Source organism: Ochlerotatus camptorhynchus, unplaced genomic scaffold (assembly GCF_037179485.1).
Source record: "Ochlerotatus camptorhynchus isolate MF236.1 unplaced genomic scaffold, CSIRO-AGI_Acam_v1.1 ptg000257l, whole genome shotgun sequence".
NCBI lineage: Eukaryota > Metazoa > Arthropoda > Insecta > Diptera > Culicidae > Ochlerotatus > Ochlerotatus camptorhynchus.
The window spans coordinates 1,417,103-1,488,079 of record NW_027040747.1 but is presented as its reverse complement, the minus strand read 5'-3'; the positions used below and the strand labels follow the sequence as shown (position 1 = coordinate 1,488,079).

Here is a 70,977-nt window from a genome sequence, read left to right as displayed (position 1 = left end):
AACTTTGTTCAGTTGCAAAAAAGTCAATCCTCCGAATTCCTTGAGGTTCTTTTCGAAATTTTATGAACTCTATGAGCTCTTTTTTTTCTCAGAAGTCCTCTGGAATTATTTTTAGAACTCTTCTTGACTTTTACTCAGAACACCTTGGAATTAAAATTCCCTTAGAGTTTCAGAAGAATTACCTCAGTATTATCTAGAAAGTATTCCCGGAATGAGCTATAAATTATCGGTACTCCCTTGAAGTTTTCCTCAAAATTCCTTTGGAATTTTGCTCAAATTTTAATTTTCTCGGTATTCTTTTCGGAATTATCTTGGAACTATGTGCAGGATTCACTAGAAATTATTCAAAGAATTTTTTTGGAATACTCTCCAGAAATGCTTTTGAACTGTCCCCTTTTGAAATGTCCTCAGAATTCAATATGCTTGAGGTTCTTCTCAGATTTTTTTAGAACTCTCCTAAGAGCTCTTTTGATATTCATTTCAGAAGTCCACTGGAATTATACTTAGAACTCTTCATGATTTTTTTTTTCTCAGAACACCTTGAAACAGAAATTCCTTTAGAGTTTTAGAAATTTTTCCCGGAATGAGCTAGAAATTATCCTCAGATTTCGCTTGAAATTTTGCTTAAAATCCCTTTGGAATTTTACTCAAAATTTGATTTTCTCGGTATTATTTTCGAAATTATCTTGGAACTATCTGCAGGATGCACTAAAACTTATCCGCAGAATTTTCTTTGAACTCTTCTCAGAAATATTTTGGAACTGCTCTAAGAGTTCAATATACTTGAGGTTCTTCTCGGAATATATTAGAACTTTTTTTTTTTCTCAGAACACCTTGGATTTGAAATTCCCCTTAAGTTTCAGAAAAATTTACTCTGTATTCTCCAAAAATTCTTCCTAGAATAAGCTTGAAATTATCCTCGTAATTCCTTCTAAATTTTCCTCAACAACCATTTGGAATTTCATACAAAACTTGATTCTCTCGGTATTATATTAGAAATTATCTTGGAACTATCTACCGGATTTACTAGAAATTATTCGCAGAATTTTCATGAAATCCTCCCCAGAAATGTTTTATTTTTAAACTGTCCTCAGAATTCAAAACCCTTGAGGTTCTTCTCGGAAGTCAAGTTTAAGTTGGCCGTCCATTCACCAAAACGTTGTAGTTTTTCTACCATAAATGTTCAATTCAGCTTGTTCCTCCATGCAGCAGATAGTTGCAAATCTTACACCAGAAATTTTCAATACAAACTTGCCCCCAAGTAATTTTACACTGAAAATTTTAATTGAACAGAACTATGCAAATTTTCCACCAGAAATTTTCAATTATTATTAAAAAAAATGTCTCTATTCAGCAGAAGGATGCAAATTTAAGACCAAAACTTTTCCGTAAAGCTTGCCCATCCGTTCACCAGAACGGTGCAGATTTTCCACCAGAAATTTTCAATATGGCTTAATTTTAAATAAAACTTGTACCTTCACTTACCAGACCAGTGCAAGTTTTCCACCAAAAATTTTTGGTTCATTTCATTTATCAGAGCGATGCAAATTTTGCACCAGAAATTTTCAAAAAAGCATGCTCCTCCATTCACCAGAACGGTGCACCCAAAAATTGTAAGTGAAGTTTGTTTCACCATGCACATTTGTGGTGTAATTTTCAGGCTTTGCCTCTTCATGCGCCAGAATGGTGCAAATTTTCCATCATAAATTTTCAATGAAGCTTGCATTCATCAGAACGATGCAAATTAACACCAGAAAAATGAATAAACCTTGCTTCTACATTCACCACAGTGTTGCGAACTTTCCACCAGAAATTTTCAGTTAAATGTGCACCTCCAAATGTTTAGCGTGATTCAATTTTTCCACCAGAGTTATTAATTTTGATTAGTCCCTCCATGCACCACCTTGATGATATTCTTACACCAGAAATAATCAATAAAGAAAAAACTTTTTCATTGAATTACCACCACGAAGGTGATTTTTTCAACCTTAAATTCACCCTCTTCTTTTAACCCTCCATGAACACCCTTGAAAAAGTAGAAGGGTCTGTGCCTAGGGGCACGAACGGAAGCTTGACGTAGGACCGCTGGTGCAAGGAATAAATGTGAAGAGCATTTAGTTCTTTTAATTGATCAATTATCTATTAACTCAACTCTTTCCGTTTTTGAACTGTAGGCGTACCAAATTTGTAGTAATCTTTTTCAAAGAGAAAGTTGATTAAGAGAATCAATCAAAATCACTTGCACCCCTGCTTCTAAGTTTGGTTACAAGATTACAACTCTGGAGAGCATTTAGTGTGGTCGTTGGAGGCTTGTGGTTCTGAATATGGACAAACAAGCACAGATAAATTCTATTCCAACTCCTTACTGATGTAAGCTTGATGACCCTGAAAAGGGCCGTTTTATTGAAGAGGACATCCATGGTCACTTACGCTTGGGCGTGTTTAGTGTAGGTGACAGCATCACAGACCTCATTTTCCAGAAACACCTTCAGCACACCTCGTAGATCAGATCGGAGATACGTTTGACACCACCACGGCGAGCTTTGCGATGACGCTTGGCGCCTCCTTTACCAGACCTTTTCCTCCTTTGTCACGACCAGTCAATTGTTGCTTGTTAGGCGTGAAGGAGTGGACTAGCCACCACCTTCCTACTGCTGCTATTGCTGTTCACCACGCCGTCCGAAGCGAAAATGAGCTAATGGCTTATTTTTTTTTTTTTGTTTTTACCAGTTGTTTAAATGATCTTTATTTCAGTTTAACTTGGACGATTACCATATACATTTTTTTTTACTAAGTGATTTAATTGCTTTCTTCATCTTTAGGTATGGGCAAAATTCAAAATTTGTTTTACAGAATTAGTCCTAGACTTAGTACACGGTCGACCACCTTGGTGGGATTGGTTTGTTTTGTTTTTAGAATTTGAAGAGAAACTACTTAATACTACTATTGACAGCTTAAAACTAACCTACTCTACTATATACACTTAACCTACTATGTACAAATTGCTTATTAAAGCATGTTCAGAAAGATTGCATTTTTGAATAAATTTGGTTGTCATATCATCAATTTTGGAATCTACTTTGGGAATTTCTGCCTCTTGATGGAGGTCTGCTATTTTTGTGTCGAATGGACGATCTAGGATCATCCTCAACACTCTATTCTGTGCAACCTAGATTTTGTTCCTGTGGGTCTGAGCGCACGATTCCCACACCGGGGCGGCATAGAAGATCGCGGGGGCTATGATCTGTTTGTAAACAGCCAGTTTGTTTTGCCTTGAGAGGCGGGATCTGCGGCAAATGAGCGGATACAAACACCTAACCAAGGCGGAGCACTTAACTAGGGTTTTCTCTATGTGCGAGCGGAACAGGAGCTTCTCATCGAACAACATCCCGAGATAAGTAACATCAGTGGACCACTCGACCCTTGTACCATCCATTATTACGGTACAGGAGGGAGACGGTTTAAGTTTTGGTGATTGTCTGTGAAGGAACATGATCGCTTGGGTTTTCGAGGTGTTGATTTTGATTTTCCACGTGGTGGCATAATCAGTAAAGGTGTCAAGGCATCGTTGGAGCTTGTTCGTAATTTCACGAGGCATCCTACCCTTGACGGCTATCGCGGTGTCATCTGCGAACAGAAAGAACACGCAGCCGTCTCCTAGAGGAGGGATGTCCGACGTGTAGATGCTGTAAAGCAGTGGTCCCAGCAGACTCCCTTGCGGAACACCTGCTGGGATCGGAAATTGTCCCGAAAGGGAACTATTCAACGACACCCTGAACGACCTTTGCTGGAGATAGTTACGGGTGATTTTCACAAGGTATGGTGGAAAGTTGGAGTTACAAAGCTTGTATATAAGTCCGTCGTGCCAGACATTGTCAAACGCCTTTTCGACGTCTAACAAGGCCATGGCTGTGGACTTGGATACAGCTTTGTTACTTCGGATGTTATTCATCACCCGCACTAGCTGATGATTGGTGGAATGCCCCTTGCGGAACCCGAACTGTTCCGGAAGAAGAATGTCATGTTCCTCCACAAACTTGTTTAGTCGGCTGAGGATCAATTTTTCGAACAGCTTGCTCAGCGCTGAGAGCAGGCTAATCGGTCTGTAGCTTGACGGTAGTGAAGGGTCTTTCCCAGGTTTGCGGATCGGGATGATTTTTGCCACCTTCCAGATGCTTGGAAAGTAGTGCAGCTCCAAGCATCTGTTGAGGATGGCAGCCAGCAGCGAGTGGACCCTCGGGCTGAGATTTTTCAACGCTAGGTTGAATATTCCGTCAAACCCGGGAGCCTTCATGTTTTTACTATATTTCAGCGCTGAGCAAATTTGTTCCTCTATAATCCGTTCTTCTGGAGGTACGGCACAAAGGGAGGTATCTAACGTCTGGACGCACTGCACAACCTGGTTCTCGAGTGGACTTGGGATTGTAGAGCCAAGCAAATGCGACTGGGCAATGTGCTCCCCAATTGCATTGGCCTTCTCTTCGTTGGTGATAAGCCGTTCGTCATTGACTCTAAGTGGTGGAATGGGCTTGGGGTGAGACTTCAGCACCTTGGCAACCTTCCAGAATGGTCTGGAACGGTCGTCCAGGTTCTGAACGAGCCGCCCGAAACTCTCGTTCCGGATTGAGATCATTCTGGAAGCGATCTGCCGATTCAGATCGACCATTTCGCATTTACACTGCAGATCCCCAGTCCGCTGAAACTGGCGTCTACGAACATTTCTGAGCCGAATCAAGAGTTTGGTGTGGGAATCAATTGCTTGAAACTTACCCCTCACAGGAACTCGTCGAACGCACTCTTCGTCAGCCATGGATATGGCTTGATGGAGACCCTCCAGGGCCCGGTCGATGTCCTCCACTGTGTCGAGCGGTGGGTTGTCGTCGATGTGGCGGTCGACCACGCGTCGAAACTGGACCCAGTTGACTCGATGGTAGTCCTTCCGCTGGCACGGTGCAGGGGCCACGTTGTAGCCCAGCTCGGTCAGCACCGGTTGGTGGTCCGAACTCAGGTCGTTGACCGCAACCGGCTTGGCTAATCTGGTGTTTGCCAAGAACAGGTCCAGCGTCGATGGGTTACCCGTCGGTGATGTGAAGGTTGGTTCGTCCGGAAACCAGACGGAATAGAGACCATGCTGGGAATGGTCGAATAGCAGGCGGCCGTTCTGGTTCTGCTGGTAGTTCCGCCAGGCCTCGTGCCGGGCGTTCAGGTCCCCTCCGATTACGAAGCGGGCATTGGTGCGGGTTATGATGGCAAGGTCGTTCTTGAACTGCTGTGCTGTACCATTGCTAACGGTACATTGCCGGGGGCAGTAGACAACGATGAACCGGACGTTTCCGGTCGATGTTTCCACCTCAACGCCGACGGCCTCGATGATGGAAGTGCGGTAGTAGGGTAGGGTGCAGTACTTGATGCCTTTCTTGATGATGACCGCGACACCGCCCCCCCTGGAGCTGGTGCGATCAAGCCGGACAATGCTGTGGTCGGGCAGCCAGAAGCTGTCACCGGTCTTGAGGTGGGTCTCGGTGAGAAGGCCCACGTCGATGTCGTGCTTGCGGAGGAAGTCTGCAAGCTCAATGTTTTTCGCCCCTACGGAGCGAGCGTTCCAGTTGGCAATCTTTATGGGTTCACGGTCCATAATTAGCGACGAAGGAGATGATAGCTTGGAGCTGTTGTGTTCTTGTTGCGCAGGTGCGCTTGATGATGATGGCCTGGGCCAACAGTGTGACGATCTCATCCGTTGACAGCGGAGAATCGTCTGTAGCTTCACCGGTTGTACCGGCCAATCCCGGAGCAGGGGGATCCGTCGATGGCCCGGAGGCTTGACCGGGTACTGCAGCGGCAGCCAACTGGGCAGCAGCCAACTGTTGGTTGAGCGGGAGCGGCGGCAACACTGGAATTGGCCGTGATTGGACCGGTGATAACGGAGGAAAGTTCTGCGCGTTGTTTTCTGGAACCTTCTTGCGACCGGGCTGGCTGTTGGATCTCGGCGTATTCGGCCCGCTTCGGACAGGCCTTACTCGTGGCCTTGTGGGCGGCACCGCAGTTGGCGCATGTGGGAGTGGCTTCCTCGATGCTGTCGCAGTTGTCGATCTTGTGGTTTTTGCCGCATTTGATGCAGCGGCTGGCCATGCGGCAATTCCTGGTGCCGTGCCCGAACAATAGGCAGTTCGAGCACTGAGTGACGCCACGGTGGGTCGGCTTATACCGCTCCCACTTCACTACGATGTGGAACAGTGTGCGTGTCGTCTGGAGATCCTTCACGGTTGTGGAGTTCTTCTCCAGATGGACCAGGTAGAGCTGGTCACGATACTTGGAGGCCTTGCTGCGGGTCATCTTGTGGGCTTCGACCGGCTTGAGGCCGTTCGCCTTAATCGCGTCCATTAAGGTGGTGGTGTCCATGTCGTGGAGCCCGCGCAGCACCACTTTCAGCGGCTTGGTGGCCTCGATGTCGTGGGAGAAGTACTCCAGCTTCATCCTGTCCAAGAGGGCCTGAACTGCGTTGAAGTGTTTTTCGGCCGGGACCATCAGTTTGTAGCCTTCCGTGCACCGTTGAATGGTGCAGCGAAGGCCCTGCTTAATGTAGAAATCCTGCGCTGCTCCCATAGCCCGGGAGGGAAGCCCTTCACATAGAAGGGTGGCAACTTAACTTTTTTCGGAACCGTCTCAGGGTCCGACTGCGGCTGGGCTCCGTTCTGCAGGGCCGAGAACGGATTGTTGAGTTTAGTTCACTCATAATCGCCAAAAGTGCAGGAACTCAGCGATGAGTAAATTTGTCTCATGGTTTCCTGTGGAAAACCTAAAAAATCTGCCGGAAAATGAGGAAATTCACGAAAATTTTATTCAGTCTCGGAGTAGTACCTATAGAATGAGTGAATTCAATCTTAACTTTTCTCAAATTCGGAATTTTCCCTGGAGAATCCTGGAAAAACCTGGTAAAACATGTGGCAAATTTACTCATCGCTGAGTTCCTGCACTTTATTTCTTATTTCTGAGATAACTAAACTCAAATTTAGGTCGTTCTGATTCGCCGTGATATCACCATGAAAGATATCGGCGCCGGTTCATAGCGTGATCACCTCTCACCCCAGCAGGCCTGGGTCCAATCTCAGTTGGCGCCACCGGCATGTTCTAAGGCATAACATCTCTAATCACGCCTTTCTTCGGGTAGTAAAGCCGTTGGTCCCCGGTTGAGTTGATGGGTCGATTGGTAGGGTCCAGATGTGGGAGCTGCCTCACTGGCGTCGGTAGCATTGGAGCTCAGTACAGAAAACAAATCTCGCGTCACTTTTCAATAGGTCCTATCTACATTGATCGATTCTCTTCATCGACACTCTCTTTCGTAAATAACTCGGCTTTACAAATCTTTCCTGCCGTCTTCGTCGAATTAGATGCTAGATTGTTGCTTCTTCCATCGAAAATATCCGGCCGTGGCGATTCAAATTTGATCAAGGTTGATCAAAATAATTTGTATCCCTGCTTCCAGTTTGATTACATGAGCATTTTGTGTGGTCGTTGGTTCTTAATATGGACAAACAGGCAGATGAATTCTATTCCTACTCTTTACTGTAATAAGCTTGTTGGCCCTGAAAAGAGCCGTTTTGTTGCCAAAGTTGGTGATGATTTAACCTCCGAAACCAAACAGAGTGCGTCTTTGTCACTTCAAAACGTCCATGGCCGCTTACGCTTGGCGTGTTTAGTGTAGGTGACAGCATCACGGATCTCATTTTTCAAGAACACCTTCAGCACACCTCGTAAATCAGACCGGAGATACGTCAGACACCACTACGGTGAGCCAGACGATGGAGGGTGGTTATCTCGAAGAATTTGCGTTCGGTTCTGAATATGGCGATGAGTGTGCAAAATATTACGCAATTCCATCCTCCCTATTCGCACGCGCCCGAGGATCGGAGACGAATGCCACTTCGACTACCACTTCGTCTACTTACTACTCTCTGGCGACTGTGCTGGGGAAGCAGCATATGCATGTAGGTAATTGGTGGATTTGTTAGTTAATTCGACGCTTTTGGACAATGCTGGACATTTGCCAATTTCCCAATAGTTTCTTGATGAAAATCAACATTTGGAAGCATTGTTATCGATGCGTAGCCATATTTCTGGTCGATTGGTGATAAAATTATTGAAATTGGACCAGGGGCAGCTGAGTTATTAACGTTCAATATCTTTCCTAATTTGTTACATGTTCCATTTTCGGTTTTCACAAAGTTTACCCCCATATAGAAATCAAAGACGTAGTCTACGTCAAAAAAAAAATTACACCACAAATTTTATGACCAAAAAAGTTCATTGAGGTTTGTCCCTTCATGCACCTTTGTGGTGCAATTTTCAGGCACTATCTCAAAGTGTTTGACGCAATAAATGGTTTTCAGTGCCATTATATTATGAATTAAAGTTATTTTACCTTCAAATCAAGTTTTCAAGAAATCAAGTTATTTTATATTATAATTTTGTAAATGTGGAAATAAAAATCTTATTTATAACCCTGTGCACGCCAGTGGAATATTGTATATCAAGAGCAAATTTTCATTATGTCGTAAGTAACATTCGCACCAATCCGAGAAAAATAAAGTTTTGTTTTGATGACCGAAAAGTTATTCCTATTTCCAATTAAACACATATAATCTCATAGTGATAGCAATGTTTAACATATTTAGCACGGTTTTAATCATACAAATGCAAATCGCTAGCTTTCATGCTAAAAATACTGGTTTTTGAGTCAAAAGTTGTTATACGTCGTTTGCTGGCCCCTATTGTTACTTAAGTCAAAGTGTATTTATCAGGATATTCGGGAGAATTCAGGCATAGCATTTGATAACGGCACAAAAGCATTTGTAAACCAACTTTCTAAGGCCCTTTCACGCGAACCAAAGTACGCCCACGCATACCAATACCACTTACGGAAAGGTGATAGTTGCCCCTATCCGATGATGTTGTTGGTTTGCGTGGGCGTACTTTGGTTCGCGTGTAAAGGGCATTAGAAAGTTGGTTTACAAATGCTTTTGTGCCGTTATCAAATGTTATGCCTGAATTATCCATTACGTCTCCTTACGTGCAGCCCATTCATTATTTTAGGACCACCGAAATCATCTTTTAGCAACAAACAGTTCGAGTTATTCACTTTAATAATGAGAAAGCGAAACGACGAACGTACACTTTTCACGGATTTCTCAGCGCTGTTACTTAAGGCAAACGGCATCTCCATAGAAATCGGGTGACTTAAGCAACATCGAAAACTATTTTGATCGGAAGGTGATTACGTCAAAAAGCAATTTGACTGGTAAATAAATTTAAAAATGGGATGTGATCCTATATTCGGACAGTTTATAGTGTAATAGCAGAAGAATCGATTGACACTGATAGCTCGACTTTGTTTACTTTCGGCGTAATGAAAATTTGCTCTTGATATGGCAAGTTTTGTTATAACCAAACCTCCTCGTGTTTATTCGCGAAATGCACATCAAAGATTCCTCATAGTCTAAAGGGTGATACGGTCAAAATTTGGTCAAGGGAAAACGCGTGTAAATCGGTGAAATCGTTTATTTAAAAAATCAAATTAAATTTCTTTTTCAAGTTCAATTAGTATAAAATTCAGGAAAAATATTCAACTAGGCTTCCGCTTTTCCAAATCCGAATTGCCGGGCCTTACGCTTGACCCCTGCCATCAGATTTTGTACAGCCACCTTGTCCACCTTCTTCGCCGCAGAAAGCCAGTTTGCCTTGAACTGCTGCTCGCCCTTAGCAGTTTTTTTGGTCTTCTTTAGGTTCCGCTTGACAATAGCCCAGTATTTCTCAATTGGGCGGAGTTCTGGCGTGTTGGGAGGGTTCTTGTCCTTGGGAACCACCTGCACGTTGTTGGAGGCGTACCACTCCATGGCCTTTTTACCGTAATGGCAAGATGCCAAATCCGGCCAAAACAGTACGGAACAACCGTGTTTCTTCAGGAAAGGCAGCAGACGTTTATTCAAACACTCTTTCACGTAAATTTCTTGGTTGACAGTCCCGGAAGCTATGAAAATGCTGCTTTTCAAGCCACAGGTACAGATGGCTTGCCAAACCAGATATTTCTTTGCGAACTTTGACAGTTTCATGTGCTTGAAAACATCTGCTACCTTTCCCCTTCCTTTTGCCGTATAAAACTCCTGTCCCGGAAGCTGCTTGTAGTCGGCTTTGACGTAGGTTTCGTCGTCCATTACCACGCAGTCAAACTTCGTCAGCATCGTCGTGTACAGCCTCCGGGATCGCGCTTTGGCCGTCGTATTTTGTTTATCATCGCGATTTGGAGTCACTACCTTCTTGTAAGTCGATAGTCCGGCTCGTTTTTTGGCTCGATGCACGGTTGTAGACGATACACCCAGCTTATTTGCGGCATCTCGGAGGGAGAGGTTAGGGTTTCGCTTGAAACTACCGGCAACTCTCTTTGTCGTCTCAGCGGCTTCCGGTTTTCGATTTCCCCCCGATCCAGACTTCCTGGCTGTCGACAAACGTTCCCCAAACACTTTAATTACATTTGTAACGGTTGATTTGGCAACTTTTAGCGATTTTGCCAACTTTGCGTGCGAGTAGCTCGGATTTTCGCGATGCGCGAGCAAAATTTTGATACGCTGCTCTTCTTGCTTGGACGGCATTTTGACAACTGAAGAGTGAATTCCAAAATCAAAATAGGAGCAACATTCTACACACACACACCTTCAAAATGATGGGTGTTCAGGTTTTTTAAATGCAAAATTGAAAGAAATACGTCAAGTTGATATTGACCAAATTTTGACCGTATCACCCTTTAGTCAGTAAAGGCACGGTATTACCAAGCCGGAGGCGGCGGGTTCGATTCCCGGTCCGGTCGAGGGAATCTTTCGGGTTGGAAATTTTCTCGACTTGCTTGCCACACAATATACAAATTCATGCATTGGTAATTGGCATCGAAAGCTCTCAATTAATAACTGTGGAAGTGCATTTAGAACACTAAGTTGAGAGCACGCAATAAGCTAATAAGCGGCTATAAGCAATAAGCTTGAAATGCGAACAAGAAGAAGAAGAACATCAAAGATTGATCACTTGCGTAGGAAATCAATTTTGCAAAGCATTTGTTACCACTAATCCATCTAGGCCCCGGTGTATGGAATGTTTCGGGCACTAGATAAAATATTCTTTTATCAAACTGAGTAGCGATATAGGGTTAACTACCCCTTTGGTGGCAAACGGAATGCTATTATTACTGATGGCTTCCAAATTTATTTACTTTTCCGTACGTACCGTAAGTTTTGAAAACGAGAAACCAATCGTTGAGATATTGTCAAAAGTCCAACACAGCTTCTTGACGCCAAACTCGGCCTACGGATTTTAAACTCGGCCTAACGCATTGAAACGCAATTGAAACGCCATTGAATTCACTTCGGCATATCGGATGAAGATTTAAAATGATTCGGTCGGAGCGCTTCTTTTGTTTTTGGGAATAATGGGTGCAAACCTTCATACCACGCGTTCGCATTGACTTCGTTCGGTAGCTTTTTAAATAAAGTATTGTACCAAACGCATAATTGACTTGTTAACTCTGAAATCATGGATTTATTTGAAGTTTTCTGCTCGATAGGCCCAAAATGGGCGATTAGGCCGAAGTAGTTCTCTACCCTACAATTGCAGTATTTACTGTTAGTTTCAAACATTTCAGCATGCAAAATGACACAGACCAGACAGCAGAAAACATCTAAAAGGCATAATGGAAGGTGACCAAGGTGAGTTTATAGAAACTAACTTCAGGCGTAAACGCTACCCACCTTTTATCCACTACCAGTAAAGTTGACTTGTTTGCTTCATCCCTCTCTTCCATGCAAGTCAAGTACTGTACAACGGGGGAAGTTGATCGTTCAGATGAAGTTAGTGATTGTTAATTTTTTTAAACTCTTGATATTGCGGATTTCACACCTGATTAGACTCCTGCGCTAAAAATAAGTACACAGTAATATTTTCGCACTGGTCATAAAAGTTAAATATGGAGCTTCTTAATGCTTTCTAGAGCTTCTATTCAACAGTGTAGCTTGCTAGTAATGTTCTAAAGCTGTTACTGCTTTCAAATAAGTCGATTTTTAAATTTTCTGGCCTGTGCGAAAATATTACTGTGCAATTATTTTTTGCACAGGAGTCTAATTTGGTGCAAAATGCGCAATATGTTCCAGATTTAAAATAAATTACATTTAATTTTAACCTAAAGTAACTTACCAGCCTTCATGGTTATGATATACATCCATATGTTTTTACATTGTTTCTGCCTTGGCAATTCAGTATTTTCAACGGGTTTTCTAAAGCTGCATGTCAGTATAACAATTTCATTTTCATTATGATTAATTGAACTGGCTCAACAACAAGTAATTTTGTCAGTTCATCTTTGATCTGATCCAGTGATTTTATCACTGGGCAGACCTTTCGAGAGAGCCTTGAACAGACATTCAGTTTTTGTGTCGTAAGTAAACATTTGTGTTCCTTCTCAGTAAGGGAGAAGACATTTGAATCCGTCCAAGGCTTCAACCAATTAACGGCATTCACACCCACGGCAGATTTGAAGTGAAAACTTGAATTTAAAGAAGTTCAAAAGTTCCGTGGAAAGAGCATGGAAATCGGAAGTGGTTATCACATTAGGGGAACCTTTTCCTTCTTGGCATTTTTTTATAATGCGTTTATTTTTCCAGGCTCATTTGCTGTAGCTTTGCGGAGCCGATATTCTTTGTTTAGATTACAAAATTACTTTAAAATAACGTTAGAAAGCGGGGCCGATTACTCACGGCTATCTCGAGGCTAGGGGTAACAAATTGTAACTAATGGATGGCAGGGTAGGGATTGTGAACACAAGGTTTGGAGAGCAATGTGCTCTTGATCTCAAACTAAGCGACACTCTGATGAAAAAGACGAACATAGGGGTACACCGATGGGCAGCTAACAACTACTACTAAATCCTCAGACCTATCCGTTTTAAAAACACATAAATTAAATTCAAATAGTCGAGATCTCGGCTCGCCAAGACATCTCTAACGGGTATCGCGGGTTGTTTTCCTCGGGCCCTGAGGGATGTGGATAACTCAGATCTGGCAACACGGTGTAAGGTACATGACCAAACAACATGTTCGATATCGTGACAACCACTGCCACACGCACATAAATTGCTGCCTGAGAGCCCAATTCGATAGAAGTGTGAGTCAAACGAGCAGTGATTTGACATAAGCCTTGATATGACGCGTATAATGTTGCGGCTCATGCCCAACCCTTTGAACCATGGTTTGTTCGACATCTGTGGGAGAATGGAATGTAACCATCTTCCCAAATCACCATCATTCCATTTTTGTTGCCAACTGATGAGAACTTGCCGACGATCAATGGAGAAAAATTCGTTGAAGGCGATTTGTCGCTCAAAAATATCGCCTTCCATAGCGCCCACCTTAGCCAACGAGTCCGCTTTCTCATTACCCGGAATTGAGATGGAACCCAAGGTAAGGTGATAGCTAAGACTATCCGTAAAAATGGAATAATGGTCAGAAGAGAGTGAGGCAATTCGCTCTACTGCCTAAAATAAAGCTGCGAGTTCCGCAACGTATACTGAGCATGGTTTCTGAAGTTTATAGGAGGCGCTATGAAATTGATTGAATACACCAAATCCAGTGGAAACATTTATGGATGACCCATCTGTGAAAAATCTTGTATCTTTACTTAAATAGTGGTACTTCAAAAATTGAGGGAACAACCATCGACGGATGGTGATCTGGTATTCCATGGATTTCTTGCATCATGGTCAGATCAAAATTTACAGAGGAACTATAGAGGGCTTGAAAGCAATCACGATTGGAGATTAATAAAGAACGACCAACCTCCAGCGTCATGCACTCATAGTACAAACTCATGAATCTTGTTTGAGGATTTCGGTTGAGCAGCTTCTCAAAGTTTTCTATTACCAAAGGATGCATTGCTTCACAACGGATGAGAAACCGGAAAAACAGCTCAGCGAAACGATCTGGGGAGAAGACCCGCGAGTACTTCGTGGCTCATCGTATGAGTCGAGTGCATACAGCCTAGCGCAATTCGAAGGCAACGGTATTGGATCCGTTGCAGCTTAAGGATGCCGTACTCTAAAACCGAAAGGATGGTTGTTCGGTACAAGATGATCAGATCTTTCGGGTGGGCTCCCCACCAAGTTCCGGTAGTTGTACGAAGAAAATTAATCCTTTACTGGCATTTTTGTTTCAGATACGCAATATGTTTTCCCCATGTGCTTTTGGAACCAAACCAGACACCTAAATAATTGAAAGATATACTTTGAGTGATTGTTCTACCCTTTAGTTGAAGCTGTAACTGTGCAGGATGATCATAGAAAAAACAACCAACTCAGTTTTCTCCGGAGAGAATTCGGTGCCTAGCTTCATAGCCCACACACTTAGAAAAATTCATGTAAATTTAGGTGCTCTGAGAGTGACATATACGAGCGTCATTTTTGACATAAATTTGAGTCATAACATACGCGAAATATAGCTCAATCAAACGTACTTTTCGTCGAACAACGAACTTTTCAGTCTCGGAGCACTTAAAATTACATAACATGTTTGTTTACGTCTCATCTGTTATATCAAAGATGGATTCCGTCACGTGTAAAATTAGTTATTTCTAAGAGTGCAAGTAGACAAATTTTCTAAGGTATCTTGCAATGGTTCTTGCAGGTCCGGTGCACTTGGCCCTATAACGGACACAACGCCGTCATCTGCAAGCTGCTTTAGCGAGCAATTTTCATCAAGACAACCATTAATATCTTTTACATAAAAATTATAAAGAAGAGAACTTAAACATGAGCCCTGGGGGAGACCCATGTAACTAATTCGTGAAGTTGTCGATTTCCGTGAGAAAAACTCATATATTTCTCTTGTTGTCTCAAATAGTTGTTAATAATTGGTGAAAGCCCACTATCGTGGAGTTTATCCGAAAGGACATCGATGCAAACAGAATCAAAAGCCCCCTTAATGTCCAAGAAATCTGAACCCATTTGCTGTTTTTGCGCATAGGCCAGTTGAATTTCAGTTGAAAGCAACGCAAGACAGTCGCTCGTTCCTTTGCCTCTCCGAAATCCAAATTGCGTATCTGAAAGCAAACCATTCGACTCGACCCATTTGTCTAGACGAAAAAGAATTCATTTTCTTCAACAATTTCCGTATACAGGACAGCATCGCGATGGGACGGTACGAGTTATAATCCCACGCGGGTTAACCGGGTTTTCGAATGGCGATAACTCTTACTTCCCTCCAGTCATCCGGAACAATGTTGTGCTCCAGAAATTGATTGAATAAGTTCAACAAGCGTTTCTTCACGACGTCTGGGATATTTTTAAGCAAGTTGAACTTGATTCTATCCATTCCTGGTGCTGAGTTGTTACATGAGAGGAGAGCAAGGGAGAATTCCACCATCGAAAACGGGGAATCTATTTCGTTACTACCCGCCGGACGATCACGAACGTTGGTTTGAATCGACAACGAATCCGGGCAAACTTTCCGCTCGAAGCTGAATATCCAACTGTCTGTGCACTCCTTGTCTTCGTTAACCAGTGATGACGCGTTTCGCATTCTTCTGCCGACATTCCAGAGACAAACCATCGACGATCCGACGCCAGTAACCGCGTTTTTTGGCTTTAATCAAGCCCTTAAACGTTTTCTCGAGGTCGGTGTACCGCTCGAAATCCCCGACCTTACCGTGTCTGCGGAAACGTTTCAACGCGGCGGACTTCTCGCTGGTCTCGCGTCGGTGCAATCCTTATCCCACCACAGAGTGGGGGGTCGCTTGCGAACGGAAACACCCAGAACACGTTTCGTCTGTGCTTGCAGCGCACAATTGATGATTAGACGCGCGAGAAGGGAGTACTCATCCAGTGGAGGAAGTGTTTTAACCGATTGACTGGCATCAATAACCGCGGTCGCAAATTTTCGCCAGTCAATGTTTTTCGTAAGATCGTACGCGATGTCAACCGAGCGAGTAGAAGATGAACCATTGGTAATAGAAATTTTCATTGGCAAGTGGTATTCTTGGCATTAAGCCTTTAAATTTTACCAGAATTTTTACTGGATGATGGATCATTCTCATCATCCATGAACAAATCAAATTGATTGCTCAAATTAATTTCATCAGAAGATGGATCAAAAGATTGCCCTTTTTTTTGCGCTTAGGCGCCATGGCGGCAGTAATATTTTTTTTTTCAAATCGACTTCAAAGCAGATTACTATAAGAATCGGAAGGATCGAAGAGGAATTTTCTAAATCGATATCCAAGAAGAATTACCTCGGGTAGGGTCCAAACAAGGATTGAAGAGGAATAAGAGTCAAACAAGGTAGAAAATTTACAGCCCAGACTACCAGAAGTCGTATAACAGCGTACCAACAGAATCGTAAATTGGTGTTGATAAAGTCAACATCGCATACAAGAATGAGATGCGTCGTATGAAGTTTAAGTTATGCCGCAAAGAATGTAAACTTTCGACCTATTGGCGATGATCCTTTTTTGTATCGTACCGTATCACAAATCAACTCGGATGAAGTTGTGTTGTTTTTTAGACTAACATTGTTACAGATGAGATCGTAAATTATGCCTAATCAAATCGATGAAAATTAATTGTCAATTAACTCGTATATTGTTTCTCCAGATAACCACAGATAGTATAAGAATATGCACACTAGATCGCATTTGAGTTTAGCGTAAATCAAAATCACATAAAACTATAAGAGCATTCGATCTTGTAGCAATTCAAGATGAGATTAATGCAAAACTGCGGTCCAAATGCGATTTCCTCAACTGATATTTAAAAGATCGTAAATTGTTACACCTCTCTATTGCGTGGAGCTGCCGTAGAATCTAAATCGACTCAATCTTTAACATAATCTAATGCTTTTCATCAACATCAAAATCTTTCCAAGTCCAAGTAGGCTTTTTTAAGCGCGTTATCACTGATATAATCCCCCGTACTTATAAGAGCTTATATGGTGTAGTGGATTCTGTAGTGATCTGTGGATACGAAGGTAAGGTATCGAGACAAGCTGCATGAAATGTTGGTTTTTTGTTTAATTTTATAATGATGATCGTATTTATATTATATTGAAATCGGCAAAATCATTATTGGAAAGCCAGTATGTGTGTATGTATATGGCCTCCACTTTGGAACGTATTTATCAAATCTGTGCATCTTGTACGACTTGTTTGGTTCGTATATCACTGTGTATATCCGGAATTATACGAACCAAAATGTTGACTGGGAGGTATATTGAGCACTGAATGCGAGAAGGTTTTTGGCCGTACCATGCCAGGAAACACCCCAATAGGACGCTGAAACAAAACCTGGTTGCCAAAAACTGTGCAAGGAAGCTGTACGAGCAAGTTATGACCAAGACGGATTATTTTGATGGACGATGAAACTTACGTAAAAGTGGACATTGAACAAATGCCAAACGTAAGGGTTGGTTTGCAAGTTGATGATTTGGCACGACATCTGCAGTTGTGCAAAGAAAACAAAGGCTTTCATCACTGGATCGACTATGAATGTACAAATTTACAAAGAGGCGAGTAGGAAGGCTCTATCTACGATGCAGGAAAGATTTTCTTTTGCTGTGGCTAGCTGCGTACACGGTGAGTAGATAGAAAGAAGATTGACGACGATTTTGAAGATTCTTTGTATAAAGATGATGCGCGATGCAAGTAGATGCGAGATATGAAAGAAGAAGAAAATGTTGCCGTTCATTCAGTCACACGACTCACAGCAGGGATGTCATTGAAGCAGAATAATGTCGATTTTATTGAAAAAAGTATCAATCCACCAAATTGTCCAGATTATCGTCCCTTCGAAAAATTTTGTGGAATTATCAAGCGTAAATTGAAGAAATGTGGCATAACAATCAAAATACAATCTGATTTGGTGAAGTGGCTGCAAAAGATTGCAAATAAGGTTGACAGTACTACTGTGTAAGACATTATGGGATGTAAAGGGTGATACGGTGAAAATTTGGTCAAGGGAAAACGCGTGTAAATCGGTGAAATCGTTTATTTAAAAAATCAAATTAAATTTCTTTTTCAAGTTCAATTAGTATAAAATTCAGGAAAAATATTCAGTTAGGCTTCCGCTTTTCCTAATCCGAATTGCCGGGCCTTACGCTTAACCCCTGTCATCAGATTTTGTACAGCCACCTTGTCCACCTTCTTCGCCGCAGAAAGCCAGTTTGCCTTGAACTGCTGCTCGCCCTTAGCAGTTTTTTGGTCTTCTTTAGGTTCCGCTTGACAATATCCCAGTATTTCTCAATTGGGCGGAGCTCTGGCGTGTTGGGAGGGTTCTTGTCCTTGGGAACCACCTGCACGTTGTTGGCGGCGTACCACTCCATGGCCTTTTTACCGTAATGGCAAGATGCCAAATCCGGCCAAAACAGTACGGAACAACCGTGTTTCTTCAGGAAAGGCAGCAGACGTTTATTCAAACACTCTTTCACGTAAATTTCTTGGTTGACAGTCCCGGAAGCTATGAAAATGCTGCTTTTCAAGCCACAGGTACAGATGGCTTGCCAAACCAGATATTTCTTTGCGAACTTTGACAGTTTCATGTGCTTGAAAACATCTGCTACCTTTCCCCTTCTTTTTGCCGTATAAAACTCCTGTCCCGGAAGCTGCTTGTAGTCGGCTTTGACGTAGGTTTCGTCGTCCATTACCACGCAGTCAAACTTCGTCAGCATCGTCGTGTACAGCCTCCGGGATCGCGCTTTGGCCGTCGTATTCTGGTTATCATCGCGATTTGGAGTCACTACCTTCTTGTAAGTCGATAGTCCGGCTCGTTTTTTGGCTCGATGCACGGTTGTAGACGTTACACCCAGCTTATTTGCGGCATCTCGGAACTTCGCTTGAAACTACCGGCAACTCTCTTTGTCGTCTCAGCGGCTTCCGGTTTTCGATTTCCCCCCGATCCAGACTTCCTGGCTGTCGACAAACGTTCCCCAAACACTTTAATTACATTTGTAACGGTTGATTTGGCAACTTTTAGCGATTTTGCCAACTTTGCGTGCGAGTAGCTCGGATTTTCGCGATGCGCGAGCAAAATTTTGATACGCTGCTCTTCTTGCTTGGACGGCATTTTGACAACTGAAGAGTGAATTCCAAAATCAAAATAGGAGCAACATTCTACACACACACACCTTCAAAATGAGGGGTGTTCAGGTTTTTTAAATGCAAAATTGAAAGAAATACGTCAAGTTGATATTGACCAAATTTTGACCGTATCACCCTTTATTCTGTGAAAAGATCAAAAATTCATCCCAATAGCTGACGAAAAAATTACAAAACCTACAAAATGATACCCTTAGCAATTTTGTAGGTTATTTCATCTTGGATAAATGACCCATTTTGTGCGAACAAATTCTAAATGGAACTGGCTTTAGAAGGATTATTGTAATAATAGGATCGAGAAGTGGAGATTATATGACTGTATGTTGTTTCCAGAGTCAATGTTAATAAGAGTTCTGCAAAGAGAAAATGTTTGCAAACAAGCAGCGCTGTTTGTGATTGATTTTTCATCAGAGTTAACGGCAACTTTGATTCAGAAGGGGAAAATTTCATAACGAAGATATGGGAGATAAAAAAAACTGTAGGACCTGAGGCAATTTCAAACAAGACCTTATTATAACCATGCCTGGATTCACAGGTGAGCGGTGAGCCTAAAGGATGTCCACGATGAAATTGCCACACTATGAAATTGCTCTAACTTTTTAACCGTTGGGTAGAATTTAATGAAAATTTGGGTGGATTTAGTTCATAGTGCATTATTTACATCCTGCAAGTTTTAAAGTCCTCTGATCAAAACTCGCGCAAATGGAGTCGAAAGAACAGCTCGTGCGTGATAAAATCTTGCGCATTCATCACGAGAACAAGGATCTCTCGCATCGTTCCATCGCTAAAACGTTGGGAATCGCGAATTCCACGGTGTCGCGAGTGATTAAGCGGTTCGAGGAACGGTTGACCACCGATCGGAAGTCCAGAAGTGAAGGAAAAAGTATTCCGTACAACACCAAAAATCACAACCGCGTAGTTGGGGCCTACAACCGAAATCCGAACGCCTCCGTTAGGGATGTGGCTAAGAAGCTGCACCTAAGCCGAAGTTTTGTCCAGAAGACCAAAACTAAGGCTGGGCTTCGAACGTTCAAGGTACAAAAGGTCCCTAATCGCGACGAGAAGCAGAACAAGTCCGCCAAAACCCGTGCCAGGAAGTTGTACCTCAACATGCTGACGAAAGTTGAATGCTGCATCAGGGACGACGAAACATATGTGAAGACCGACTTCAAACAGATCCCCGGCAACCTGTTTTTCACGGCCAAGGATAAGTTCAGCGTTCCGGAACATGTCCGCACTCAGAAGATGTCCAAATTTGCGAAGAAATTCCTGGTTTGGCAAGCCATCTGCACGTGCGGGAAGCGGAGTGCACCTTTCGTGACCCAGGACACGATGAACGGACAGGTGTACATAAAAGAGTACCTCCGGAAGCGGCTGCTTCCTCTCCTGAAGGCCCACAACGTCCCAACAATCTTCTGGCCAGATTTGGCCTCATGCCACTACTCCAAGGACGTGCTGAAGTGGTATGCGGACAATAAGGTCAATTTCGTGCCGAAAATGTTCAACCCTCCCAACACTCCGGAGCTCCGCCCCATCGAGAAGTACTGGGCGATTATGAAGCAGCACCTTCTTAAACGACCTAAGGTAGTGAAGACAGTCGAGGAACTGAAGAAAGTATGGGTTTACATGCAAAAAAACGGTTGATTCACAGGTTGTGAAGAATCTTATGGCCGGGGTTAAGGCCAAGGTGCGGGCATTTGCGTATGGACTGTAAATAAAATACGAGTAAAATGGTAAAATGAAGTTCAATAGTTATTTCTCAATCCCTGAAAATTTGATGGCAATCGGAAGAAAACTCGAATTTTGCGAATCAATTTTGTGTGTGGCAATTTCATCGTGGACACCCTTTAATACATGACCTAACTCTTTTGCTTATCTTTGAGAGTTTCGCGTATTTTATCTAGAATCTTCAAATTTTATCAGTTTCTAGGATCCATATATTTAGTCACCTCTAATAAAGAGTCAAAATCTCCCTCGGTCATTCGTCGAAAGCAGCAATACAATGGCGATGGAGATTAAAACGTAAATTTTAATACTACTCGTTGAGGACATTATTGTGACGAATTTTGGAGGAGGCGAACCACCAGCAGACCAGGAATAGCAGCAACAATAGCAGCAGCATTGGAAGCAGCCGCAGTCGTGGGAGCTGCATCGTTAATTCGTGTAACCGTGGCCGAGTGTCGGGATGTCTTTTAAGCAAGTTAAAAGGAGTTTCTACGAAATGTCCTACGAGTTTTAAAGAAGCTTTCGAGACGGTCCAGATGAACCTTTTTAGGTACGCATTTGAAGGTGGTTGAAGAGCATGTGCAAAATAGTTTAAAAATACAAAAACATGAAGTCTCAGGCTTTCAATGTAAACTTCAAAGCAATTTTTCTGGTTGAAAAGTGTATCTGTGCTTTTCATACCAAATAAAATTTCATGCATTAGTTGGCAAAGCAAGTTCTCAATTAATAACTGTGGAAGTGCTTCAAAACACTAAGTTGAGAGCAGACAACACACTCCTTATGCTGAAAGATTGGAATATTCCTAATGCCATCGAACCTATAGTCAGATATCACATAGCAACTCTAAACACGCATTCAAACTGCTGCCTGTACTGCGGCTTGCCAATGCAATATGTAAATTCAAATGTATTACGACTGTGGGAACAGAGTTTATAATCTTGCTCTCGAATTACCTCGTACGTTGATGCATCGTGTGCCTCAGGAAATCCTTCCTCATTTTACTGTACACCTATTGATTATTCTAATTACCCAAGCCTCAGTACCAGTTTGGCAGCCGATGAGAACAGATCTAATCGATTGCGCGATGGCATCGTCTGTGTTTAGTGTGGACAAAAATCCCCCCAGCTATGAACCGTACACATTTACGCTATCGGATAAGTTCCGAAAACTTGCCCAAGAAGAACTGCGGGAGGATGACGAAATTCGGGAGCAATCGCTGACGCAGATGCGTGAATGGATCGCCAAACATCCGTACATCCGAACATGCCGCACGGATGCAGTGTTCTTGCTGAGGTTTTTACGATTCAGGAAATTTTCCGTGCCATTGGCACAGGAAGCTCTGGAACGGTACCTGGCCATGCGACAGACGTTTAGTGAGTGGTTCAAACAGTTGGATCCTCGGGATGAGCTGATGCAAATTCCAATGGACGATGAGGTATTCACCATTATTGGGCGCGATGAAGTTGGCCGGACAGTGGTTTTCATTCGTTTTGGATTGTTTGATGTGGAAAAATTGAATCCGATTGCTGTATTTCGATACACGATGCTGTTCCTCGAACTGTTACTTGACGATGAGGAGGTTCAGATTGGAGGATTTAGGGTATGGGTGGATTACACGGAGAGTCTTATGAAGCACTATGGCATGTGGGGAATTGGAGATTTGAAGCTGCTGATGGACGCCGTCAACAAGACGATGCCAATTCGAATCCGGGAGATTCAGGCAGCAAAACTTCCCAAGTTTGCAATTACACTTGCCAACCTGTTGCTATCCTTCGCCAGTTCCAAGTTCAGGGAACGGATTGTGGTAATATTGGTGCAGTGGAATCACGTTTCAGGGACGATCGTAATTCATAAACTTATTTTCGTTCTAGTGTAACGCTACGGTGTTGGAATCGAAGAAGCACTTCGACGAGTCCCTTTGGCCGAAACAGTACGGAGGAACTCACGATACCAAGGAGCTGGCACGAGACCTGAAGAAGCAGTTCGAAGAGAAGCGTACTCGCATTATGGCGCTGGATGACATGGACATCGACATCGAACACTATACGTCGCTGTGGGGTCAATCGAGTGCTAATCCAAACAGTGACATCGAAGGCGGTGTGGCCGGGTGTTTCAGGAAGTTCAATGTGGATTAAGATTGATGGTAGTTTGAAAAAGGATGTTTGCTTTAAGCATAAACCATCAAAAAATTATAGCTGCAGACCAGCTTGTTAGTTGGGAAGAGTACTATTTCAGTCAATCAATGGAAGGTCAGGGACTGGAAGATCAAAGTTAGCTATCATAATTATCACATAACAACAGTTACCATCCCCCGCTACTTCTAGTATTCCTAACCTTCCAGAAGTCATATCAATAAAAAAAAAAAATATACACTGCTCTGGATCAGCCGGGCAAAACCCATCTGGTTATGGTAAAATTAAAAACACAGATTACTCAGCGCTGAGTGACCTGCGATTTTAGAAATTTCTTACACAACTGAGTAAAAATTACTCTCTGCGTTAGTCTCATCGACCGTGTGTCTGACAGTGCACAATTTAATTCGGAATCGATTCAATAGGTGGTGGTAGATCCTTGGCTAATATATTGATAATAATTGTGTAAATACAATGACTGCTGTGATAAAGTTCAGGTAGTGCATATTATTTAACAACTATTGAAATCCATTATAGGCAGTGCAAAAAACAACTGGCAAGTGAAGCACAACAATTAAGCTATTATGACCGATTTACTAATCAATTTCCATTCCAAACTCCACATCCTCGTCTTTGCCTTGGTTCCATAGCTCTGCATAGGGCGCTGCGTCAATGTCCAGCTCGTCCAGCTGTAGCAACATTTGCCTGCTAGCATCCAAACGTTCCCTAAAGCGCTGGGTGACGTCCGTCGCACTCTGACTGCCTCCGTATTCCACCGGCAGCAGTTGCACATCCAACAGCTTCAGTGCATCGGACAACGTTGCGTGAAACTAATAAATAAATCATGATCATTATCAACTCCCCATTATCCATCAATCAATCTAGAACAACAACAACTTACACTGATTCTACGCTTCATCTCAGCACTGGCTAGTTTGAGTATGAGATCACCAAGCGCCGCCCCAATTCGCGGTAGTCCAATCAAGTGGACCTCCTGGACCCGCACGGGAAGAGCCTGCTTCAGGCAGTCCATAAAATTCCTTATGTCCGACAGTTTGAACAGGGTGAAATGGGCCATAGTGGCATCTTCACAGTCCACTATCGCCACGCCACCGCCGATTTGAACCCGTTCGTCGTCATGGAACGCTTCCAGTGCCATATGGGTAAACCGTCCCAAATGGTGGCTGGTGTACTTGGTGGCGTCAAAGTTGCGAACCTTGACCAACGCTACCATGCGGCCACGTTTGTCCACTCCCAGCGGTAATGCTCCTTCCGTGGCCACCAACTGTTTCATGTACTTATCCTCCGGATCCAGATTTTCCAACCAAATCTTAAACACCTGTCGCATCGAGAGATACCTCTCCAAGGTTTCACACGCCTCCGTCAAATTGAACTTTTTTGCCCTCAGAAACCGCAACAGAAACATGGGATCCGTCCGACATTTTCGAATATGCGGGTGTTTAGCGATCCAGTCCCGAATATCCCGGAGAGCTTGTTCCCGAACGGTGTCATCTTCACCCAACAGCTCTTTGGCTAGCTGTCGTTCGCGATCCGATAGATTGCAACTGTAAGGCTGGTACTCCTTGGGACACTTTTCGACGCTGAAGCTAGCCGCCATGATTCCGTACGCGTGGTTCAATGTAAACTGGCGCTTGCCGAATGGCCCCATCCACTAGGTTGGTGATTTCACCGCGGAAGAAACGACGAACATGCTCTGTTGTTGAAGGAGGAGGTACGGTAGAGTTATGCGGACGTCGGTGTTTGTTGTTTGTAGCGAAAGTAGTGGATATGGCGAGAACCGGCTCATGACGGCCTCGTTGCGAACAAACACCTACCTACAATGCAGTTTTCAGTTGTTTTCGCTTTTTGCACGCTGCTGCATGCCGAGGTTGCATTACTCATTACAATTTCCTACGTCAATGTGTGTATGGAACAGTGAATATAGTACGCCTGTCTACAATGCATTGCATAGAAAGGAAGAGTGCATATAGAAATGCATTTTGCCAATAAACTGACCAACCATTTTTCCTGTCTAATTCAATTGCAACACGACGGTAGCCAAGGGCCTGATAATGTAACACTCCGTTTATTAAAGCATTTAATTATAAGGGGAGAACTGTGCAAAACGCACCCGTGGGGTAAAATGACCCAATGTGTTATCTGTTGATTTTTCATAACACTTCTTCTCATTTGTGAATTTGTCCAGCATCGTTGCTTGATCAGTTCAATGAGTCGACTCACATTCCTCTACAATTTTAAATTGTTGAGAGAAAATTGGGTATTTTTTTTTACTGAGATCCCAGCCAAAAGGTTGCAGGGGATAGGCCTGGCGTAGTTCGCTAAAGGTCATGGGTTCAAACCGAATGAACTAAAATGTTCAGGTGGGGTGAAAGTAACCTCCTTGGAAGCGCATGCTTTTTTATGTTCACATCCTACTGAATGGTTGATGCAAACGATAGAAATTAAATGCATTTGTTTTAAATTAAATGTAAAGGGTGATACGGTCAAAATTTGGTCAATATCAACTTGACGTATTTCTTTCAATTTTGCATTTAAAAAACTTGAACACCCCTCATTTTGAAGGTGTGTGTGTGTAGAATGTTGCTCCTATTTTGATTTTGGAATTCACTCTTCAGTTGTCAAAATGCCGTCCAAGCAAGAAGAGCAGCGTATCAAAATTTTGCTCGCGCATCGCGAAAATCCGAGCTACTCGCACGCAAAGTTGGCAAAATCGCTAAAATTTGCCAAATCAACCGTTACAAATGTAATTAAAGTGTTTGGGGAACGTTTGTCGACAGCCAGGAAGTCTGGATCTGGGGGAAATCGAAAACCGGAAGCCGCTGAGACGACAAAGAGAGTTGCCGGTAGTTTCAAGCGAAACCCTAACCTCTCTCTCCGAGATGCCGCAAATAAGCTGGGTGTATCGTCTACAACCGTGCATCGAGCCAAAAAACGAGCCGGACTATCGACTTACAAGAAGGTAGTGACTCCAAATCGCGATGATAAACAAAATACGACGGCCAAAGCGCGATCCCGGAGGCTGTACACGACGATGCTGACGAAGTTTGACTGCGTGGTAATGGACGACGAAACCTACGTCAAAGCCGACTACAAGCAGCTTCCGGGACAGGAGTTTTATACGGCAAAAGGAAGGGGAAAGGTAGCAGATGTTTTCAAGCACATGAAACTGTCAAAGTTCGCAAAGAAATATCTGGTTTGGCAAGCCATCTGTACCTGTGGCTTGAAAAGCAGCATTTTCATAGCTTCCGGGACTGTCAACCAAGAAATTTACGTGAAAGAGTGTTTGAATAAACGTCTGCTGCCTTTCCTGAAGAAACACGGTTGTTCCGTACTGTTTTGGCCGGATTTGGCATCTTGCCATTACGGTAAAAAGGCCATGGAGTGGTACGCCGCCAACAACGTGCAGGTGGTTCCCAAGGACAAGAACCCTCCCAACACGCCAGAGCTCCGCCCAATTGAGAAATACTGGGCTATTGTCAAGCGGAACCTAAAGAAGACCAAAAAAACTGCTAAGGGCGAGCAGCAGTTCAAGGCAAACTGGCTTTCTGCGGCGAAGAAGGTGGACAAGGTGGCTGTACAAAATCTGATGGCAGGGGTCAAGCGTAAGGCCCGGCAATTCGGATTTGGAAAAGCGGAAGCCTAACTGAATATTTTTCCTGAATTTTATACTAATTGAACTTGAAAAAGAAATTTAATTTGATTTTTTAAATAAACGATTACACCGATTTACACGCGTTTTCCCTTGACCAAATTTTGACCGTATCACCCTTTATATTCAATAGGCATTCTAATAGCGAATTCGTTTATTATTCAGTTCCAACCTGGATCGGGTATCAAGATTGGGCCTGCTTGTTTTCTGACAAACGTCAGTTCGATCGTTTGTTTTTAAAACCCAGCTCAGGTTGAGGTTCGCACTGACAAAAAGTTCGGTTTCGCACTGGGTTGGAACTGGTTCCAACCCCGATAATAAACGAATTCGCTATAAAAGTGAGACGCTAGTACTCAGCACTAAGTTCTTGAAGTTTTAAGAAATTTCTCCATACCTCTGAGTAGAACTCAATGAGATACAGGGAGAGGTGAAGCAGATCGTGAAATATTGTTATATTAGTAAACCAAAAAATCAACACGGCCAATCATACCAACTCAGCGACTGAGAATAATTGACTCAGAGAATTTTCTTTCCATACGAAATTTACTCAGATTTGGAAGAAACTGCAGTTACTCATAAGCTATGAGTAAAGGGTGTCCACGATGAAATTGCCACACACAAAATTGATTCGCAAAATTCGAGTTTTCATCCGATTGCCATCAAATTTTCAGGGATTGAGAAATAACTATTAAACTTCATTTTACCATTTTACTCGTATTTTATTTACAGTCCATACGCAAATGCCCGCACCTTGGCCTTAACCCCGGCCATAAGATTCTGCACAACCTGTGAATCAACCGTTTTTTGCATGTAAACCCATACTTTCTTCAGTTCCTCGACTGTCTTCACTACCTTAGGTCGTTTAAGAAGGTGCTGCTTCATAATCGCCCAGTACTTCTCGATGGGGCGGAGCTCCGGAGTGTTGGGAGGGTTGAACATTTTCGGCACGAAATTGACCTTATTGTCCGCATACCACTTCAGCACGTCCTTGGAGTAGTGGCATGAGGCCAAATCCGGCCAGAAGATTGTTGGGACGTTGTGGGCCTTCAGGAGAGGAAGCAGCCGCTTCTGGAGGCACTCTTTTATGTACACCTGTCCGTTCATCGTGTCCTGGGTCACGAAAGGTGCACTCCGCTTCCCGCACGTGCAGATGGCTTGCCAAACCAGGAATTTCTTCGCAAATTTGGACATCTTCTGAGTGCGGACATGCTCCGGAACGCTGAACTTATCCTTGGCCGTGAAAAACAGGTTGCTGGGGATCTGTTTGAAGTCGGCCTTCACATATGTTTCGTCGTCCATGATGCAGCATTCAACTTTCGTCAGCATGTTGAGGTACAACTTCCTGGCACGGGTTTTGGAGGACTTGTTCTGCTTCTCGTTGCGATTAAGGGCCTTTTGTACCTTGAACGTTCGAAGCCCAGCCTTAGTTTTGGCCTTCTGGACAAAACTTCGGCTTAGGTGCAGCTTCTTAGCCACATCCCTAACGGAGGCGTTCGGATTTCGGTTGAAGGCCCCAACTACGCGGTTGTGATTTTTGGTGTTGTACGGAATACTTTTTCCTTCACTTCTGGGCTTCCGATCGGTGGTCAACCGTTCCTCGAACCGCTTAATCACTCGCGACACCGTGGAATTCGCGATTCCCAACGTTTTAGCGATGGAACGATGCGAGAGATCCTTGTTCTCGTGATGAATGCGCAAGATTTTATCACGCACGAGCTGTTCTTTCGACTCTATTTCCGCGAGTTTTGATCACAGGACTTTAAAACTTGCAGGATGTAAATAATGCACTATGAACTAAATCCACCCAAATTTTCATTAAATTCTACCCAACGGTTAAAAAGTTAGAGCAATTTCATAGTGTGGCAATTTCATCGTGGACACCCTTTAACTGCAGTTTCTTCCAAATCTGAGTAAATTTCGTATGGAAAGGAAATTCTCTGAGTCTATTATTCTCAGTCGCTGAGTTGGTATTATTGGTCGTGAACGTAAACGCAAGTAGTGACGTCAATAATTGCTTGTATCGTACATGGGTTTTACTCACACAACTTAACCGATTGCTTCACCTCGGTAATCATGCTCATTGAGTAGAACCAACAATCAATACGAAACTAACGATTTTAAATTGGCTCACTACCTCGCTAACTACTTGACTAGCCTATTGGTCCCAAGCAAACGATTAACGTACCCCATTCTAGTCGAAATTCTAGTACTGCGCAATGTTTGTTTTGATTCGCTATGATAGTTTGACAGATAAAATGAGGGGTTATTGGTATTTCCTATGTTTCGAGGGGTGAATCGATTAGCTTGGGACCGAAGAGAGTACCAGAGCTGAGCCAAAAAGTTGAGCACGTTATTTCGGGAGCTTCTAGTCTTAGAGTTACCTCTATGGTAGAACTGGCTCTCTCTCTCTGAGTTATCCTTATAGCGTGTTGAAAGTTTTCTTCCTATCAGTTGCCAATCTGGTATATGAAGAGGGATGGCAGATATAATCTGCCTTTACCCTTGTTTGTTTGGCTCACCTTTAAGCAAATAGTACGTTCATAATATAGCTGATATCACGTAATATAGGCTATCTTGATACCATATTTTATTACGTGATATCAACTACCGAGGACCCTCGTTATTCTGAACGAAACTTTGTGCATATTATTGGGACTCATTTTCAATTTGAACTTCTAGTAACCCTATGACCATCAGAAAAGTGAGATTCTGGTAGCCTTATTTGCTGTTTTGTTTTGATTCTGCGTTCCGTTTCGGAACGTTCCATTTTACTTTACACCATTCCATGACGTTTGAGTATTTTTTTTTGCAGATTGGTGGGGTTCAATCTAAAAAGTGTTCAGATTTAAAACGGTCAGATTACCGGCTGGTCCACGGTACAGTCTGAACGCAGTTTAATCAACAATCAATACGAAACTAACGATTTTAAATTGGCTCACCACTTTAGTAGCCTATTGGTCCCAAGCAAACGATTAACGTACCCTATTCTAGTTGAAATTCTATTACAACACTATGTTTGTTTTGATTCGCTATGAAAGTTTGACAGATAAAATGAGTGGTTAGTGGATTTTCCTATGTTTCGAGGGGTGTATCGATTAGCTTGGGACCAAAGAGAGTACCAGAGCTGAGCCAAAAAGTTGAGCACGTTATTGCGGGACCTTCTAGTCTTAGAGTTACCTCTATGGTATAATCATAGAGGTAACTCTAAGACTTGAAGGTCCCGAAGAAATGTGCTCAACTTTATGGCTCAGCTCTGGTACTCTCTTCGGTCCAAAGCTAATCGATGAACCACTCGAAACATAGGAAAATCCACGAACCCCTCATTTATCTGTCTAACTTTCATAGCGAATCAAAACAAACAGTGTAGTACTAGAATTTTGACTAGCGTACCCCATGTGCTGTCAAATCAGCCTACTGATCATTCTTGTATGAAATTAGTTCCAAACGTAAACAAACCCTGTAGGTTTCTTATGGCTTGTTTACGCTTGGAACTAGTTATGCAAGGTAGGCGACGATTGTTCGTATTTGACAGCCATATCCTCCCCTTGGTATAAATAACGGGATCAATTGATCAAGATTGAATCGATTCCTTGCGATCAAGGAAAGAATGACAACTGCATCAAAACCGAATACATACTTCATCATTGTTCAATAGTGATGGAGTAATATGACATGCACTAAACTAAGGATACGGGATACGGCATATGCTACAATACACTCTTACACGGAACCAAATTTTGTTCATTTAGATCAAAAATATATATATTCATTATATAAAAATATAAATAGTTCAAAGTAAATTGAAAACACGTTTTCAATAAAAATATGTATGTTTGAATTAAATTCTAAAGTATGTTTATTTCAACAATACATAATTTGGGTAAACCATTTTCAGCGTGTCCGTTTTTCAATGTTGTTTACATTCGGCAAACTCAACCGAAAACGAGCTGCAAGAGGCGAAACCGAAGTAGATGGTCCGGAAACCCACGCAAGTAAGTGTTCAAAGCTCGACAAAACCGGTGGAACCCCACAATATCAACGTCACTCCGTCGTTTCGGATGCCGATCCACATATCATCCTCACCTCCACCCGACATCGAAAGAAAAACAGATAATCCCCAACACCAAACGTAAAAAGAGGCCGGTATGAGGACCAGCGTCAGAAACGAAAAAACGACGCTAATATCACAAAGTTTCACCGGTTTTACTGAGCTGGAACTTCTGGACACCCACTCCAACGCCCTCTCCTCCCCCCGGGATCTTGGACCCAGATCCCAACACATAGACCACCCTTAATCACACCGATAAATAGATGCCCTGTCTGCCGCTTTCCATTTATTCGCTATCCATTTTAAATATTTTGTTTTATCCCGTATTCAAATGCTAAAATAATTTCAACATATGTTTTTATTTTAAACATGAACCAAAAATATTCACGGTTATTTTCAACACGAATATTTTTAAAATGAACGTAAAAATATTTTTGTTTTAAACATTATTAACAATGGCTTCAGACATGGAATACGTTTGAAATCAACCTAGTTTATGTTTGTGGCCAGAACAAACTGAATTTGCGTTTAAATGTACCTCAAATATGTTTGTTTCGACGGTAAATTTTTCTGCGTGTAGAAATACATAATTCTACACGTGACGGAATCCACCTTTGACACCTAAATTCACATAAATTTTTTTTAAGTATGTAGATCAAATTACTGGTCGCAGGGGTTTTATGCGAGGGGGGCGACTCATGTAAACCTCAATTTAAGATGCTCAAAAAATCCCACACTAGCGAATCAATCTTCGAAAAATCTTCTTGCATTTCTCGCATCTACATGCATCACGCATCAACTTTTTGCAGGAAATCTTCAGAATCGTCATAAATCTTCTTTCTATCTACTCAGCATGCGAGCAGCTAGCCACAGCACAACACAATCTTTACTGCAGTGTAGATAGAGTCGTTCCCCTCGGTTTTATGTCCCGAACAGAGAAAAAAAGTATTATATTCACAGCAAAAAATAAATTTTAAAATTACATCCAAGAGGATGCACTTCAATCATGTCGAAAATCTCATGTAATTTTTATGGCCACAAAAATAAACAAATGCAGTAAAAGCAGCGTAATGTCCGTTCATTAATGTAATGTATTAATGTATTAATGATAATGTTGTCCTTTTTGGCCAGTAATATTACACCTTATTTTTACACGATTGAAGTTCATCCACTTTGATGTGATATCCAAATTAATTTTTTGCAGTGTAAGTAGATAAATTATAACAAATTGAGAAAAATCAAATTGCACTTTTTGATGGATTATATTTTTTTTAACTATTTTCGTACAATTTAACAAAAAACACATTACTAGCAAACGTTGAATCAATATCAACAAAAAACATCAGTTTGTAGTTTTGACCAAATTTTTGGGTAAGTGTGAATATGCGTATGTGCGTAGTTTGAGTATTTTTATCTGAACTCGAATCATTTCGCTGGATCATATCAGGCATAACATTTGATAACGGCACAAAAGCATTTGTAAACAAACTTTCTAATGCCCGGATCGGATAGGGGCAACTATCACCTTTCCGAAAGTGGCATTGGTTTGCATGGGCGTACTTTGGTTCGCGTGTAAAGGGCCTTAAAAAGTTTGTTTACAAATGCTTTTGTGCCGTTATCAAATGTTATGCCTGATATTGACAATAAAGGCATCATCTAATCTAATCTAATTCCTACGTTTGTATTTGATTAGATTAGTATGCTGATCGATACTCAGATACTTTCAGTATCGCTCAAACATCGCTATCAATCATAGCTTAACATCGCGGTTACTGCTTGATCTGATTAAAACTCGTCACAAACCCTATCTCTAACTGAAATGATCACATTACAAGTATTCAAGTTTCAATTTATTTCAAGTCTCAGTTTCTGGAATTTATGTCCAAGCCCTGGATCGTGATTATGTTTCCCTACGTCCGGAATCTTAAAAGTTCTTGAATTTCTCTCAGTCAGAAACCTTGTCCAATTACAGCACGTTTGTGATTAGAATTTAATACATCGAAAAGGTCAATGTCAATGTCAAGGTTGTATGTAAACTTCACATATTATACACAAACTTATAATCAAATTTGCAAAATATCGTACATGGATCACTATCACACCTAGTCTACATTCAATTGACGGAACGTGCCAACCATTCCGGAATCGATTTCTCCTGCTGGATCACCCGACTCCTTGCTCCACAGATCGGAATAGTGATCCAGATCGATCTCCATCTCGTCCAAGCTCAGCAGAAGGTCACGTTTCTCTTCCAATAATTTCATCATCTTTCGATTCAATGCATCGACATCTACCGGACCGTCGTATTCCTTGGGCCACAACGACTCCTGCAGGTGCTTCTTTGCCTCCATAATCGTGGCATGACACTGCAAAACAAATCACATTTTTAAACACTTTCCCAAAATGTCCACCTCAACAACTCACAGCAATTCGTTCCCGCAGCTTCGAACTGGTGAATGAAAGAGCGAAATTCGTCAACGTAACGGCAAACTTTGGCAGTTTGATTCCGTGAACTTCCCGAATCCGGAGCGGCATTGTTTTGGTTAGCATCACCATTATCGAACTGATATCGGTCAAGCTGAACATGCCAATAAACTTCATCGTCATATCGGTGTGATCCTCCCAAGCGCGAATACCGGCGATTTGAAATTCTTCCTCTTCGGACATTATTTCCAACATCATCATTAGAAATCGAACGATCGTTGTACTGGTATTGACTTCGGGGTTGTATCGACTAACGCGAATCAGCACCACAGTCCTGCCGTTCTCGTCTTTGCCCAGCGCTGTCAAAGGGGCGTCGGATAGGATTTCCTGCATCGCTGGATCCCGGGGATCCAACTTCTGGAACCAATGGGAGAATTTCTGTCTAGCAACCAGATACCGTTCGATTGCTTCCCCTGCTTGATGAACAGCAAACTTTCGATAACGTAGAAATTTGAGCAGGAAATTTGCATCCGTGCGACACTTTTTGATGTAGGGATTCTTCTCGATCCACTCCTTCAGCTGAGCCATGGCCTGCCCCCGCACATCGTCATCCTCCCGTAATTCATCCTTGGCCAGGGTCCGAAATTGTTCGGACAGTTTAAATTTGTACGACTCAGTAGTGGACATGATTCTCCTACGTTCAACACAGATCAATGCTCTTGCTCATACTAGCACACCGGTACGGATTAGCACTCCGTGCAACATCCACTTTGCGCTAATTACAGCAACGTACTGATTAAGGCGAGTTTGAAGCCGCAAGCATTTGACGATCGTGTGCGATCTCCGCTGAAGGAGATCAAGAAATCAAACGGCCGGCGGATGCAACGAGGTGGCGCTTATCTCCCTCTCACACTCTGTAAGTCGTATTATGAGTTAGTATAGACAGACGTGGACTGCCCTGAAAAGCCGAATGCACTTGAACTATAAAGCGAGTGACGTTCAATGTAACAATAGGGCTTGTGGGTAAGTTGCTCAGATTTATTCTGACGATTAAACTGCAGCGCCGATCAAAGATGCTGTAAATTAAATCAATTTGCGGTTTTATACATCAAGCGTGGGGAAACTGCTTTCGCAATGGGTGTTTGATCATCCGAACAGCTCAGTTGATATGGCGAACGATGTACAACATCTATATAGATAATCAAAGAAAATTCTATTTACTATTTTCACACTAACGGTTTTCGGAGCCTTGATTTGACTGGGACACATCTGAATTTTACAATAAATAACTTTATTACATCACTATCATAAAAATGTTTATAGGATCCAGTTGACTAAATTAAAATTATAAAATTTATAAAAATCGCAGTCTACTTCCATGGCTTTTTCACATTTGACTTTTCGCCTGGCAAAGACTCACGCTTATCGTTTTTTGCTGCTGTTTCTTTTTTGGCGCTCATACCTACGGACTTACCAGTTCCTTTTTTACCACTGTCCACTTTTGCTTTTGCGCTCTTCTTTTTCTTACTCTTAGATACTTTTTTCCCAGTTCCCGTCTTGGTTGTTTCTGATGTAGATTGTACATTTTCTTTCATATTATTTTTCCCAAACTCGCTCTTGATGATCGTCATCGCTTTCGGTTCCTTCTTCACAAACTCGCTTTTGATGTTCACCGTCGGTTCGATTTTCACTTTGACACCGGTATCGAATCTACTCGGCCCGTCATAGTAAGGTTTGAAGAATCTGATGTCGTTGAGTCCCACGTCGATGTCCATTCGATCCAATGCCATCAGTAAATCTCTCTTTTCTTCGAACCACCGCTTGAGATATCCTGCCTGCCTGGTCGCATTGCATGGTCCTCCGTACTCTTCCGGACAGTTAGCTTTCTCAAAATACTGCCTGGCATCCGCTGATGATGTATGCCACTAAAATGGGAAAAAATGTTCATCAATTTTCGGGAAATACACCAACTCTAATATGAACATTACAAAAGTTTTATACTTGAACAGGTCTGTGCCCAGAACGCATAGAAAAGTCCGGTAGGAACCTGCAATATCTGGTAATCCCACGTTGTGAACCTCCCGAATCCATATTGGCATGACTTTTTCGACGACCTTCTTGAACTCCCTCAGCAGATCGAAATTATACCGAAGGAAATGCTTCCAAGTGGTCCCTGTGTAGTCGACCCAAACTTTGATTCCTCCTATATGTACCGGTTCGTGTTCGGCCATCAACTCCAGGAACATGATCGTATATCGAAGCAGCACAATCGAGTCCAAGTTGTCCACGTCGAACCGACCGAGTCGTATCCATACGATCATCTGGCCAGCCGTGTCCGTGCCCAGGATTGTGAAAACCTCATCGTGTATCATCTTCTGCATCAATTCACCGCGGGGATCCAGCCCTCGGCACCATTCCGGGTAGATGTGACGCATCGCTAGGTACCGTACCAGAGCTTCCTGAGCCAGAACGGGAGCCTCACACCAACGGGCGAATTTGGTGTACCGTAGAAATCGAAGCAGGAATAAACCATCCTGTCGGCACCAGCCGATGGCGGGATTTCGGATGGCCCATTGACGCAGCTGGCCGATCCATTTTCCTCGAATGTCATCGACTTCATAAAATTCCTCCTCGACAAACTTCTTCTGCGCATCCGTCAGTCTACAGATGTAGGGCTCATAGATGAGGGGTTTCCGGTCACTGTTTAAAGTCATTTTTGTTATAAAATGTTACTCCAGGTAAGTTTCACTTTGGCAATAACGATGCTGCGATTTGTGTTGCAATCAGTGTGGTTCAGAAACGAATGTTTTTGGAAGCATTGTGTCCGGTGAACTGGCTTTTGGCTTTTGGCCTTTGACGGAAAACAATAGGCAATTATTGAAAAGGTATAGACAGTGGATTGGCATCAATTTCTTGTTTTTATAGCACACTTTTTGCAACTCATGTTAACCCATTCATGCCGTATATTTTATTATCGAACTGCGAAAATTTATTTTTTGATGGGTAGAGTAGCTGGGCCAAATTTCGATCATGGTTAATAACAGTTAAAGTCCATACACAGTACTTTAAAAATCATGTTTGTATTACTTCATGCGTGAATTTAACGATTTTCATAGTTGGAGATGCTTAACGTTAAATATCAAACTTAAAGTGGTCATTTTATATGAGGAGATGAAAGTAAAGAGTTGATTGTTCCGTTAGAGTACGGCGGTGTCAAAATTGTATAAAGAGAGTAGAAAGCGAGCAAAGTTAAATTTATAGGAAGGCACGGATCGGGTTGATCATTTCCTTTGCCAAACTCTTTATTTGTTCCAAATTCAAAATAAATTACATTTCATTTTAACCTAGCCGCTCTAGCTACTACAGGAACTTCCTTCCCCTAATTTGGGCCCATACATAAATTCAGCAATCGACTAAAATTTCAATAGCGACCAAAAATATCCATTAGTACCGTCCCAATGACGCGTTTTTCTAGATACAATTGATAAATAGTAGATTTTTAGCGATGGGCCCAATTTTATATCCATAGGCCAACATTAGAGCCATTTTCCCTACCTCGGTAGTGCTGGACCAGGGAGGCAACTTCAAAATCATCTCCTTTGAAGTTCTTTTTTTCCTGGTAGTGCAACAACTCATATTGGCACAGCATAAAGCATGGCCGGTCTAAAAACTTGTTTAAATATTAGATTTTTATTATTCAGGCAAAGTTTGGATTTTATGTTGTATATTTGTTACATTTGGCTTGAATGCCCTCAATGTAATCTCTAAAAGATAAATTTTGGTCAAGTAATAATCCAAAATATTTCACTTGACTTTACCAAGAAATTGGAACTCCGTGTGACTATGTAACTACTACTAGGTTTCAAAAAGGCAGCTCTAGGCTTATGTGGAAATATTATAAGTTGAGTTTTGACAGTGTTGGGAGAAATCTCCCATTTTTGTAAATAAACCACATTTTAATTAATGCTGCTATCAATGAGAGCAAATTGAAAACTCAATTTGATGCACATTGTTTTTCTGTGGATAACAAAACGATTATACTATTTCATTTTCTGATAAAGCATAGAAAACAAAACTGCAACAACATATGCATTTTTGTAGAGCAAATGTACAGAAAAATAAAAACAACATTTGTTGTCAAATTTGTCAATCGCTCAAACTGAAGTCAAATTATGATTTCAGTTTGATGTTGATATCAAATTTGTTTTCGGTTTGCTGTCATTTTGATGCTGGACTTTGCTCGGGTAGTGCGTATAATGTTTTTCTGGAAAAATATACAAACAAATGATTTTAGTAAGTTAAAGTACAAATTTTAAAAAAATGTTTTAAATCTTAATATCTCAAACTGTCCATATCCGATTTTTTTAAAGCTTATGAAAAATGCGACCAAATGAAATTTCTAAATCTTTGAACTCTTAAAATTGACAAAAATCGTAGAACAAGAACTTTTGGTAATTTTTTTTTAATTATTTCTTAAAACGTTTTGACGTAGGATTACGTCTTTCGGCAACATATTGGGGGTGCAATTTCAAAAAACCAAAATCGACCGCATTACTAAAAGTGCTAAAGCTAAACTGAACACTTTATTAATTTTTAATAGCTCACTATTGAAAATTACACAAATATCCAACTGTTGCAATGGTGATCAAAGTTATCACCGATTTCCTACAAAAAGCGCTTTCCCTAACACAGATTTCAGAATCTAATTCCATCTGGTCTCCCCGAACGGTGTTCATGTTGAATCATGTTCGGGGAGACCAGTTCTCCAGTAAACAACGAAAGGCTCCCCGCGAGCAGCTAGCAATCAAGGCTGCCCTCAACCGCTGATTGGATACAGTTGTTGAACACCCTAATAGCTCAGCATTACTCAACCATCACGACCAAGGGTGAAACGGTTGACGTTTTTTACTACACTCGCTTCGTTGTCTTGCGCGACAATCTGTTTGTATTCATACACTCATGCTCCACCGTCGTCTCTCTCACACAACACAAACGGTACATTCGTGACGGTCCTCGGCGACAGTGTCGTATGACAGACCGAGGACATGTCATCCTTTAGGATACCGTATGGTAACCCTACCCATAACAAACAATTATGTTACACTCAAAAAATTCCACACGTCATCATCATGTGTCTCACATTTAATTTTGCGCTTATTGTGAAACACATTCATTTCATGTGTGAATCTTATGCTATGAACCATGCCTGAACACTATGGATTTGAATTAATCATGTTTTGTTGTTTTCACATCATTCACATCCAGAGGGCCAGTCACTTTCGAATGTATGGGAATGGTTGGAAACCATTTGGAAATGCATGGAAATTTTCAGTTTTTATTCATTATCGTCGTAATGGGCAATTTTAGATGAACAAAAATTGCACGAGTACATTACTATGGTGGTAAGGTAAACACTCGTTTATTTGTTTCCTTCTGTGAAAGCATGTTTAGTCACAAATCGTGGATTTTCTGATATTCTCCATACTGCAAAAATGATTTTCCTACCACTGAAGGGGCGACATCTCTCGGATCTTCAGTATAGCTACTACTCAAATCATATAATTAATTGTGACAAACTTGGATTCTATGTGTCACATATGGTGATATCAATAGCTTTGCACATCATAGTTCAATATTCTACTTTATCGACATCTACTTTACCGACTCTAAAAATTAATCGACCAATATATAAACAAAACTTCCAGAGGCCAGAGCATTCACATATCTTTTTAAAGGGTCTGATTTAGGATTCGATCATGGACTGTTGGGGTGTGCTGCTGCCTGAATATTCGTTCGATCTCACTGTGCCACGGTTGTTCTCATATATGAGGCGGTTAATAGGATAAAGTGTTTACCTTTATGAGCAAGCAATTCACATCGTATTGAAATGCAAAACACTTTAAATCCATCTGTTTTGAACAGTAGTGTGATTCAATGTGCAATACACTTGAATAGATAGTGAAATATTTTCAACATTTCAAAATTTGAAACACCAGAAATTAACGTGTATAACACACTGCACCAAGGTGAAATACACTTAAAGTAAATGTGATTGTGCATTTAAAAAATCAAGTGTTTAAACACTTCGATCAAACGTGTGGAATTTTTTGAGTGTAAGTTTCATCCAAATAGAAAGGTCGAGTCTGTAATTCATTGTTTTTACAATTTGGCTTGGTAATGCTCTGAAGTAAAAAAGATGTGTATATCTAGCGTTTAGAATCATAAGGGCCTAATTGAGATGACAGAATCTCTTCATCGATTTGCTCTTCGCATTACCACAGTTTAGTGAACAAATTGTACGAAATTATTTCAATACGTGTGGTAAAAGGTTGTATTAGCTAGCAATAGCAACATTGCACCGCGAAATGTTAATCCAGCCAAGCTATTAACAAAAGAGAAAATCGACGAAGAGAATCGCAGTTAGCGTCTTATGATTCTGAACACTAGATGTTGACTCGGAACAATTGCAGGTTGATATTAGAAAAGTTATCGAGAATAGCAGACAAACTGACTCTGTTGCGTGGGAAGTATTGTTATCGAAACTTCGTTTGATCCACGAATCCATTCGTTGTTATCTGCAACGAAATATTTTCGAACTTTTGATGATAAATAAATGTTACAAATGGCACACTCGCTAGTGATTGTATTTAGTATTGCGAACGAATGATTCATAAAATAAATACGAAACTTCCGTGTCGATAGAAAAAAAAGTATGAGACATTCATATACTCAAAAAAGAATATAAGTGTATTGTACAAAAAAAAATACTAAAATAATAATAAACAATTAATTGTCGTTCTGCTTATCTTTGCATGCACTAAGGCATTTCGTACGATCACACGATTCAAACTAATAATTTTTGTCCTATGAATTTATTTATTACACCATCTTCGACTTAGTCGTACAGACTGAATAACTTATAATTAAACATAAACCTTATCTTTAATCCTATTACTAAACACATTTTTAGACAAATTCAAATCGAACTCATCGCTAACGTCATTGAATGCTCGAAGACACGAGTCGAATGGATTATTATGGCCGTAGTTTGTCCTATGATAAGGAACCGCTAGGAGTGGCGAGTGGCGGAAGCGTCTGGGTGCAGCATTCAGTGGAATCTGTTCGAGATGTGCGGGACAATCGATGGATCCTTTGATGAGGTCAAAGACAAACAAGCGTTGCATGTTGACTCACCAACAGCAGAAAGAGGTTCGAGTTTAATCAGCTGGCATCGATCGACATAGGGAGGAAGATTTTCTGGATCGTTTCAAGGAAGTTGACGAAGAGCGAATCTTATGAACCTTTTCTGCACACGTTTGATCTTCAGAGTCTGTGTTACGTAATACGGCGACCAAACTGGTGCAGCGTACTCCAGGATACTGCGCACCAACGAACAGTAGAGTGTTTTTAGAGCATATACATCGGTGAAGTCAGAAGCGTGTCGACGGATGAATCCTAATACCGAAAAAGTTTTGGCTGATATAATCCCTACATGATCGTTAAACCTCAGCTTTGAATCGATGGTGACTCCCAGATCGCAGATCGAATTTAGCCGTTCGAGTTTCTCTGCGTCCATATAGTACTGATGGTGAGTTTGACCGATACAGCGAGTGAAAGATATTATCTTGCACTTCTTGTTGTTAACGCGCATGCCGCTGTCACCGCACCAGATAAGCATGACGTTTATATCCTCCTGCAAAGCGTCACAGTCTAAAGACGAGGTAATGATGCGATACACTTTGAGATCATCGGCAAAGGAAAGTTTGAATGATGAAAGTAGTATGCACAGGTCGTTAATAAAAATGTTGAAGATTAGAGGACCGAGAACGCTACCTTGCGGTACACCATGGGAATTGGATCGTGCAAAGTTAACAACCACATAAGCATTTCGATTCGATAAGTACGACAAAAGCCACTATGTTATCCAATCGGAGAATCCTATGTGCCTCATTTTATCAGTGACTAGAATGTGCGGTACAGTATCGAACGCTTTAGCAAAATTAATATACACCGCGTCTACTTGCCTTCTTTGTTCAATTTCACGAGACAGTTTGGTGACGTAACACATCAGATTTGTTGTTGTAGACCGATGATTCATGAACCCGTGCTGGCTCTCCGAGATAATCGAGGAAGAGGCATTAAAGGGTGATACGGTCAAAATTTGGTTAAGGGAAAACGCGTGTAAATCGGTGAAATCGTTTATTTAAAAAATCAAATTAAATTTCTTTTTCAAGTTCAATTAGTATAAAATTCAGGAAAAATATTCAGTTAGGCTTCCGCTTTTCCAAATCCGAATTGCCGGGCCTTACGCTTGACCCCTGCCATCAGATTTTGTACAGCCACCTTGTCCACCTTCTTCGCCGCAGAAAGCCAGTTTGCCTTGAACTGCTGCTCGCCCTTAGCAGTTTTTTGGTCTTCTTTAGGTTCCGCTTGACAATAGCCCAGTATTTCTCAATTGGGCGGAGCTCTGGCGTGTTGGGAGGGTTCTTGTCCTTGGGAACCACCTGCACGTTGTTGGCGGCGTACCACTCCATGGCCTTTTTACCGTAATGGCAAGATGCCAAATCCGGCCAAAACAGTACGGAACAACCGTGTTTCTTCACGAAAGGCAGCAGACGTTTATTCAAACACTCTTTCACGTAAATTTCTTGGTTGACAGTCCCGGAAGCTATGAAAATGCTGCTTTTCAAGCCACAGGTACAGATGGCTTGCCAAACCAGATATTTCTTTGCGAACTTTGACAGTTTCATGTGCTTGAAAACATCTGCTACCTTTCCCCTTCCTTTTGCCGTATAAAACTCCTGTCCCGGAAGCTGCTTGTAGTCGGCTTTGACGTAGGTTTCGTCGTCCATTACCACGCAGTCAAACTTCGTCAGCATCGTCGTGTACAGCCTCCGGGATCGCGCTTTGGCCGTTGTATTTTGTTTATCATCGCGATTTGGAGTCACTACCTTCTTGTAAGTCGATAGTCCGGCTCGTTTTTTGGCTCGATGCACGGTTGTAGACGATACACCCAGCTTATTTGCGGCATCTCGGAGAGAGAGGTTAGGGTTTCGCTTGAAACTACCGGCAACTCTCTTTGTCGTCTCAGCGGCTTCCGGTTTTCGATTTCCCCCCGATCCAGACTTCCTGGCTGTCGACAAACGTTCCCCAAACACTTTAATTACATTTGTAACGGTTGATTTGGCAACTTTTAGCGATTTTGCCAACTTTGCGTGCGAGTAGCTCGGATTTTCGCGATGCGCGAGCAAAATTTTGATACGCTGCTCTTCTTGCTTGGACGGCATTTTGACAACTGAAGAGTGAATTCCAAAATCAAAATAGGAGCAACATTCTACACACACACACCTTCAAAATGAGGGGTGTTCAGGTTTTTTAAATGCAAAATTGAAAGAAATACGTCAAGTTGATATTGACCAAATTTTGACCGTATCACCCTTTATACAAGACCTTGTGGACCAACTTTTCCAAAACCTTGCTTAGGCAGCAAAATTTAGACACCCCACGATAATTATCCACGCGATTACAGCTGCCAGATTTATGGATTGGTACTATCGATGCCGTTTTCCACGCAGTTGGAAAAGTCCTGCCCTGCAGTGAACGGTTGAACAATCGAGCGATTGGAGATGTTAGTGTGGACGAACATTTTTTCAATAACAGCGGAGGAATGCCGTCTGTCCCAGGCCCTTTGTTCGTTTCTACATCTTCAAGAGATTTTTGAATTTCCTCTGAAGAAAACTGGAGAACAGGAAGCGTGATGTTATGTGTAGTAATATGGGCAAAGCTGTCATGTCGAAGTACAGGTGGCACATTAGTAAACACACTCTCGAAGAACGTCGCAAACAGGTCAGCAGTTTCAGTGTTGGTGCAAGCATGAGTTCCGTCGTAATGAACGTTACATGGAATCAGGGTGGAAGATTTCTGTTTCCTAATAAAATCCCAGAAAGATGCAGATGCAACAAATTCACACAAGATTCAATTCCCGATACATAGTTTCTATATGACGAGAAAAGAAGTTCGTTGTACGACGTTTCCACTTCGCGGAGGTTAACTTTGTCGCTATCAGTCCTTGTTAAGAAGAACCGTTTGCGTGATTTCATGAGATTATTCCGGAGATGTCTCAGTTCGGTAGTACACCACGGTTTGCTGAAAGCTGAGGTAATGGGTCACCTTTTCCGAGGTAGGTACATACATTTTCGTAAAAAACTGCGTCCACTGTTCTGTTCTGCAGTAGAAGATCCCAGTCGATACCAGCAAACGCGTTGTTTAGGAGATCGTAGCTGCATGCTTTAAAATCGAAGTTGAAACTCTCGTCTTGGTCGTCCATTGCAGCCAGATCGTCGCTGCTCTCGTCGAGTAGTAAAATGAATGGCTCGTGATGATTGTCAACGGGTAACAGTGGAGTAGAGGGTGCGATGACGTCTAGATGTTCAGGTAGGTTGACGAACACGAGATCGAGAAGTCTACCGTTCATGTTGACGAAACTGTTTATCTGCTGGAAGCCGTTAACAAACATATTTTCGGTGAGGAATTGTTCTTGTTCCAAAGAAACGTTTGAGGGAATGTAACCATGTTTATATCATCATCCAAATGCCAGCGCAAATTCGACAGGTTAATGTCACCCAGTGATAGAATAATGTCACCTTCTGAAGAACGGATTGACATATGCTGAACTGCTTTAGCATGAGCTGAATATAAGTCGGAGCATGAAATCGGCGGAAGGTAAATAGTGACGATGTAAAGCGAACGATGCCCCAACCTTATGCAAACTTCCACTTGTTCCAGTTGGTCGTAGTTCGGCAAAGTGACAGGTTCACAAACGATGTTGTTTTTGACCGCGACGAGCACTCCTCCTCCACGCGAGTACTGACTGGTCAATTCACTGCGGTCACATCTGAATAAGGTATAATCCGAAGAGATTTCCGCGCTGCCGATGTCTTCTCGTAGCCAAGTCTCTGTGAAAACTAGCACGTCATAATCACAGCCAGACAGTAGTAAGCGTAGCTGAACAATTTTGGTCCGTAAGCCTCTGACGTTCTGATAATAAATAGAGATGAACTGTTCAGACGGATTTGGTTTTGATTTGATTCCAAGCGATGCAATTTGTTGATCGGGTTGACTCCCAAGGGTGTTAGTTTGGGTATAAATTTCCGTAATGCTTCCGTAACTTGAGCCGGTAAAACTTGATGGAATGTCAGTGGCGTTGCTGTTTAGAAACGTTTCAACGCCATCCGCTAATGTAGAACCACGATGCGAGCTGGAAACGAGTGGAAGTTCAGGGAAAGAAATTGTTCTGCAGTCAGTCTGGAAGTGCAGGCTGGAAGACCTCTAATCTTACTTCAGGCACAGACTTTAATGGCAGGAACGTGATGCTGAGTAGACTCTGGAAACGGCGACGTGCTCGACTTTGCCTAAAGGACTAGAGGCTTCCATGCTTTGCTGCATGCGCCCCGTTGTCATAAATTCGATAGGAATAGCAGATGGCTTATCGGCTGGATTGGATGGTCGAATAACGCTGGCAATATTGTTTTCCACACAAAAACGTGGTGGTATGAAGCAACTGGAAGCAATAGACGATTCAGAAAGTGCATAGTTCGTAACGTGAGCATACTTGCCTGTGGTTATTGATGAATAAAATAACATACAATGCCAATGGGTCGTTGTCCCACACCGCTTACCCCTACAAAGGTTTGAGATGGACGATTTTTTATCTTTAAAGTCCGTCCCTTAAATATTGTAATCCCATCTCCAGCATCACCAGCATTTACATCAGCATCACTCACAGCAACAACAATTATTGGCAGGATGACAACAGCAGTAACAGCTTTTCAGCACATCACCACCATCAACAACAGGAGCAATTCAAATATGAACAGGCACCTTAGAAGACAGGAAGAGCAGCTGGTCCATACAAAATTCAATTCGTGTATTGTACGAATAAGGCATTTTGCCAGATGACAGGCAATACGAATGTTTCGTACAAAATAAGGAAAAATGTGTTTTATCTACGAAACCCATTTTTACAAAACGAGCGTAAGAGAATTAACAAAAAAACATATTTTCAGTAAAACAGCAAAAGGGTTTATCTTCCATTTAATTCCACTTAATTAATTTTGGTATCCATGACAGATACGTATTTCGACTACAATGTGCAGTCTTCATCAGTGTCATTCCCAGTGGGAATGACACTGATGAAGACTGCACATTGTAGTCGAAATACGTATCTGTCATGGATACCAAAATTAATTAAGTGGAATTAAATGGAAGATAAACCCTTTTGCTGTTTTATTTAGCATTCCGCTAACAACCCAATTTCATTACTTCATATTTTCAGTGTAGAGAAGTTTAGAGCTCTTTAGAGCAATTTCCAAAACACTTTGAGAACGTCAGGGCAGTTCCATCAACTTCACAGAAGTCAACAAAATTTCCGTTGAGTTTAAGATCTTAAGGTGATTCCTTGAAGAGTTCAAAAATGGCTGATAAGCTCCATCACTTCAAGTTTCTTAGATCACAAATCTCACTTCACTTTTCAAATAGACCCATCGATTTTCTTCATCAACCTCTCTTTCGTTAATTACTAACACACTTGTTGAATGCAAGCATTGTCTGAGACTTGGCAAACAAGTTTTTTTCCGCGAATAGCTCGCGAGATGTCGTTAGCAAGAAGGATGACCCTATCTACGATGCAGGAAAGATTTTGTTTTGGTGTGGTTAGTTGTGCGCACGCTGAGTAGATAGAAAGAAGATTGTTGACGATTTTGAAGATTTCCTGCAAAAACTACAAGGGACAGCTCTATGGGGTTGTACGCAATGGTGACGTAAGACTACGTGGTCTTATGTAATAAATGTTTTTTTTTATTAACTGCAGCAGGAGCTTGTGTTTTGTGTAGGAAGAGGAATTTGAGCGGGGTTCTCTCTGCTTATACTCTTTAATATGACTATGATTGCCCTGAAAAGAACCTTTTGATATGAATTTTGGTAAGGAAATGTTCAGAAATTTAACTCTTTTGGAAAATCTTGTAAGCCCTGAAAAGGACCGATGGTAGTACAGGCTTAAAGCCTTTGGAAAATGAAGATGACGTGTAAGCAGCTGGATCATCAAATCGGACCGGACAATTCCATATTCTTCGGTTCAATGATTGGGCACTCGCAAAAGTCTCGGTCCGTCTGCTGCTGGACAGGGGTTGAACTGGTATCTGCGACAGGTTGGAAGGCCACAGAATATCGGTATCCGCCCAGCTAAAGCACCTCTCCTTTTTAGTTTTCTCGTTAAATTCCTTCTCTCAACAAGTTGGTAAATCTTAGCCTTTAGCAGAAAGACGCTTAACACTTTTTTCGGCGAATTTATGATCCTGTTTCACGTCATGGTTCTTCTCTATGCCTGTTCAGATAAATTAGTACTTTTATTTATTTTCTCTACTGCACTAAATCAAACGAGTAGAAATAAGAAGGTATGTCGGGTACACGCTCGAATAATTGAACATTTGATAAATATTTAATCGAATAGCTGGAAAAATCTTTACGATTAATTAATCTAGGCATTTCTAGAAAATAGTGTAATTTCATACATTTTAGTGGTCCTTCGAAAATGTCGAACAGCAGAATTGCAACCAGCAAGTGTAATCCAAGAACCAAAGCGGTGCGATGCTAGTTTTCATTGCTATGACGACGACTGAATTAAGGGAATTAGAAGCAACCCGAGCAAAGTCTAACAAAATGAAATCAAAACGATATTAAAGTTTGAAGTTTCTATCATAATGAAAACTCATTTTGATTTCAATTGTCGCAACATAAATCTGATATCATATTGTGCATTCATTGTGTAATCAAGAGTTTTTTTTAAATGAAAGCAACTTAACTTCAAGTTTTGCTCTAACATCTTGTTGAAAATTTAATTTAATTTCATGTGTCATTGAACTAACGATTTTTGATTATTTGGTTATTTCAGGTCATTCGTGACTTGTCCGGGTAAGATTTTAACTCAAGTCTTTAAGCGTGAGAAGCAGTGATGCTAACCATTTACGCCTGGCCCGTATTCAGTTAAATATTGCGAATGCAAAAGCAGTAATCAAATTGATTTCATTGAAAGCAGGATTAGTTTTTCGTTAGATTCAACAGTGTAATATTGTGCTCTCGTTTTTGCTGTGTTAACCGTTAATTCAACCAAAATGCGATCAACTGGAGTATTCAAAATAAGATATATCATAACAGCAAATTTTGATTTCAATTTGATCTCCAGCTTTGCTCGGGAAAGGGGTGAAAGTTAAATCTCTTCGAAAGTTAATCCTATTTTGATGACCATGGCTTCACTAACCTATTTCACACTACATTTTTTCTGCTATGCTCTTCTATCATCCAGAACAACAAACGTATCAATAAATATGTTATTAACAAAACAGAAAGTCGATGAAGAGAATCGATCAAAATCACTTGCACCCCTGCTTCCAAGTTTGGTTACAAGATTACAACTTTGGAGAGCATTCTGTGTGTTCGTTTGAGGCGTGTGGTTCTAAATATGGCGATGAGTATGTACGATTTTACGCAATTGCATCCCCCTATTCACACACGCCCGAAGATCGGAGGCGAATGCCACTTTGACTTGTTTCGTCTAGAAACGATTCTCTGATGACTGTGTTGGGGAAGCAGCATATGCATGTACGTAATTGGTGGATTTGTTAGTTATTTCGACGTTTTTGAACAATGCTTAACATTTACCACTTTTTCAATAGTCAAAAGCATTGTTATCGATACGTAGAAATATTTCTGATCGATTGATGATAAAATTATTTAAATTTGTCCAGGGGCAGCTGAGTTATTAACGTTCAAAATCTTTCATAATTTCGTTACATGTTCCATTTTCGGTTTTCACAAAGTGTACCTCCATATAGAAATAACAGGCGCATTCCTACGTCAAAAGATGATGCGTGATGCAAGTAGATGCGAGAAATGAAAAAAGATTTTTCGAAGATTGATTTGCTAGTGTGAGATTTTTCGAGCATCTAGAGTTGAGATTTAGATGTGACGCCCCCTCGGTCGTTGGTGAGTTTCGGGACGATATTGTTAAGGATAACTAATTTAAAGAATTACGTCTATAATTAATTAATGAAACTTTCATGAAGTTTCAAAGAATTATGGAAAGTTCCGAGAAATGCAGGAATGTTCAAAAAAAGTCAAGGAAATAACGGGGTTTCAGGGAAGATCCATGAAATTCAGGAAAATTGATAAAACGTTAGAGAAATTTTTATAAAAATTCAGGGAAGTTTAAAGATTTTAAAAGAACTTCAAGGAACCTTCAAGGAACCTTCAAGGCAGTTTCAAAAACTTCATGACAACTGCGGGAACTTAAGCGTAGATCGTTGAACATCAAGACAGTTCAATCAACTTGAAGAAAATTGCAGGATCTATTAAAAAGGTCTGAACAAATTAGGGATGTTTAGAGTACTTTATTGAAGATCAGAGATCTTTAGGGTAGTTCAAATAACTTCAGAGAAGCCCCGACAACTTTAGAAATGTCTAGTTATCATGAAAAATTAGTATTTTTGTTTCAGTTGACTTACTGTTGATTATAGTTTTATCATACGCATTTAACGTTCAATTTTAGAATTATTAGTTTCACGTCTAGAGTGCGTAAATGTGGAGGAAACACCGGAGCACGTGGTCTTTATGGTCTTCGACTGTCCTAGATTTGAAATAGTGCGAAGGGAGAATGTCGTCGATGAAATGTACCGAGAGGAGGGCACCTGGAATGCCGGGTAGTCACGAAAATTGTGTCGGAGCTGCAACGTAAATGGGGAGATGAGCAGTGATCTACACAGCAAAAAAATAATTTTAATATTAGAACAAAGTGGATGCACTTCAATCGTGTCGAAAATATGGTGTAATTTTACTTGCGAAAAAAGGCAAAATTATCATTAATACAGTGTATGAACTGTCATTACGTTGCTTTTACTGCATTTGTTTATTTGTGTTGCCATAAAAATTACATGAGATTTTCGACATGACTGAAGTGCATCCTCTTGGATAGAATATTAAAATTTATTTTTTACTGTGTATAAACACTGGCTAGGGCTTAACTTAAGAGAAATGCATGAGCACAGCCCCCACAGACATTGGCCTTTTTTATAAATAATAATTATGCGAAATATATAAATGTTTATTGGTACAGCTTTTTAATTCTGATACATTTTAAAAATAGATGTCTCTTTTTATGAGTATTATGACAGTTTTACCACAGACATACAGACGCATTTCTTTTCATAAATTTTCCATAAAAAATATCGTCGCAGAACTCACTAACGACATCTCGCCAGCTATTCACAGAAACAATATTGCATTCATACGATGTATGGAAACGTCAAAGTGATTTGATGCCTGCGGTAGAGGATTCGCGAAAATAATAATATTTAAAATGTACGATAAATTCGTATACCACGAATAAAGAGAAGGAGATTCGTCTGTTTATCTGTGGTTTTACTATCATTTCATATATCGATACATACAACAAGTTCCAGTAAATCTTATAAAATAAATTTCCAACCAAACACTACTGCTAATCAACATTCAACTTTCGAAAACTACCAACCACTCCAAAGCTGTCATCTTGTCCATCGCCCACCGCATGGCTGTCCTTCCAAAGTGAAGCAAATCTGGACTGATCGACTACCATTTGGTCCAGGGCTAGGATGCGATCACGTTGCAGTTTCAGTCGTTCGCGAAGTTGCTTTTTGAACTCGTTTATTGGGACCTCCCCATCGTACTCCTTGGGTAACAGCGATTGGGCTACTACCTTCGTCAGAGAATCCATCGAACGGTGACACTGCGAATGATAGGGAAGAATATCAAAGTATATGAGCATCAGCAACATTGTGAAGTGCTTTTCAGTTGGTCTAACCACAGACAAACAGACGTAACTGTTTCAAAAACTCTGCTTTACAAATATTGTCACGGAATTCACTAACGACGTCTCGCGAGGTATTCAAGGAAAAAAGCTTGCTTGCCAAGTCTCAAACAATGTTGCATACAAGTTCGATAGAATTGATAGAAAATGCATAGTGGTCCGATGCCAGCGCTGTGGTGAGGGATTCGCATTACTAATAATATTTAAAAGGAATGTTAAATGCGTGAGTGGCGATTGGGGAGAGAGAGTTACGTTTGATTACTTGTGGTCTAACTGTTGGATGGTGCAGACTGCAGACAATGCTGCAAAACGATTATCTTCGATCAACACAGAAAATAGTTTTGAATTTAATTTTGATCTATATTTGGCATAAACATCGAAATTGCTCAAAAGCTTGCATACAATATTGCAAATTTATGAAATATAGCACTTAAATTTATATGAAATGTCGTGTAAAATTACACCAAATGTAGCGTTAATAACGCGTGCGAGAGAACAGAGAGAACAGACGTTCAAGTTCGGTCAGAAACTTGTGTAAAATAAGTGGGAGCGTCGCCGTTACGTGGTGTTAGCATCTCCTGATTTTCTCTATAAATTTTCCACTTTCGACCAATTTGGCGCTAGTATCGATAAATTTTCTGTTGAAAATTTCCACTTGGCGCTACTAGCACTTAGTGTCTAGTGTAATTTGTGCAACGCCAGCGCCATCATGTTGTCAAAGAGGTTTTTTAAGTGGGGAAGTCGCCGTTAGTGGCGCTTAAGTCGAATAGGAATCTTTACACAAGTTTTTAGAGAAATTTTGTTCGAGCCTCCATGTCTGTTCTCTGTGCTGTACCTATATCGCAGGAAATTACATGATTTTTTCATACGGTGAAGATTACTTGTGTGTGTTTGAGTTTATTGCAGTTAGCTTATTTTTAGAAAAGTTTCATTGCTTGTCCACACCAGTTTTTAAGACGATAAATTAATCAGTAGTTATTATTTTAAACCACAATAATCAGTCGAACACTGATTTCAACGCGTGCTTTTAATTCACACCAAAAAAATAACTAAACTATCTGCAATGTGTTTGTTGTTGACAAAGATGACATGCAACATTGGCACGCTGCTCGCTGTTACCAGCTGCTACAGGCTTGTCTATTGTTCCTCTTTATCAGAACCTAGTATTTTTTTTAAATCCGCCCTGTCCAACCGGTACTAACATGGATTCGCTCCTTCAGCTTGGTACTCGCAAAGCCCAAGCACATTTCCCCAACAGCAACCGCATACCGCGGCAAATTCACCACATGCACTTCCTTAATCCTGAGCGGAATGGTATGATTCACACAGTCAATGAACCGCTTAATGTCCGTCAGGGACCACTGAGCTACGTGGCTCATCGTCAACCCGGTATCCTCAAACACGAAAACACATCCCGCAATCTGTATCTTCTCTTCGTCGTAGTAACTTTCCAGGATCATCATCATCAGCCGTATCTGATCGACGTTGCCAAAACGTTCCACGTTGAAGTTGCCCATCTTGATCAAAATGACCAACCGTCCCCGGTCGTCGTACCCCAGCGGAAGTATGGGCCAATCATCCACTATCTCCTCCACCCACGCTTCGTTAGTGTCCAATTTTTGAAACCAACTGGCCACGGTCTGTCTCAGTGCCAGATAGCGCTCCAGATTTTCGCATGCCGCAACGTGGTTGAACTTTCGCGCGCGAAGGAATCTCAACAGAAACGGTCCATCCGTTCGACACCGTTGGATGGTGGGATTCTTTGCGATCCAGCCGCGTATTTGTCGTAGGGCCTGATCACGAATTTCATCACTTTCACGGAGCTCTTCTAGAGCGGTTTTTCGGTACAAGTCCGCAAGGGTGAAATTGTACTCATCGTACGAGGTGGGACACTTTTCAACGCTTGAAATGCTCATGACTATGAACTTGATACTACTGAGAACAACGACTCAGTGCGGATGAGGCAATCTGGTGGGCAAGCAAGTCATGAAGTAATCCTATCTGTATAGAAACTGGTTTACCTCTAATTTCGATGTAGCATTGCGATGCATCACCGTACAGTTGTTGAAAATACAGGACAAAAAAATGGAACATGGTGAAGTGATGTGGTGATGGAGGTGTAATGTATGTACAGGGAAGGAGAGGATTTAAGGCTAGCTCTTAATTACTATAAGACTAATAAAAGTCGTGTGGGCCACAAAAACAGTTGTCAAATGGACAAAATGACTTTTTTGGCACCACTAGTATGCTAGTGTGTACTGCAGTGGAGGCATAGTTTAGCTTCAATATCAGATAATCCGCTAAATGTTAACTTCGGTAACCTATGAACGATAAATTGACCATAACATTATCGGTAGCTAATGCTGACTTCCCAACAAAGAATTTGAGCTGATTAAAAGCAGAATAAGACATTTTTATCTGAAGAAGCATATCTGTGCCTGAATAAGTTCTTATTCTGCTTCCAATGTTTGTTGGTTTCATTGCACGTAGGGCAATTTGTCAATTGTTGCACAGCTAAGCTTGTGCTGTTTGATATTTAACGTTTTAACGTGATTGAAAACGTTTTTGAAGTAGGAATTCCTCAAGAAACCTTTGAATGTGATTCACGAAACAGTTCCAGAGTTCATCAGCAATATATATTGGTCTCAGAGACCAATTATTGCACACTCATAAAATATGGCTAAATGCATTATGGAATGCAGTTTTTCCGCAAGAATTATCATTAAGTGATTTTGTTAGAGGATTAAAAAATATAACTTTTAGGAATAGGGTTTTTGATCTAATTTCCATCCTACTAAGTACAACACGCGTTTTACCTATCTTTTCTGAACGAGTTGGAAAAATGGAATATTTCTGTCAAAAATAACTTCTAAGTTTATTCACTTGGATTTGATAAAGAGTCACGAATTGTTGAGATATTGCTTAAAATCTAATACTGTTTCTTGATTTTAAATTTGTTCTACGAGTTTCAATTCCATCCTAACGTATTGAAACGCCATTAGAGTTTCTTCGTCCTACGGATTAACGTAGAAAAATGGAATTCGCAAGGAGCGCTCCTTTTGTTTTGAGAACAATTAGCTGCGTAAATAGTCATACCATGCGCTCTAACAGGATTTATATTGTAGCTAATGAACTAACGCATCAGAACAAACCTATTATTGATTTGTGCACGGTGAAATCATTGATATTATTAATCTTTTCTGATCAATAGAACATCGTAAAACCGTGATGTCCTCCATCGATAGCTGGTGGTCCTCTGTGAAGATGTGTTCTGCAGCCTTTTTTTAATCATACACAGTTCGAAAAAGTAGTATAAAATTCTGTTCAATATGATGCACATAAAAGGAGCGTCACATCTCATATAAGTTTACATTATAAATCGTGTAAAGTTCTGAGACATTTCATAAAATGTTGCAAATATTATATACAAAAGCCCATATTGCCTACAAGTTGCTCGTTTGCGTGAAACGAAATACAAGTTTACGTAAATGAATGTTTTTTGCTGTGTATGTTAGGCCTTTTTCCCCTTGATTTTTGGCCTTATTAAACTCCGCTATATGTGTTTTAAAACTAGTTGCTAATATTCTATATAAAATAAATTATATTTAAATTCAATACGAGTTTGTTTGTTTACGTTGTTTGAATTCCAGTGAACTGGTGAACTATTTCTGCCCCGAGGTCGTAGAAGCAAAGAAGAATACTAAAATGAAACAGTCGGAAGAAAAATCTGTCTATTTTATTGTCCTCTTTCACGCTGGGGGGTGGTGACTGTCAAATACGAACAATCGTCGCCTACCTCGCATAGCTGTTTCCAAACGACAACAAAGCAAGGGGGGGGGGGAACCGTAGGCAACGATGGTTTGTTTATGTTTGGAACCAAATTCACTAATGGAAAATCAATGAGCGTAAACAGGTGAGGCCCAGTCAATTTATCATCTCTTTCGTTCTCTGGCTGATTAAGGCTCTGAACCATTTGGTGGATTTTTTAACTTTTGGTTAAAATTTGACAGATGGAAAGTTATTTATTAACCCTGCTATCCGAGCGTGGTTATTTCTGACAGACAAGAAGTTAAATTTTGACAACCTTGGCTCGAAAACCGGTCGATCGACAGCACGGGGATTTTCGAACATAGAAAATAACTTTCGAAATGTCACTTTTAACCACGAGTTAAATTTAACTCGGCAAATGGTTCACAGCCTAAATGGATGACAGAATTTGACGTACCACTCGTTCAACCGTTTAAACAGCAGGAGAACTAAGGCTGTGAACCATTTGCCGAGTTAAATTTAACTCGTAGTTAAAAGTGACATTTCGAAAGTTATTTCTTATGTTCGAAAATCCCCGTGCTGTCGATCGACCGGTTTTCGAGCCACGGTCGTCAAAATTTAACTTCTTGTCTGTCAGAAATAACCACGCTCGGATAGCAGGGTTAATCGATAACTTTCCATCTGTCAAATTTTAACCAAAAGTTAAAATAATCCACCAAATGGTTCAGAGCCTAAAGAGATGAGAGATTCACTGAGCCTTACATATTTACATCTCATTGATGGATTTTCAGTAGACTAATTTGGCAGCATATACCGCCCCTGCTTCCACGGTCCCTATTCACCCCGTATGCAAGATGTTTTTGTGGATATGCTGCCCCCTCGGTAAAGATGAAATTTTACTCTCTGTTTGTCATCCAAACAATCACACCAAAATCAGAGATGTCCCTTTTATGTATTACGCGGTTCACAACTAATCGGTCATATTGTGTTCGCTGTGCTGTCATTTTTCCACCAATGAGAGTGAAAAACATGTTTGAAACGATGGACGATGATCCTCTGGAGAAGTTAATGCTTATATCGGCATGATATAACCGATAATGATAATTATTGAACACCGACTGCTCTCATCTAGAACATCAAGACGATTCTTAATCACCACATCCATTATGTTTCATTTCGTGCTCAATATTCTCCGTTCTGTGGTTTCCATAACTGAAAGCTGTCTAAATTTGAACTGAAGGAGGAAGAAAAAGAAGACAGGAAGAAGGGGCCGCAATTCCTATCAGCTTGTGAACCAAATTGTACTATACGTATTCGACAGTCACGTTCGTGGAACAACCGAAGAGAAGTGGCTGAAAGTGCTAACAACCGGATCTTCTTATAGTGAATGTCATGTAGGTACATGTGATCAATTATCCATAAATTATTATTTCGTTTTTGCAATGAATTAGTAGGAGTTACTAGTGAGGTGACAAAAGTCAACGCGAGTGAGGTGACGCTCAATTTGATTTACACGGAGTGTCACCTCACTAATGACAGCGAGTCACCTCACCTCACTCGCGGCGCAGAATAAGGAAGATTAATTCAAATCTATGACCGGAATATGGAACATTTTGACCCCGGGTTGGTTCTCCGGAAGAACTGAAATATTGAAGATCAAGTGGTCAATTCTGAGGGTAAGACAGCTTTTGATTTTTGAGTAGCTAAGACTGCTGCTCAATGTTCAACACGCGCAGCAACTCAGCAACCTGATTTTTGTGGTCATCCTTAAAGTGTCTTACAAACGAATAACAAACTACGAATGAATAATCGAAATTCATCTGTTTTTAAATTAAACATTGTTTTAGTTAACAATTTTAAAGAAACCAAAATCTGTGTATAAAACACAATATTTATGCAAAGTTGATTATTCCAGCTCCAGTACTTGGCACTGATGAAGCCTGCAAGTAGTAAAAAAGTAGTAGTCTTCATAAAGGGATTTCATTAACGGACAGAGGTTCAACAAAATTAAAAGACTAAAATTGTTGTTGGATAGTAAAAAAAATTATAATTTGTATAATAATCAAGAACCCGATAATTTATCGCTAACAGATCACAACTTGTTGCTACTTTCCACTAAAATCTTTAAAGATACTGGTGATTAGTTTTTGACTACTTACTTTGAGTAATATTGAGTAACTATTCTATTTTACTCAGTGTAAATATATTTACTCTGAGCACAGCTGGTTTTCCCCTAGGGTCAATTTATGAAATTCTAAAGCTCAGTGACTAAAATTGAAACTAGGACAGGAATATGGATCATTATATTAGAACACACAAACCAAAAATGTATGACATTGAATGTTAGTTGCATTTCCTATCAATCTTGCCGAGAGCTACTCTGTCCCCTCTGAGAGTCTACATTTCGATCGCATGTCTCAATTATTTTATGTAGCATCAGTACAATTGATTTAAAAAATCACAGAGCTCTTGGATCAGTATCATAAAATAAACACGCAGGAATAGACAAATCATTCATCGGTGTCGAACGACTTACATTGCTTGACTCTATTCCTAGAATAAGGTAAATCATAGCTTTCTTTTAGAGAGGTTTTCGATTTTGTTGTTGATAAAAATCCCGTGACGTAACCCTATAAAACGCAATCCTGAAAGCTCTGATTTTTTCGGATTTACATATGGGAACGTGGAGTAATAGCTTCATGAGGTCACTTCATTTTAATCAAACATTCTATTTTAGTGCATTCATTAGTCTGAATAATCTTCTTGATGTTACGGAAAACATCGAGTGAAAATATACATTGATCATCGATAAAATGATTTCACAAAAAATCTTCTCAAAATAGCTTTTTTATTTTTCGCTGGATGGCAGGAGTAAAATGCATATCCGTACGTTATTATTGCTGGAAGTATAAATTTAGGTTGCATTTAGAACACTTTTGGAAGGTTCCCACTATCAGTAACTCCTGTTTTACGTAGCTCATGACAGCAATTTAAACGTCAACGGCTGTTTCTGAGTTACCAATCCAAACGGCGAATATTGCCCAACCCTCAACTCAGAGCTTTGTACATTAAAAACGCTAATCTGTGATCGAAAACCATTCTGTTTTTACACAGATCACGAAGCTAGCAATGCAGGAAGTGGATTCATATTTCAAATGTTAGGAATGCTTATGTTTGCCTATTATATGAAACGCAGAAAAAAACTTACATCGAAAGGCACTCAAAGAAACTATTATCTTCATTTTTTTTGACGTAGGACTACGTCTGGATTTCTGTATGGGGGTATACTTTGTGAAAACCGAATATGGAACATGCAACAATATTATGAAAGATTTCGAACGTTAATAACTCAGCTGCCCCTAAACCAATTTCAATAATTTTATCACCAATCGATCAGAAATATTCCTACGCAGCTGCTTAATTGAAGACTTTGTCATTTTTTCAAATATCACTATTGAAAATTGCACGAATGTGCAACTGTTGCTAAGACAATTAAAATTATCACCGATTGCCTGCAAAAAGCGATTTCTCTAACACAGATTTCACCGTCCGGTTACACCAAACGCTGTTTATTCAATCACCGCGTGGTGAGTGATGGTGTTCTCCAGTACACAACGAAAAGCTGCCTGCAAGCAGCGAGCTGCAGTCCACATCAGCATCCATTGAAGGAGGAAGAAGCCGCACCGCTATTGATCGAAATCAGTAGCTCTTCGTGAGTCGCTGTGGGCCATCTGTGCCAAGCGCGTCATACTAAAGTGTATTAATTGAGGAAACCCCGCTCAAATTCCTATTCCTACAAAAACACAAGCTCCTGCTGCAGTTAACTAATAAGATTTATTATATAAGACCACGTAGTCCTAGGTCACCATTGCGTACAACCCCATAGGGCTATCCCTTGTAGTTGTTTCATAAGTCCTGTAGACTTCCTTAGAGTTCCTTTGATCCTCTCTTGGATGTCCCGTGATCTTCCTACAAAAATTCTTTGGGTGTCCAATAAAATAGAAGTCCTGTATAGAGTCGGTGTAAAATGAGTCACGCCAAGAATGAAGCCAAGTCTACCTATTAAGGTTAAATTTACTTTGATGCATCTTTTCAAAATTCAAAAGAGCATTTCTAGCTCAAATCGTTAAAAAAAATGTCAATCTTGTCTCGACCCCTTCTGATTTGAATGAAACATTACTCACGTGTTCGCTGCTACTAATGGTTGCATTTTTCATTTAAATATGATTTTTTCCTCCAGAGTAACTTTTGAAACGGGCGTATAAAAAAATGGATTATTTTTTTTACAAAAAATCATAACTTGAAAACTATTGATCTGATCAAAACGGCATATGAGAAGAAGTTTTAGGTAATTAAATTATCTTTGCAGAAAAAATACACTGAAAGAAAAAACTTCGTAAATTACTATTTAAAAAACGTAAAACGATGATTATCTCAAAACACCCCCTCTTCGATCTTTATAATTTTTTTTTCAAGAAAATTGATGGAATACCCTTAAATTTCATGAAAAGTGTATGCTGGTAACTTTCTTAAAAAGAAAGCTATATTTTTTAAATTTTTGTTGATTTTTACAAGTTGATGAAAATGCATATTTTTTTTTAAATAATAATTTATTTGGATTTTACGCATAATTTTCAATAACTTTGCATATGGAAACTTTTTTCCTAAGTCCAGCCGTTCTCAAGTTAATGCGAATTAAAAAAATATAATTATAACAATTTTCAACATATTAGGCCATTTTCAAATGTTCGTCGAGATGTCCAGCAACGAGATTTTATTTCATGATTGTATATTAAAAACCAAACAATTCATTCTCAGATATGGTAGCTGTCAGACTTATCCGTTTCTATCTAGAGGCAGCGGAAGAGAAGCACGTTGATGTGGTCAAATGAAAGATTTGTTGAGATAAGAAACACTATATATTTATTATTTTATTTTACAACTCATATTATTTGAATACATTGAATAATTTGGGTGTATCGTTTGAATTAGAGAATATTTTTACTGCAATTTGGTTGTTTGAAACTGGAATATAGCAATGATATTTTCGAGTTCCAGGAATTGGTTTCACTTTCTTAAAAATTGGATCAAATTCCGTGTCAGCCTTTTTGTATTCTTCCGTAGAAACATAACAAAATGACATTTTTGTTTGAATATCTTCTTTACGACTATTTGCCCAGTCGTACAGTTGTTTAGGGTTCGTTATAGGATGCTCGTGTTGCTTAGCTAAACTTGCACTGGTTGCCATTCTCTTAAGGGTACCGCCAATCGCATCACAAGGACCTTTGCCGTGTGAAGTTGCAAAAAAATGCCATTCCATTTCTACATTATGCTTATCTTTAAATCCACAAAGGCTAGCAATTTTTTTTTATGTTTTTGTATTGTGATGCTGCTCTATCTAACATAAAAATACACTTTTAGACTGTTATTTGCGACTTTAAAAATTCTAATAATTTTGAGATAAACAACTGAACTGCTACTGTGTCATGCTTTGAAATTGATTTAGGTAGAGGTTTACAACACTTGAAATTGTTATCCATCGTAAAAAACTACTTGCTTTTTAACTTGAAACGCTAAGAGAGATGAACTGAATGGAACAGGTGAAGAACTTGACTTAAATGATCTTTATTTCTTGTATTGTGTGGTTTACATGTATACCTTATCAAGTGACACAGATGCGTCTTTTCAGCTTTAGTTCCTTTTCAATTAAAATTATTATTAATTACAGTTTTTAGTCCTATCAGGCCTGTTTTAAGAATGACAACCTTGGTGGGATTGGTTTGTTTAAAATTTGAAAAAAAGGAGACTACCTATAACTACTATTTACAACTACAACTAACCTACAACTACTATATACATGTTCTGATAAAATACATTTTTGTGCAAATTTAGTCTTAATTTCGTTAATTCGGGAATCTATTTTGGCAATGCCTGCCTCTTCATGTAAATTTGTTATTCTAGTGTCGAAAGGACGATCAAGAACCATCCTCAGCACTCTATTCTGAGTGATTTGGATTTTGTTCCTGTGAGTCTGTGCACATGATTCCCACAGGGGAGCTGCATAGAGGATCGCAGGTGCTATGATTTGTTTGTAGACAGCCAGTTTTTTCACCCTTGAGAGGCGGGATCTGCGGCAAATCAGCGGATACAGAACAGGTGAAGAACGTCCCTGTTCTATATTACTTTGATGTGCCCCTCGTTTGAAGAACAATCTACTACTACTTTTATATTATACACTCTCGACACACACACACCTACCTATCATTCTCTTGAACGGCATTGTTAAATTAGATCTTGCGCGATACGGATCGCTACGTGTAATAAGATTAAATAAAAGTTATTTCTGATTAAATTCTTGATTTATTTCGAAGAATAGAACATGGTGTCAGAAGCTGACGTGTGCTTCTGAAAGTTTTTCCGGCGTCATCGTTGAAATCGCGGAAAATCGTGCGGAAAGTAGTTAACGAAAAAAGTTCGGTTCGTGTTCGGTCGTGCGTCGTAGCAGCGGCCATTTTGAAAAGTGTTTTTGCTGGTCGGAAGTCTTCATCGAAATGGACGCCGATCAGTTCAGAGAATTCATGCAACGTCAAACCCAGATGTTACGCGATCTGGTGCAATCCATGAATACAGGAAGAGGAAACGAAGCAGCTCAGCAGCCATGTGCATCCGGGGTACCTGTCCCACTACCTTCACCCTTAACGCTGGAAGGAGACATGGCCGAGAATTTCGGCTTCTTCGAAAACAGCTGGTTGGAGTACGCCAGCGCCATTGGCATGCAACAGTGGCCAGCTACGGATAATTCAAAGAAAGTCAGTTTTCTATTGTCCGTAATCGGTGAGCCAGCTCGGAAAAAGTTCTTTAATTTCGAGCTCACAGCTGAACAAAAAGTGAACCCGGAGGAGACCTTGAAAGCTATCAAGGCAATCGTCGTGCCGAAACGGAACGTGAATGTCGACCGTTTAGACTTTTTTGGTGCCGTGCAAATGTCAGGAGAATCTACGGATGATTTTTGCTCTCGGTTGAAGATGCTAGCCAGACTCGCCAAGCTGGGTGACCTGGCCGCGGAACTGACTGCATTCAAGTTGATCACATCAAATAAGTGGCCACATCTACGTTCGAAGCTATTAACCATGTCTGACGTTACCTTGGAGAAGGCTACCGATCTGTGCAGGGCTGAAGAAATCGCATCAGCAAGAGCAGTGGAACTTGGAGTACCAGTGAAGCAATCGGAAGTGAACAAAATTCGAAAAGCGAAAGGAGAATTCAAAGCTGGATCGTCCAGATGCAAGTTTTGCGGTGACCGACATGAGTTCGTGAAAGGTGCATGTCCAGCTTTCGGCAAGCGGTGTCATCGATGCCACGGCAAGAACCACTTTGAGAAAGTGTGTAAAGCTACTGGAAAATCCAAGAGCCGGAAGTTCAAGCAAGTGAAGGAAGTGCAAGAAGGAAGTTATTCGGAAGGATCGAAATCTAGCTCCGACAGTGATGCGTCGTCGCAAGCAGGTGATGTGGAATACGAAATCGGAAAAGTGTAGGACAATTCAAACAGTGGAGGCAGTGTCTTGGCAGAATTGGACCTAAAATTCGCCGAGCAGTGGAACGCAGTATTATGTGAATTGGACACCGGAGCCAACACCAGCCTGATTGGTCATGATTACCTCGCTAAGCTTACCAGTGAGAGTCACCCATCGCTACTACCAACAAAGTTTCGTCTTCAAAGCTTCGGTGGCAATCCGATCAATGTGCTGGGTCAGATAAAAGTTCCATGTCGCCGACTCGACCGAAATTACCGCCTGGTATTGCAGGTAGTGGAAGGTGATCATCGTCCCCTGTTGTCAGCAAAAGCGTCACGTGAGCTAGGATTTGTCAAGTTTTGCCGAACAGTTTCATTCACTCAAGGGGAATCACCAGACAAGCTGATGAACATCTACAGGGTCAAGGCTCAGAGAATCATTGACGACCATCAGGACCTGTTTACCGGATATGGCATGCTGCCAGGTGTGGTTTCATTGGAAGTGGATAAGTCGATAACCCCATCAATTCAGCCTCCGCGACGGGTCCCCATAGCGGTTCGTGAGAAGCTGAAACGAGAATTGGAATCGCTTGAACAAGACGGAATAATTGTCAAGGAAACCCGCCATACGGACTGGGTAAGTAACCTAGTGATTGTTCAGCGTGGTGGGCCAGAATCAGGTGTTCGTATCTGCTTGGATCCAGTGCCTTTGAATAAAGCGTTAAAGAGGCCCAATCTGCAATTTGTCACTCTCGACGAGATACTCCCAGAACTGGGCAAAGCAAGAGTTTTCTCTACTGTCGATGCTAGGAAAGGGTTCTGGCATGTGGTGCTCGATGAGCCCAGCAGTAGGCTCACAACGTTTTGGACGCCATTTGGTCGGTATCGATGGACTCGTCTTCCATTCGGTATTGCCCCAGCCCCCGAAATTTTTCAGATAAAGCTTCAAGAAGTTATTCAAGGGCTCAAGGGGGTCGAGTGCATTGCAGATGATTTACTGGTTTTTGGCGTGGGAGACACCCTCGAGGAAGCGTTGATCAACCACAACGAATGTCTGAAGAATCTTCTTTGCCGGCTTGAGCAGCATAACATAAAGTTGAATAAGTCGAAGTTGAAAGTGTGTGAGCGATCAGTTAAGTTCTACGGTCATGTGCTAACGGATCAAGGCCTTAAACCCGATGAAGACAAGGTGATTGCTATCCGCAGTTATCCAACACCGGTAAGTCGGAAAGAGGTTCATCGATTTATTGGCATGGTAAACTACCTTAGCCGATTTATCCAAAATCTCAGCGTCAACATGAACAATCTGCGAAGACTGATTTCGGAATCCGTCCCTTGGCAGTGGACATCGGTGGAGCAAGCTGAATTCGAAAAAGTTAAATCGATGGTGGCTGACATCAACACTCTCCGTTATTATGACGTCAAGCAACCATTGGTCATTGAATGTGATGCTAGCAGCACTGGGCTTGGCGTGGCCATTTTCCAACAGGATGGAGTTATTGGCTATGCATCCAGAACCCTCACATCCACGGAAAGAAATTACGCCCAGATTGAAAAGGAGCTGTTGGCAATTCTCTTCGCCTGCATACGCTTCGACCAGTTGATTGTCGGTAATCCCAGTGCGACGGTCAGGACGGATCACAAGCCATTAATTGCCATTTTCCGTAAACCACTGCTATCAGCGCCTCGTCGATTGCAGCATATGCTGTTGAATCTCCAACGATATAACCTTTCTGTGGAATTCGTAACGGGTAAGGATAACGTAGTAGCAGATGCGTTGTCCCGTGCATGTCTGGCTACAACAGAACCTGAGGAGTACAAGAAGCAGAATATATATAAAGTGCTAAAAGATGTGGAAAATGTGAAGTTGAGTGCTTTTTTGCGAATTTCGGACAGTAAAATAAATGAAATTATCGAACAAACAGAACAAGATCCTTTGATACAGTTGGTGATGAACTACATTCAAAACGGTTGGCCGGAGTCCGCTGACCGTGTGCCCGATAGTGCTAGAGTGTATTTCAACTATCGCAATGAACTTTCCACGCAAGACGGCCTGATTTTTCGTAACGACCGTATATTGGTGCCACATGTTCTTCGAAGAAGGCTGATTGGAAGCTGTCATGCGAGTCATAACGGAATAGAGGCAACTTTGAAGCTGGCACGAGCAAATCTGTTCTGGCCCGGCATGAACGGCAAGACTGAATGATTATCAACTCTAGACTTGTGAAGCTTTTTGAAGAAACGAGAAGATGTTCTATATTACTTTGATGTGCCCCTCGTTTGAAGAACAATCTACTACTACTTTTATATTATACACTCTCGACACACACACACCTACCTATCATTCTCTTGAACGGCATTGTTAAATTAGATCTTGCGCGATACGGATCGCTACGTGTAATAAGATTAAATAAAAGTTATTTCTGATTAAATTCTTGATTTATTTCGAAGAATAGAACAGTCCCAATATATATATATATATATATGTAGCAGAATAATTACAATGTTGACATTATACCTATCTTCATTAGGTACAATTGATTATAGCAAACTTTTTTAAGTGTGAGTGTAAGAAGCCTCCACGGGGTGCCTTTTTATGTAGTTGTGATATCGCGGGATGAGCTCTTAAGGCACAATATGGTATACGTCAGAGAAGTACCTAGAGAATTTATCTCAATTACAGGTTTAATAACATATTTGTTTACCTGTTTATGTTTTGAGCCTCTGTTATGACATACACAATTCTATCCAGGTATACAACTAATAGAGGACAGAAAAAAGGCACATGAGTGGGTTTGTTGATTATTTGGGTATATTTGAGAGTATTTACTTATAAACTTGTTTCTTTTCTGCTGCGTCTAAATAGAAACGGGTAAGTCTGACAGCTACCATATTTGAGAATGAATTGTTTGGTTTTTAATATATATTCATGGAAAAACATCTCGTTGCTGGACATCACGACTAACATTTGAAAATGGCCCAAAATGTAGAAAATTATTATAATTATTTTTTTAAATTGCATTAACTTGAGAACGGCTGGACTTAGGAAAAAAGTTTTTATATGCAAAGTTTTTGACAATTATGCGTAGAATCCAAATAAATTACTATTTTACTAAAAAATATGCAATTTCACCAACTTGTAAAAACCAACAAAAATTTCAAAAACTATAGATTTTTTTTTAAGAAAGTTACCAGCATACACTCTTCACCAAATATTAGGGCATTTTTTCAGTTTTCTTGCAAAAAAAAATTATAAAGATCGAACGGGGGGTGTTTTGAGATAATCATCGTTTTAGGTTTTTAAAATACTAATTTACTAAGTTTTTCTTTCAGTGTTTTTTTTCCGCAAAGATAATTTAACTACCTAAAACTTCTTCTGATATGTCATTTTGATCAGATCAATAGTTTTCAAGTTATGATTTTTTGAAAAAAAAAATAATCCATTTTTTATACGCCCTTTTCAAAAGTTACTCTGGAGGAAAAAATCATATTTAAATGAAAAATGCAACCATTAGTAGCAGCGAACACGTGAGAAATGTTTCATTCAAATCGGAAACACTCATGACCAACCGGTTTGCGTTTTGGGCTGGAAATGCTCCAAAAGCAGTTTTTTTCGACGCATTATTTTAGATAGCAAAAAGCTCGCGTCATTTTGTGTAAAATATCAAAAGGAATCGAATAGTGCGAGCTTTTTACAATCTGAAATAATGCATCGGAAAAAACTGCTTTTGAAATTTTCCAAAAAGCATCAAAGTAATTGAACCTTAACCTGTCAAACCGGCTACCTATTGTACAGAGTAAACAAACATTGCGAGGAAAACTCAACAAAAGGTATTGCAATAAAATAAAATAAAATGTGATTGGAGAAATGATCATAAACACGCAGTGAGCTTTAAATTGTCATGGGATACGTTTGGTAATGATAAGTAATGGGAATTTGTAATATTTGTTGTTAAGATAATTCGACACTTTCTCTGATATAATCATTTACTATAGTCGCTAATTCGTTTAATTTTTGAATTTTTGCTTTAACCGCAAAATACTACCTGTTGGTGCAATAAAAAATGTTTCAAAGAGTGACACGTTTTACACTATTTAAACCTACTCTACCATTTCATTCAAATCGTTGATGGATGGGCCCAATCTTAAGATCCATACACTTTGATTATGATGATGATGATGATGATGATGATGATGATGATGATGATGAGGGTGGTCCCAACTCTTACCCCTACAAAGGTTTGAGCTGGACGATTTATCTTTAAGATAATTAAATATGACATTTTAACCAGGTTGGCAAACAAAATCGAACTGGTTTCAGTTACAGATATAAATTCCCTCTACACAGATAAAAATTCTGAATTTTAATAGTGATGTAAACATTCATACACGTAAACTTGTATTTCATTTCACGCAACCGAGCAACTTGTAAACAATGTTGTTTACAACAATGGGCTTTTGTATACAATATTTGCTACATTGCATGAAATGTCTCTGAACTTTACACGATATATAATGTAAACTTATATGATATGTGACGCTCCATTTATGTGCATCATACTGAACAGAAATTTACACTACTTTTTCGAACTGTGTAGAGTTTACAGTTGCTTCACAGCGATATAAATGTGGAAAAGCTCAGGCGTCCACCTCTTAGCTCGCCTTTTTGTCCACCTAAAATATTCATAAGTATTACAAGCAATCAAGAGTTAATGAACAATCAACAAAGCATCCTATTACACTCAAAATAATTATCGCACTTTTCATGTAAGTGTTACGTGATTTTATATGCGCTCACTCATTTCAGTGAGCGAGATGGTCACGGGATTATCATGTAGAAGCTATGTGATTCTTTCGGTGAAATTCATGGTGGTTTTCAATAATTTTTATTCCGGATTAAATTAAATGTTTTTCTTGATTTCAAATGAAAAAAGAACATACAGTATTTCTTGACCATTGTATCTTTACTGTGGTAGATATACACACACAGAAGAAGAAATTAATTCGAGCGAAACTGGACTCGGGAAGGATATGGGACGCATATGATACAAAGGCATTTAACTCGCATTTCATTCCATGGTACTCCTTGTCGTCAGTCTAAAACAAAGAAACATGTTACAAATTATTTTCACCATACAATTTATCTGTGACAAAATATTCAGCCATTATACTTACAACACGAAATTGTCTCACGAAAATAAGCCTCAAGATTTTAACTGGCATGTAAACATGCAACTTGCAATTCCACCATATTTTGTACCATCATGAGAGAGGCACTCATTTTCATATGTGAAAATTATTTAGGATGATTGCACATGCACATAGAATTTTTTTTTTATATCTTTATTAAGGAGACTTTCAGCCGTTGGCTGGCTCGTCTCCGAGCACATAGAATTGTATGTGCAAATCACGTGCGTTCCATTAAAAAAAAAACCTAGTGAATAGAAAAGGAATTCCCGTTGATCATATGGGGTATCACGTAGACTCTACTTGTGTCACATAAATTTAACATAAAAGTGAAAAGAGAGACTCCACGTGATTTTTCACGTAACAATAACGTGTCGATTATTTTGAGTGTACGCCAACATAAGAGCCATTTCCCCTTTATACACTGAAATAGATTTTGTGGTTAAAAAACGAATGCCAAAATGTTCTATTAGTTCAAATTTTCTACATTTATCTTAACCAGACATGCTACACCACCCTCTCCCCCATTCAATAATATGTAATAAATTGTAACGCTTCTTTTCCTTCCCCCTCTTCCATTTGTGATAGGTAATTTGTGAACAGACCCCAACCATGTTAGACATTTATCAACCCTATCGCATTTTTTATAAAAAAAAAAAAACTAATCCAAATTCATCTTTCTAAAACTTCCCTCAGCACCGAAATCATCCGCATCTTCACTAATCTGCTTGCGCAAGAACTTACACATGGATCGATCGATTTCCATCGTGCTCTGCGCGTGTATCACATCTCTGTAGCGAGCAAACCGTTTCCGCAGCTGATCCTTCAACTCTTCCAGGGTAAATCTTCCTCGGGCGTCGTACTCTTTCGGCAGAACCGTTGCGTCGTTGCACTTTGTGTACTCATCAAACGATTTGTGGAACTGGGAAAATTCATCAGAGGTCAAATCAACTTAATCACACTCCTCGATCATCACACTTACATGGGTACGACTTTTCTGCTTCGCGTTGAAGAAACTTATTATGACCTCAATAAACGACACCACGTACTTGGGAACATTTACCACGTGAATCGCTTTCAAACGGATGGGTAACGTTTTCAGTGAGAAATCTAAATACTTTTTCAAATCGTTTACAGGCCATTGGGCCAAGTTTGCCATCGTAAACCCCTTCATATCAAACACCACAGATGTACCGGCAATCTGGACTTCGGCTTCCTCCTGATAGCTGTCATAAACCATCGTCCAAAGTCTAATCCCGTGTTCATCGGTGTACTTCTTCGGGTCGAAGTTTCCAAACTTCGCTAGCAACACAAACTTCCCACTTTGGTCGTATCCAAGTGGAAGAACCGGTCTCGCTTCGATCACATCACTGATCCACGGCTCGAAGGTGTCCAACTTCACGAACCATCGAGGAATCGATTGTCGCAAGGCAAGGTACCGTTCCAGATTCTCGCACGCGGTCACATGGTTGTACTTTCGCACGCGAAGAAACTTCAACAGGAATCGTGCATCCGTTCGGCAGGACTTGATGGCGGGATGCTTGGCTATCCAGTCCCTCAGTTGGGCAAGAGCTTGCTCTTTGATTTGTGGCGTTTCCCGCAGCTCCTCAAGGGCAATGGCTCGGTATATGTCCGGCAGGTTGACCACATCGGACGCAGTATCGTCGTACTGGGAAGGATTTTTAACAAGACTCGGTGCCGGCAGCATCACGTCGAATTGAAATGACAAATGGTATGAGAACATTCAAGCTGGATGATTTTGAATGATGAACAAATTAATCAAAGTAGATGCGTGACTGTCGGTATGACATAATTTATTAACTCACTATAAATTCAAAACAATGATCCAAACAGATGCTCCAGATACTGTGTAGTTAGAATATTTTAACAGACATGCGATGACCCTCCCAAGTAAGCTCAGAACCGATTAACATGCTAATCATAATACAGATTGTTGCTCTGGACAATGCAATTGAAAAAGCTCGTATCCGAAATGAGCTTTACATTTTACAACATCGTAAAACACAATCACTTCCCATTCTCATTTCAATCCGACGTGATGCTGCCCGCACCGAGTCTCGTTAGAAACCCTTCCCAGTACGATGATACCGCGTCCAGTGTGGACAACCTGCAGGACATATACCGAGCTATCGCCCTTGACGAGCTTCGGGAAACGCCACAGGTCAAGGAGCAGGCGCTCGCTCAACTGAGGGACTGGATAGCCAAACATCCTGCCATCAAGTCCTGCCGAACGGATGCAGGATTCCTGTTGAAGTTTCTGCGCGTGCGAAAGTATGGCCACGTGACCACGTGCGAGAATCTGGAACGCTATCTTGTCATGCGACAGTCGATTCCTCGATGGTTCGGTAAATTGGACACCTCCGAGCCGTGGGTCAGTGATGTAATCGACGCGGGGCCAATTCTTCCGCTTGGGTACGATCCGAACGGAAAGCTTCTGACGTTAGTCAAAATAGGGTACTTTGACCCAAAGAAGTACAGCAACCAACACTTCGTGAGATTTTGGACGATGATACTGGATAGCTACCAGGAGGAAGCCGAGATGCAGATTGCCGGCGGATCGGCAGTGTTCGATATGGAGGGATTCACGATGGCTCATATTGCCCAATGGCCTGTAACCGATTTGCACAGGTACGTGAGCTATATGATAAATACGACACCCATGCGCATCAAGGGCATTCATTTGGTAAACATTCCCAAGTATGCAGTGTCATTTGCGGAGCTCATAATAAGTTTCTTCAACGCGAAGCAGAAAAGTCGTACCCATGTAAGTGTGATGATCGAGGAGTGTGATTAAGTTGATTTGACCTCTGATGAATTTTCCCAGTTCCACAAATCGTTTGATGAGTACACAAAGTGCTACGACGCAACGGTTCTGCCGAAAGAGTACGACGCCCGAGGAAGGTTTACCCTGGATGAGTTGAAGGATCAACTGCGGAAACGGTTAGCTCGCTATAGGGATGTGATATACGAGCAGAGCACGACGGAAATCGATCAAACCATGTGCAAACCATTGCAGAAGCAGGACGTTGAACATGACACCGGGTTTGGAGTAGATGGCAGCTTCCGAAAGTTGAATTTGGATTGATTTGGGTGCTTCGACTACATCAAATCGTACATACGTTTTATAATACCAAGTGACGTACATATTCTTTTTACTAATAATGACAAATTTAACGTAATCTAGGTAGCAAGTAATGAAGGCAAAAGTGTATTAATTGTAAAACATGTTCTGAACGATACAACTAGAAAAATAAATAAATCAAGTGTTATTTCAGTAAAGTTTGATTTTAAAATGTGTACATCAAGGTGGGTCAAGTTTATATGGTGGATCACATCCCTATTGCTCTTGCCCCTATGTGTATTGAGGTCCCCAACAACGGTGCCAAATTTGAACGAATTCGGTTATGATCTAGATTAGCGGGAGAATCTTAAAAGTTGTATGGGAAACGAAACGAACCAATTCATTTGCTTGTCAAAAATGCAAATATAGCTCAAATTTCACCAAATCTCGGACATAGATAGCAAATACTATGCAGAACAACTTTTCGGAGACTGCCTCGTTTCTCGTTTTTGTTCGAATCGCATTTTCCATACAAAAGAAAGTATTTTTGTATGAAAAATACGGTTCGAACGAAAGCAAGAATATGGGTGATTATATTAACACTCCGAACACGATGCCTCCGGTAAAATGTGTAACGAAAAACATTCAATGTTTGAAAAATTATGGCTCAGTCATTTATTGATGAATTTCAAATCTATTGACACCATTTTAAACTAAAACTACATACTTTAAATATTAAATTTTATACAGTATCAATCGATTTAAAATCTATTAATAAATTGCTACGCAATGATTCTTCAAACATTGCCAATTTGCCTTTACACATTTTACCGGACGTGTTTGGAGTGTTAGTTCAGACCACGCTTACCTACAGGCATATTTATGAGCTTGTAGATACATGTGGAACACTTGGTCTAAAGTAAAAGATTAGTAACTTTTGTTACAAATATCAAATCGATTTGCAGTCTTCCACAAAATTGTTTTGTATAGTAGCTTCAAATACGAGCAATGTTTGGATTTTTGCTAAGCAAATTAATAGGATCGTTCCGTTTCCCATACAATATTTAAAATTCTCAAGCAAACCTAGATTATAACCAAATTCGATTAAATTTTGCACAGTTTCTGGGGATCTCAATATGCAATGAAAGAGCAATGGGGAACAGGGGGCTGTAAAGTCAACCCACCCTACTGTACATACCAGCTCCGTACCGCAACATGAAAAAAGAGTGGGAACGCACATTTATCCGCCCTATATATTCAGTTGTAGCAATAGTGGAATACAATCCATACCTGATCGTAAAAGATCGACACTAAAGATAGCTTTATAGAAAGAACGGCAAATGCTCAGTAATTATAGGCTC

General features: G+C 40.8%; 7 protein-coding genes across 7 annotated transcripts; 2 read left to right on the top strand and 5 right to left on the bottom strand.

Annotated features, from left to right (window-relative positions):
- Positions 1–21,967: 21,967 nt before the first annotated feature.
- LOC135705040 (clavesin-1-like) lies at positions 21,968–23,032 on the top strand. The gene is made up of 2 exons (XM_065226593.1): positions 21,968–22,699; positions 22,767–23,032. The coding sequence occupies exons 1-2, from the start codon at positions 21,980–21,982 to the stop codon at positions 23,028–23,030; spliced, it is 984 nt and encodes a 327-aa protein (XP_065082665.1). The 5' UTR covers positions 21,968–21,979; the 3' UTR covers positions 23,031–23,032.
- A 521-nt stretch (positions 23,033–23,553) lies between these two features.
- On the bottom strand, positions 23,554–24,717 carry LOC135705039 (clavesin-2-like). The gene is made up of 2 exons (XM_065226592.1): positions 23,929–24,717; positions 23,554–23,857 (listed from the first exon to the last, which is right to left on the bottom strand). The coding sequence occupies exons 1-2, from the start codon at positions 24,694–24,696 to the stop codon at positions 23,624–23,626; spliced, it is 1,002 nt and encodes a 333-aa protein (XP_065082664.1). The 5' UTR covers positions 24,697–24,717; the 3' UTR covers positions 23,554–23,623.
- A 7,294-nt stretch (positions 24,718–32,011) lies between these two features.
- On the bottom strand, positions 32,012–33,991 carry LOC135705038 (retinaldehyde-binding protein 1-like). The gene is made up of 2 exons (XM_065226591.1): positions 33,170–33,991; positions 32,012–33,111 (listed from the first exon to the last, which is right to left on the bottom strand). The coding sequence occupies exons 1-2, from the start codon at positions 33,854–33,856 to the stop codon at positions 32,848–32,850; spliced, it is 951 nt and encodes a 316-aa protein (XP_065082663.1). The 5' UTR covers positions 33,857–33,991; the 3' UTR covers positions 32,012–32,847.
- A 495-nt stretch (positions 33,992–34,486) lies between these two features.
- On the bottom strand, positions 34,487–36,007 carry LOC135705037 (uncharacterized). The gene is made up of 2 exons (XM_065226590.1): positions 35,158–36,007; positions 34,487–35,094 (listed from the first exon to the last, which is right to left on the bottom strand). Exons 1-2 carry the CDS (start codon positions 35,881–35,883, stop codon positions 34,540–34,542), a joined length of 1,281 nt encoding a protein of 426 aa, XP_065082662.1. The 5' UTR covers positions 35,884–36,007; the 3' UTR covers positions 34,487–34,539.
- A 13,711-nt stretch (positions 36,008–49,718) lies between these two features.
- On the bottom strand, positions 49,719–51,982 carry LOC135705116 (clavesin-2-like). Its single transcript, XM_065226690.1, has 2 exons — positions 51,269–51,982; positions 49,719–49,985 (listed from the first exon to the last, which is right to left on the bottom strand). The coding sequence occupies exons 1-2, from the start codon at positions 51,980–51,982 to the stop codon at positions 49,719–49,721; spliced, it is 981 nt and encodes a 326-aa protein (XP_065082762.1).
- Positions 51,983–67,195: 15,213 nt separating this feature from the next.
- LOC135705115 (retinaldehyde-binding protein 1-like) lies at positions 67,196–68,242 on the bottom strand. The gene is made up of 2 exons (XM_065226689.1): positions 67,517–68,242; positions 67,196–67,456 (listed from the first exon to the last, which is right to left on the bottom strand). Exons 1-2 carry the CDS (start codon positions 68,240–68,242, stop codon positions 67,196–67,198), a joined length of 987 nt encoding a protein of 328 aa, XP_065082761.1.
- A 351-nt stretch (positions 68,243–68,593) lies between these two features.
- LOC135705114 (alpha-tocopherol transfer protein-like) lies at positions 68,594–69,764 on the top strand. Its single transcript, XM_065226688.1, has 2 exons — positions 68,594–69,319; positions 69,380–69,764. The coding sequence occupies exons 1-2, from the start codon at positions 68,594–68,596 to the stop codon at positions 69,638–69,640; spliced, it is 987 nt and encodes a 328-aa protein (XP_065082760.1). The 3' UTR covers positions 69,641–69,764.
- Positions 69,765–70,977: the final 1,213 nt, after the last annotated feature.

What these genes read in the sequence shown, in the direction of transcription:
- LOC135705115 (XM_065226689.1), bottom strand. Translation starts at nt 68,242, where the DNA reads ATGCTGCCGGCACCGAGTCTTGTTAAAAATCCTTCCCAGTACGACGAT. An exon ending in AGCAGAAAAGTCGTACCCAT is followed by an intron (nt 67,457 to 67,516) that starts GTAAGTGTGATG and finishes GAATTTTCCCAG; the next exon opens with TTCCACAAATCGTTTGATGA.
- LOC135705039 (XM_065226592.1), bottom strand. Translation starts at nt 24,696, where the DNA reads ATGGGGCCATTCGGCAAGCGCCAGTTTACATTGAACCACGCGTACGGA. An exon ending in AGATGAAGCGTAGAATCAGT is followed by an intron (nt 23,858 to 23,928) that starts GTAAGTTGTTGT and finishes TTTATTTATTAG; the next exon opens with TTTCACGCAACGTTGTCCGA.
- LOC135705114 (XM_065226688.1), top strand. Translation starts at nt 68,594, where the DNA reads ATGCTGCCCGCACCGAGTCTCGTTAGAAACCCTTCCCAGTACGATGAT. An exon ending in AGCAGAAAAGTCGTACCCAT is followed by an intron (nt 69,320 to 69,379) that starts GTAAGTGTGATG and finishes GAATTTTCCCAG; the next exon opens with TTCCACAAATCGTTTGATGA.
- LOC135705040 (XM_065226593.1), top strand. Translation starts at nt 21,980, where the DNA reads ATGGCATCGTCTGTGTTTAGTGTGGACAAAAATCCCCCCAGCTATGAA. An exon ending in AGTTCAGGGAACGGATTGTG is followed by an intron (nt 22,700 to 22,766) that starts GTAATATTGGTG and finishes TTTTCGTTCTAG; the next exon opens with TGTAACGCTACGGTGTTGGA.
- LOC135705038 (XM_065226591.1), bottom strand. Translation starts at nt 33,856, where the DNA reads ATGTCCACTACTGAGTCGTACAAATTTAAACTGTCCGAACAATTTCGG. An exon ending in AGCTGCGGGAACGAATTGCT is followed by an intron (nt 33,112 to 33,169) that starts GTGAGTTGTTGA and finishes TTTGTTTTGCAG; the next exon opens with TGTCATGCCACGATTATGGA.
- LOC135705037 (XM_065226590.1), bottom strand. Translation starts at nt 35,883, where the DNA reads ATGACTTTAAACAGTGACCGGAAACCCCTCATCTATGAGCCCTACATC. An exon ending in TGTTCAAGTATAAAACTTTT is followed by an intron (nt 35,095 to 35,157) that starts GTAATGTTCATA and finishes TTCCCATTTTAG; the next exon opens with TGGCATACATCATCAGCGGA.
- LOC135705116 (XM_065226690.1), bottom strand. Translation starts at nt 51,982, where the DNA reads ATGAGCATTTCAAGCGTTGAAAAGTGTCCCACCTCGTACGATGAGTAC. An exon ending in AGCTGAAGGAGCGAATCCAT is followed by an intron (nt 49,986 to 51,268) that starts GTTAGTACCGGT and finishes TATCATTCGCAG; the next exon opens with TGTCACCGTTCGATGGATTC.